This window comes from Chiloscyllium punctatum, chromosome 31 (genome assembly GCF_047496795.1).
Source record: "Chiloscyllium punctatum isolate Juve2018m chromosome 31, sChiPun1.3, whole genome shotgun sequence".
Classification (NCBI taxonomy): Eukaryota; Metazoa; Chordata; class Chondrichthyes; order Orectolobiformes; family Hemiscylliidae; genus Chiloscyllium; species Chiloscyllium punctatum.
The window spans coordinates 43,158,729-43,230,817 of NC_092769.1; the positions used below are offsets into that span (position 1 = coordinate 43,158,729).

General features: G+C 42.4%; 1 long non-coding RNA gene across 6 annotated transcripts; it reads left to right on the forward strand.

Annotated features, from left to right (window-relative positions):
* Positions 1-20,268: 20,268 nt before the first annotated feature.
* LOC140456945 (uncharacterized) lies at positions 20,269-52,664 on the forward strand. Of its 6 annotated transcripts, none has more exons than XR_011953255.1 (7): positions 20,269-20,353; positions 22,452-22,558; positions 28,904-28,992; positions 31,416-31,523; positions 31,790-31,969; positions 47,799-47,916; positions 51,893-52,664. It is a non-coding gene; the product is annotated as an uncharacterized lncRNA (long non-coding RNA). The 6 variants fall into 6 exon arrangements; XR_011953258.1 differs by lacking the exon at positions 31,790-31,969 and adding an exon at positions 34,715-34,753; XR_011953257.1 differs by lacking the exon at positions 31,790-31,969 and adding an exon at positions 37,163-37,307.
* Positions 52,665-72,089: the final 19,425 nt, after the last annotated feature.

The window sequence follows — 72,089 nt, forward strand, 5'->3', positions numbered from 1 at the left end:
CATGGATTGGGTAAACATTCAAGGTCTTTTCCCAGGGGTTGGGGAGTCCAAAACTAGAGAGCATAGATTTAAGGTTAGAGGGGACAGGTTTAAACGGCACTGAAGTGACAGCTTTTTCATGCATATGGTGATGCGTGTATGGAATGAGCTGAGAGAGAAAGTAACAGAGACTGATATTATGACAACATTTATAAGGTATCTGGATGGGAACATGAATAACATGGGTTTTGAGGTACATGGGCCAAATGCTGATAAATGGGAGGGATGTGTTAGATCTACTGGTCAGCATAAATACGTTGGACCGAAGGCTCTGTTTCCATGGTATCCATCTCTGTGACTTGAAAAGAGTGCATTTATGGAAGAGGTAGTGCTGGAGGTTTTAAAACACAGAGGAATGGAAAGCCCTAGGACCTCATTAAGTGTATCACAGGACATTGTGGGATGCTAGGGAAGAAATGGTGGAGCCCCTAGCAAAGGTATTTATACCATTGACATCTACGTGTGAGGTGCTGGAAGGCTGGAGGGTGGCATAGTGGACAGTGAAGGAGGTTTACTCAGATTACAAATGGACCTTGACAATATGGGTGAATGGGCTGAAAAACCGTAGATGGTATTCAGTCTGAATAAATGCAACGAATACATTTCGTACAACAAACAAGGGTAGAACTTATACAATTAATGTTCGGGCCTCAGTTAGTGTTTTAATGCAGAGAGACCTCGAGGTTCAGTTACATATTTCTTGAAGTTTGTATCACAGGATGGATAAGACAGTGTTGGCATGTTTGACTATTGCTCAGTCCATTGAGTGTAGGATTTGGGACAACATGTTGAGATTGTATGGACACTGGTGAGGTCTCTTCTGCAGTACTCCATCCAGTTGTGACCGCCCAGTTATAGGGAGGATATTATTAAGCTGCACGGGTTCAGACGAGATTAACCAGGATGTTGCTGGGTATGGAAGGCTTGAGATTGAAAAATGGCTGGATAGGCTGAGCACTTTTTATTAAAAAAATGAGATATATAGACCAATTTAATGGTCGGTGCCTTTTCCTCAGGGTGGGGGATTCTCAAGAGGAGAGACCACATTTTTAAAGTTAGAAGAGAGAGATTTTTAAAAAAAAAGACATGGCGGAAAATTGTTACACAGAGGGTGGTTTGAGTGTGGAATAAACTTCCTGAGGAAGGGGTGCATGTGGGTACAATTACAACGTTTAAAAGACATTTGCATGAGTATATGAACATGAATGTTTTGGAGGGATTTGGGCCAGCAACAGGCAGCTGGGATGAGTTTAGTTTGAGATTATGATGGGTATCAAGTGAAGGGTCAGTTTCCATTCTTTATGACTCTATGACAAGAATGTGGGTTAATTCTATTATTTAAGAAAGGCTGCAATAGAAAACCAGGGAACTAAAGACCAATTAGCCTAATGGTGGGTAAGTTGTAGAAGTGACTCTGCCAGACAGGAGTCACATTCATTTGGAAAAGGCAAGGATTGATTAAAGATAGTAAGCACGGCTTTGTGCATACAAAGTCAGGTCTCATTAACTTGATACTTTTGTTGAAGTGGTGACCATACATTGTCTACACTAAAGTCAGCAGGGTCTTTGACAGGATTTATCAAGATATACTGTTTCGTAAGATTAGTTGACATGGGATCAGGGGGAACTAGCCAATTGGATACAAAATTGGCTTGATAATAGGAGACAGAGGGCGGTGGGAAAGGGTTGTTGTTCAGACTGGAGTCCTGTGACCAGCGGTGTGCCAGAAGGTTCAGGGCTGGGTCCACTGATATACATCACCGACACAAACAATTTGGTTGAGAATATAGGAGTCATTGTTAGTAAGTTTGTAGATGATCAAATTAATGGTGTAGTGGGCAGTGAGTACAGTTATCGTATACAGTGAATACACTGACCAACTGGGCCAGTGGACCAGGGAATGAAAGATGGAGTTTAATTCAGGTTTTGGATTTTGTTAAGACAAACGAGGGATGAATGACACAGTTAATGGGAGAGCCCTGGCCAGTGTTGTCGAACAGTGAGAGACCAAGGGGTACAGTTACAGATGGACAGGGTGGCGAAAGTGGCATTTAGGACACTTGCCGTCATTGTCCAGCACTTTGTTAGATACGTTGGAGATATTTGTAACATTGTCCTAAATAGTTCTCTTGGGCAGAGGAGGCTACGGAGTGACTTTATAAAGTTTTACAAAACCATACAGTTCCTAAGAATGGTGAATAGCCAAGGGGAAGTGAGTCTAAAACTAGATGCTATAAACGGGAGGTGAGAGAGCAAAGATTTAAAGAGGGAGCTGAGGGGCAACATTATCCACAGAGGATGGTGCATAGACGGAATGGACTGCCAGAGGCACATGGGAGAAACAAGAATAATAACAACATGGAAAAGACATTTGGGCAGGAACATGGAGAGGTACATAGAGAGGAGAAGGTTAGAATAGAAAAGAGTCAAATGCAGGCAAGTGAGACTCGTTCGGTATCGGAAAGCTGGGCAGCATTGAGGAGTTGGACCACAGGTTCTGTTTCCGTGCTGTATGACTCTGTATCCAGTTAAAGAGGATTAGATTACCGAAATAAAGCATGTTATAGACACTGAAGCAATTTACAGCAATAGGGATGGTAATCCAGAATGCAGTACCTTTCAAATATGTGGAGGGAGTACAGGGAATGGAGGTGGTTACAGGGACAGGAACTGTTCTAGGAGTTACAAATTATTGAAGACACTGGTGCACAAGCCATGCCGTAGACACAGTGTTACAGGTACTGAGTCTTAGTGCAGTGTTGGAGGGAGAACACAGAAGAGAAAGATCCCATGCAGCATTCCAAACGTCTTGTGGGAGGCCTGCTTTAACCTATTTTGTACTGATGCTCACTAAGACAGCAGAGGCCTGGAATGATTTCTCTGAACTCCCGATGCTGTCTCACAACGTACGTTAAAGTAGATGTGGTGATTGAGCCTGGGGTGTGTCTGTACAATGCTCCCCCTCCAGCACTGCATCTGTGTCATGTCTTGTTTGCCGGTGTTTGGAGCCCACTCATTGCTCCCTGCTCTGTGCACTGTGAGTGATCTCACCTCACTGCAGGATTTATTGAAGGCTCCAGATCTCTCTTCCCTTTGTCTCTTTGGCTGACCAAACATCTTCAATGTGGTGACAGACAAGCAGTTGGGAAGTCTATTGAGCCAGGAACTTCCCGAGTACCTACAGGAGACAGGGAAATAGACAGAATGGGACATTACAGAGAATGGGACATTAGACTGATGCAGTGAGGGTTACACAAGGAGAATGGTACTGAGTCCCACAGAGATCTGGAAAATCCCAAACTCCATCCCTGCTCTGTGTTGCTGTATCTTTCTGGAGGTAGAAATCTGTTGACCCAGGATCTAGACTAACTGCAAGAGCGGGAAGCACTGACGGAGACTGCAATTATACCCACACAGTGAGGGATACCACATGGAGAGATACTGAGTGATATCACTAGAGTGCTGGAAGGTGTTGGGATCACAGAATCATGGGTTTAGCTTCATGATGCACTGGTTTCAGGGATGAGCAACCAGTGAGCAGGTGAAGTGATGCCCTAGTGGTATTATTGCTAGAGCATGTATCCCAAACCACAGCTAATGTTCAGGGGAGACAGATTTGAATCCCACCACAGAAATAGTGGAATTTCAAATGAATAATTTCAAAAATAGTAAGTAAGAATCCATAAGTAAGTATGAAACCATTGCTGATGTACAAAAAACCCAAACACTTGTTCTTTAGATAAGGACATCTGCCCATCCTCACGTGGTCGGCACGACATATCCACAGCAAAGTGTTTGCCTCTCAATTACACTTTGAAATGGCCGAGCAAGTTACTCAGCTCAAGGGCAGCTCGGGCTGGGCAAGAAAGGCTGGTTAGCCAGAGACACCCACATCCCATAACTGATTTAATAAATAGTCCATTAGGACGGTCCCACTGGAACTGTACTGGGAGCAGTATCCTGGCCAATCATGTCGGTAGGTTTATGGACAGGGCTTTAAACTGACAGAGAGGATTAAGGGACAGGGTTCAGGTGAAAGGAGCTTTCCAAATCCAAAAAGAAAAGGTGAAGCATCGGAACAGCATGGGAATGTGGCTGAAGACAAGCAGAAAGGAACAGGATGGGACAAAGTTTAACTAAAACTGTACATCAGTGAATCGGTTTGTGACAGGAAATTGTGGGAAAGAGTAAAATATGACTTTGTTTTTGCAATGGACGAATTCTCATCAATAAGGTAGATGGATTTGTGATGCAGTGATAAGAAGAGATTTAGTCACCAGGGAGACGTGGTTACAGGGCGAACAAAAGGTGAAACATAAATATTCAATGGTTCACAATCTTGTGGAAACTCAGGCAAAATCAGTAACGCTAACAATAATGGATAACAAAGGCATTACAGAGAAAGCATTTGGCCGCAGATCATGAAGTAGAGTCAGTCTGAATGTAAATTCTGGCTACTACTTGTCAAGGACTCAAGCAGCAGAACAGTTTTTAGCCACCGAACAGTATTTCATTCCTCATCACTGCATTGAACAGGAACTCAATGAAATTTTTAACTAAGGCATTGTGATAATTTTGGGAAACTTCAATTTTCGCATAACCTGGGACAGTCAGATGGACAACTGTGATATTGGAAGAGGAGTTCCAAGAATATTTTTTCAGTGTTGCTTTAAATAACTCATTGGGCAACTGGCTAGGAACGTAACTATCTCAGATTGACCGTTGTGTGATGAAACTTAGTGAATGAGTCATATCACCTTAAGAGATCCTATAGGAAATTGTGGTAAGTGCAGTTTTAAGCATTATAATGTTGTAAAGAGACTCGCAGAAAGGACAAGTTACAACTAGAAATGAAAATAGCCAATTACTTGAGTTTGAGCAGACAAGTGACCAAGGTAAACAGGCTAAACAGACTGAAACACGTGTCTGTAAATGAATAGTGGAAAATATTTGAAGGAACAGTGTAAAATACTCAACAAAAGGACATTCCATTGAAACAGACAAAACCTCAGCAAGAAATTCCCACTGGTCCCTCACTCAGGACAGAATGGATCATATTAGATTATCAGGCTGAGAAGATCACCAAATATTACTTAAAATTCTGCAGTAAGGGAGTGTTTAGGAGTACGTTTTAAAGGAATTACAAAGTGTATGCTAGCAGGAGGAGGTCAGATGGAAGGGGTACCATTGTCAGGGTTTATTGTCACAAAAGGAATAGGGAGAGATGAAGGGGATGGAGGTGGTGAGAGTGTTACAGAGAGTGGTCAGGGCCTGAACGTTGTTACAAAGTCAGTACGGATTGCTGCAGCTGGAGGGGTTTGCAGAGGTAGGGAGCGCCATGTGTATTTTTAGTTATTTATTCATGGGATGTGCGTGTCACTGCCTGGACTACATTTTTTGCCCCCACTGGTAATTACATAGAGGGTAGCTCAGAGTCAGCCATATTTCTGTGGGTCTGGAGTCACATGTAGGCCAGACCAGGTTAGAATGTCAGGTGGCCTTCCCTAAAGCAGGTAAGTGAACCAGGTGAGTTCTTCCTACTGATCAACAATGGTTTTATGGAGGCCTCACCGATGTTTTGTACAGATTCAACATGACATCCCAACTCCGACTCTCAATGCTCTAACCAATGAGGGTAACCATCCCAAACGCCTGCTTCACCAGCCTGTCTACCTGTGACACGACTTTCAAAGAACTGTGTACCTACATCCCTGGGTCTCTGATTGACCACACCACCCAGGGCCCAAGCATTAACTGTACAAGTCCCACCCTGACTTGTTTTACCAAAATGGCACACTTCACATTTATCTAATTAAACTCCATCTGCTATTCTTCAGCCCACTATCCCAGCAGTACTGTTCATCCTGTAGAATCACAGATAACCTTCTTCACTGTCCACTTTACCACCAATTTCAGTATAACTCAAAAACAAAATCTTACTTTCCAGGATACCAATATTCCCATCCAAACCATTAGTCCAAATGACAAACAACAGGGCACCCACTGCATCGCTGGTCACATGCATCCAGTCAGAAAAACAATATGTCTCTCATCACCCTCTGTCTCCTACCATCAAGCCCAGTTTTGTATCCAGTTCCCTCACTCCTCCTGAATGCCATATCCTTTTACATTGATCTGAGCTCATTACCCACTTTACCATATGGAGCAAAGAACACAGGACAGTGCAGCACCAGACCCTTCGGTCATGATGCCATGCCAATATTTTATCCAAACGTAAGATCAAACTAACCTACACACCCTTCATTTTATTATCCATGTGCCTATCCAGAAATATATTTAATGTCCCTAATGCGTCTAACTTTACTGCCACCTCTGGCAGTGCATTCCACTCGCCCACCACTCTGTATGTAACGAACCTACCTCTGAAATCTCCCCTTAAATACTCGCTAATCACCTTAAAATTACACCCCCTTGTAATAGCTATTTATGTCAGGGTAAAAAAAATGTCTCTCACTATTCACTCTTTCTGTGCCTCTCATCATCTGGTTCACTTCTGCCAAGTCATCCTCACACGTCTTCACTCCAATGAGAAAAGCCTTAGCTCCCTCAACCTTTCTTCATAAGACATGCCCTCCAGTACAGTCAGCATCCTGGTAAATCTCCTCTTTACCCTCTCTAAAGCTTCCACATCCATCCTGTAATGAAGAGACCAGAACTGAACACAATATTACCAGTGGGGTCCAGACAGGGCTCTATAGAGCTACAGCATAACCTCGCAGCTTTAAAACTCGATCCCCCAGCTAATGAAATCCAACACAATATATTCCTTCTTAACAAGCCTATCATCTTGGGTGGCAAACTTTGAGGGATCTCTGGACCTGTTACCCAAGATCCTTCTGTTCCTCCACAATGCCAAAGATCCTGCCTTTAACATTGCATTCTGTATTCAAATTCAATCTTTCAAAATGAATGACTTCACACTTTTCCAGATTGACTTCCATCTGCCACTTGTCAGCCCAGCTCTGCATCCTGTCATTGCCCCGTTGCAAACAACAACAGTCCTCCACACTATTCACCACTCCACCAACGCTTGTGTCATTGGCAAACTTACTAACTCACTCTTCCACTCACACATCCAAGTCATTCATAAACTCACAAAGAGCAGAGGTCCTCGCACCTCTCCCTGCAGAACAACACTGGTCACTGAGCTCGAGGATGAATGCTTTTCATCTGTAATCACCTGTCTTCTGGGGGCCATTAATTCCATGTCCAGAAAGAGAGGTTTCCCGGCAACCCATGTCTCTGTACTTTCTGAATTGAGCCTAAAAGGTATTTTGTCACATTCTCAAAAGTTTCAATAAGATTTATACGGCATGATCAGCCCCTTACAAAGCCATGCTGACTATCTGTAATCAAACTATGGTTTGCCAAGGAATTATAAATCCTGTCTCGGAGTCCTCTCCAATAATCTGCACACCACAGACATAAGACTGACAGGTCTGTATTTCCCAGGATTCCATTTCCTCAACAAGGGAATAAAATTTGCAACTCTCTAATCATCTGGTCCGACTCTAGTGAACAGTGAGGGTGCAAAGGTCATCGCCAAAGTGCAACAATCACTTCCCTCGCTTCGTGCAGTAACTTTGGGCACATCCAATCTGGTTCAGCGGACTTATCTATCCTTATCTTTTACAAAATTCTCAGCATATCCTCATTCTTAACATCAATCTGTTCACGTATATCAGCCTGTTTCAGGCTGTCCTCACAAATGTCCCTCTCAGCAGTGAATACTGAGGCATAGGATTCATTGAGGTCCTTCCCAACCTCCTCCGACTTCAGGCACTAGTTCCCTCCATTATCCCTGACAGGCCCTACTCTCACTCTGGCCATCCTCTTGTTCCTCACTTAAGTGGAGACTGCCTTACGGTTTTCCTTAATCCTTCCCAACAATGATTTTTCATGTCTCCTTCTAGCTGTCCTAAGTCCACTCCTAAGTTCCTTCCTGGTACTTTCGAGAATCCCTACAGTATAGAAACAGGCCATTTGGTCCAACACCTCCATATCAACCCTGCAAACAGTATCCCACCCAGACTCATTCCCCCACCCTATTACTCCCCAATTGCCCTGACTAATGCGCCACACCTACACATCCCTGAATACTATGGGTAATTTATCTTGGCTGAGTCACCTGACATGCACATCCTTGGGATGTGGGGGGAAACCGGAGCACCTGGAGGAAACCCACGCAGACACGTGAAGAATGTGCAAACTCCACACAGACAGTCGCCTGAGGCTGGAATCAAAATGGAGTCCGTGGTGCTATGAGGTAGCAGTGCTAACCACTGAGCCATCGTTCTGCTCTATGTTACCCTCGAAAAAGCTTTCTGACCCTTGCTTCCTCAACCTAAAATAAGCTTCCTTCTTCCTCTTGACAAGATGTTCGAAATCCCTTCGAACAATGTTAAATGCTTTGCTGTCCATGTGGACAATGTTCACTGGTCTGCCTTCATCGATCTCTTGTCTACCTCCTCAAAGAGTGAATCCGATTTGTGAAACACGGTTTTCCACTCACAAAGCCATGCTGACTATCTCTAATCAGCCCTTGCCTTTGTTAATATATGTGGTACCGTTTTCTCATAATCTCCTCCAACAACTTCCCTACCACTGGGCTCACTGGGCTGTAATTTCCTGGCTTTTCCCTGCAGCTCTTGAGTGATGGAACAGCATTATCCTCCCTCCAGTCTTCCGGCACCGCACTGCATCTGTTGATAATATAAATATTTCTATTAGGGGCAGTGCAATTTCTTCCCTAGATTTCCACAATATTCTAGGATGCACCTAATGAGCTACTGAGGATTGATCTAACTTTATTTGTTTTAAGATTCCAGCACTTTCTCTTCTCTGTTGAGGATTCTTTCTAAGACATCACTATTTACTTCCCCATTTTCCCTAACTTCCATGTCTTTCGCCACAGTAAATACTGACAACAATATTTTGTCTAATATCTCACCCACCTCCTCTGGTTCCACACATAGGCGAACTTATTCATATTTCAGAGGCCCTATTCTCTACCAAGTTACTCATTAGCCCTTATTGAAATTTGTGTAAAGGCTTCTGATAATTCAAAGACACCATTTCCCCTGTACCACTACACCCCTTCTATACCCATTCAATTCAGCCATTTATATTCACACAAACCAATTAAATCCAACAGGCTCAAAAACAAAGTCTTTTTTATAAAATGTGTTTCTAAGTGGCCAGTTATTTTATTTTAAAATATCCTTTCGAACAATTTTAATATGCTCCCGACTTAATGTCAGGCTAACACTATTTGGTTTCAGACTGGCAGGAGAAAGGGTTATGGGAGTTCTTGTTCATCAATCTAAAAAGGTTAGCTTCCAAGGTCAGCAGGTAATAGAGAAGTCAAATCAAATGCTGGCATTTATTACAAAGGGAATGGAGTCTAAAAATAGGCAGATCTAGCTAAAATTAGGCATGGTTCAAGTCAGACAATACCTAGAATATTATGAACAGTTTGAGTGCCCGAAGGAAAGATACTGTCGCATTGGAGGCAGGTCAGAGAAGGGTCACTCGGCTGATCCTGGGAATGGAGGGATTTTCTAGTGAGAATAGGTGAAGTAGATTGAGGTTGAACCCATTGAAGTTTAGATAATGAGAGAGAAATGGAATGAACCATCCAAGATTCTGAGGGTCTCTGATCGGGCAGATGCTGTGAAGTTAGAAAATAGAACAGTAGAGCACAGCAACAGGCCCTTCGGCCTACCATGGCTGTGCTGTGCAAGATGCTATTCTAACACATACCATCTGCCTGCACATGGTCCATATCCCGTATCCTTGTTCATGTTTCTGTCAAAATGCCACTTTGAAACTTTATTCACATTCTGTTGCTACGACATCCCTCGGTAACCTCCACTCTCTATATTAAAAAAAACTTGTCATACACATCTCGTTTAAACGTCCTCTGTACCTGGTCTCCTGTCAGCCTCTGATACTCTCGCAAAACAATCCAACTTTGTTTAATTTCCTCTTACACCTAACACACCATGAAAACCCTAACACAGGCAACGTGCTGATAAACACCTTTTGTACCCTCTCCAAAGTCTCCCCATAATTCCTATTGTGTGGAGATGAGAACAGCACACAGTACTGCAAATGTGGCCAAGCAGAAGTTTAATACAATTACAACATCAGATGCCAACCACTATACCCAACGCTGTGACCGATGAAGGCCAGTGTTCTATTTGTTTTCTTTCCTGTCTGAAACACTTCTGTTGTCATTTTCAGGGAGTTAATGTCTTGCACCAAGATCTTTCTATTTATCAACTTCCCTCAGTGTCCTTAATTTCCGCTTGAATCTGACATCACCTCACACTTGTCCAGATTAAACTCAATTTGCCATTTCTCTGCACATCTTTCCAACTGATCTGTAAAGCTCTGCAACCTTGGACATTCTTGTTCATTAACCCCATCTCCACCAATTTTCATTTCACCTCCAATAATTATCTTTGTCATTTCCCTTCGTTTCAGTTGTGTGAGAATCTGGAACCAGAGACCCTAAAATCCCATCAAGGGCTCACCTATTTAAGATGGAGATGAGGAGGAATGTCTTCACTCAGAGGGTAGTGACTCTGTGGGAATTCCTGACTGGAGGGGGCTGTCGAGGCTGGGTCATTAAGAATATTTACAGCAGAGATGGTCAGATGTTAATGAATCAGGGAAACAAGGGCTTGGGGAAAAGGCAGGAAAGTAGAGTTGAAGAGTATCAGGTCAGCCATGATCAGATTGAAAGGCAGAGCATCCTCAATGGGCCAAATGGTCTAATTTCACTCCTACTTCTCATGGTCCTAGCTCAAACTGAGCATCTACATTACAACATTGTGGGTCTCTGCTCAAAAAAAACACCTTTAGATTAGGATTTTTAGATATTTATTATTACACTGTATTTGATCTACAATAGACAATTTTGTTGATGGCTCCTTGATATGATGTTAGAGAAAACCATCTCGTAATCAATCCAGGATTCCATCCATTATAGCCCTGATATTCATTAGTTATCCAGTCGGGATGGAGACCACCGTCAGCCACAGTAACTATACTGCCCTTGCTCCAAGTATATTCAGTGTCCTGATCATAACCATCTTGACATTACCATCATTTTCTGGTGCCCATAAAATAATTCCTGCTAACGGTTGTTGCTGCTTGCTCCACCCAAACAGACTCCAACATTTGATCTTCAGATCCATATGACTGTCTCATTAATGCATTAACCTCATCCTTTCTTCACAACTTGTTGCCTTTTTGTATAGATCCCAACAACCCTTCAATATTCCCTTCCCAGCGATGGTGATTCTGCAGCTACATCTCCGGAATGACAGTTCCATCATATCTGTTCACTGTCTTTCCTTCTCCCTTATGGCGAATACAGGGAGTCATTCCTCAGTAGTGGGGGTTTGAACAGATGGATAAAGGTTACAGAGATAGGGAGGCTTACAGGGACACAAGGATGTTAGAGTTAAACAGAGTACATCTGATCAAGAATGTCAGCGGGACAAAGGTGTTTGGGGATTTGAGGAATTTACAGAGATAGAGGGAGCTGGATTTAATTCTGGAGATAGGGATTGGGATGGGTGTAGGGTGAGGCAGGCAGACTGAGAGGGACAGACAGGGGGTGTTTCCAAGAGAAGAGTCCTGAGAGAGGTATGGAAGGTTGTAGTGACGGAAGATGTTTACAGATATTCGAAGGCTTCTAGGTTCTGAAGGCTCATAGATAGGAAGGCAATGGAGAATGCCAGGTTACTGGGTTAGAGACAATGACACAGATGGGGAGGGTTGCTCAAACTGAAAGAGGTTCCTGTGGTTGGGAGGGTTGGGGGAGAACTAGGGTGAAATGTAAAGAGATTAATTTCTAAGAATTGGAGAAGAATAAGCAGATTATAGGTAGGTTTTGATACTAGATAAACTGGCATTGAAAGTGAGTCTGATCGGAATTGGAGAGTCATAAAGATTGGGGAAACTGCTAAAATTGGGAAATCACCTGGAACTTCAAGAGATTACCCAACAAGGGAAGATCAAATGGGCTCCATAGATTGGGGGTTTTGACAGGACTAGAAGAGGGAATACAAATAGAGATGGATTTAGGGGTAGCAGGTGTTTATGGAGATAGTGAGGGGTTGGAACAGTTTACATAGACATGCACGTTTTTAGGCAGTACTAAGATACACAGGCTTTAGTTAATGCAAGAATGGGAAGCTTAATGGGACTGGAAGACCGAAGAAAGTTACGGACAGTAGTGGTGGCTGCAGATATTAACAGATTACAGAGACACTTGCAGATTAGAGAGAGTGTGGGCATCAGATTCTGACAGACATTGTAGGAACTGGAGTAGCCTTGGCAAACGGGCAGTTTGCAGTTATAGAAGGTGCTGAAGGGACTGGAAGCAGGAAAAGGTGTGGGGAAGGTTGTGGAGGCAGCTTGTGGTTTGAGATACGGATGGCTACAGAGACTGCAGGGGATCATACAGAGAGAGAGTGTTCTAAGAGCAGGAGAAAGTAGCAGAAATAGAGAAAGTGCAGAGCCTGAAGAAGGTTCGGCAATCAGGAGGTTTCAAGGTGCAGGATAATGTTACAAAAACAGGGGCAATTGTAGGGATTGGAGGACCATACAAATATAGGGAGAGCTTTTGACACTGCAGGATATATTACAGACATGGGGAGAGTTTCACAACTAAAGGGAGTTAGAAACACCAGGAGGCTTTGAGGTTATTGGAGCAGCTTTGACTGCTCCAGGGAGAGATGTGGAGGCTGGAACAGGAGACAAATTTAGGGAGGGTTTTATGAATCAGGAGGACTTTTCAGAAAAACGGAGGGATATAGGGATGGGACATGGTGAGAGTCGGTGAGAATTACGGAAGCTCATGAAGGTAACGGAAATAAATAGTGTAGTCACATGGGGAGGACGTTAAAGATATAAAGATATGTAGTGACTGAAGCAGATTACATGCACAAGGAGGGGAGCAGGGACCAGCAGAGTTTACAGAGATTGAGTGCGCTTTAGAGAGGAAGAGTTTATCATCATCATTAGGATTATAGAGACAAAGTTCCATGATAGGGACGGTTGAACTGGAAGGTTTCTACAGACATGGAGGATGTTATCAGGTGGAGGGGTTCCTGAAGTCAGGGGTTCCTTGGGAGATTACACGGATAGTGAGATTCTCAGGTAGGAGCCTGACATAGTTTCAAAGACAGGGAGGTATTTAGATCTGGAAGGGATTACACAGATCGGGACAGCTCAATGGAGTGAATAATTTTTCACAGACAAGGAAGACTTGGAGGAGCTGGAGACGTTTACCCAGACAGGAAAGGATGGAGAGGTTAAAGGCAAATACATTTACATGGAGGGCAGTATTGGTAGGAGGGGCTTACAGGGATAAACAGGACTCTCGGGGTTAACCAGGATGAAGGAATTTAGTTTCTACTGGAGATGTATAGGGATTATGTTGTTAGGGATTGGAGAACCTGACAGAGATAGAGAGCATTGTGGGGACTAGAAGAGATTCCAAACAGAGGAAAGATGATCGGGAATGGAGGATATTACAGGGATCACTAATACAGCATGGGTCAAGATTGATACCTGGGACCACCTGGGTTGTCTCAGTGAGGACCATACATCAGAGGGGAAAGAAATGTCCTCACAAGATAGTGGGATTGAAGCCTCGAATATAGCTGTTCCTTGCCCAGCAGTGTCCCCACTCCCAGACCATACAGAACCTCATCACCTCAGGACATATCACACCCACAGCTTCCAACTTCATAGTCCGGGAACTCTGCACTGCCTGGTTCTACCTCCTTCCCAAGATCCACAAGCCTGACCACCCTGGCCGACTCATTGTCTCAGCATGCTCCTGCCCCACTGAACTCATCTCTACCTACCTCGACACTATCCTATCCCTCCAGTCCAGGAACTCCTCACATACGTTCGAGACACCACCCACGCCCTACACCATCTCAAAGACTTCCGTTTTCCTGGCCCCCAACGCCTTATCTTAACCATGGATATCCAATCCCTGTGCACCTCCATCCGCCATGACTTGGGCCTCCAAGCCCTCTGTTTGTTCCTCTCCAGACGTCCCCAACAGTAACCTTCAACCGATACTCTCATTCGTTTGGCTGAATTGGTCCTCATCCTTAACAATTTCTCCTTTGAATCCTCCCACTTCCTCCAGACCAAAGAGGTAGCCATGGGCACACGTATGGGTTCCAACTATGCCTGTCTCTTTGTTGGCTACGTAGAGCAGTTGATCTTCCGTAATTACACCGGCACCACTCCCCACCTCTTCCTCCGCTACATTGATGACTGCATTGGCGCCACCTTGTGCTCCCGCGAGGAGGTTGAGCAATTCATCAACTTCACCAACACATTCCACCCTGAAATTAAAGTTACCTGGACCATCTCTGACACCTCTCTCCCCTTCCTGGACCTCTCCATCTCCATTAATGACGACCGACTTGACACTGACATTTTTTACAAACCCACCGACTCCCACAGCTACCTGGATTACACCTCTTCCCACCCTACCTCTTGCAAAAATGCCATCCCGTATTCCCAATTCCTCCGCCTCCGCCGAATCTGTTCCCAGGAGGACCAGTTCCACCACAGAACACACCAGATGGCCTCCTTCTTTAGAGACCGCAATTTCCCTTCCCACGTGGTTAAAGATGCCCTCCAATGCATCGCATCCACATCCCGCACCTCTGCCCTCAGACCCCACCCCTCCAACCGTAACAAGGACAGAACGCCCCTGGTGCTCACCTTCCACCCTAACAACCTTCGCATAAACCAAATCATCCACCGACATTTCTGCCACCTCCAAACAGACCCCACTACCAGGGATATATTTCCCTCCCCACCCCTTTCCGCAAAAACCGTTCCCTCTGCAACTACCTCGTCAGGTCCACGCCCCCAATCAACCCACCCTCCAATCCTGGCACTTACCCCTGCTACCGCAGGAACTGTAAAACCTGTGCCCACACCTCCTCCCTCACCTCTATCCAAGGCCTTAAAGGAGCCTTCCACATCCATGAAAGTTTTACTTGCACATCCACTAATATCATTTATTGTATCCGTTGCTCCCGATGCGGTCTCCTCTACATTGGGGAGACTGGGCGCCTCCTAGCAGAGCAGTTTAGGGAACATCTCCAGGACACCCACACCAATCAACCAAACCGCCCCGTGGCCCAACATTTCAACTCCCCCTCCCACTCTGCTGAGGACATTGAGGTCCTGGGCCTCCTTCACCGCCGCTCCCTCACCACCAGACGCCTGGAGGAAGAACGCCTCATCTTCCGCCTTGGAACACTTCAACCCCAGGGCATCAATGTGAACTTCAACAGTTTCCTCATTTCCCCTTCCCCCACCTCACCTTAGTTCTAAACTTCTAGCTCAGTAACTGTCCCCTTGACTTGCCCGGACTTGTCCTACCTGCCTATCTTCTTTTCCACCTAACCACTCCATCCCCTCCTCCTTGACCTATCACCTTCATCTCCTCTCCCACTCACCCATTGTACTCTGTGCTACTCTCTCCCCACCCCCACCCTCCTCTAGTTTATCTCTCCACGCTTCAGGTTCACTGCCTTTATTCCCGATGAAGAGCATTTGTCCGAAATGTCGATTTCGCTGCTCGTTGGATGCTGCCTGAACTGCTGTGCTCTTCCAGCACCACTAATCTAGTATTTGGTTTTCAGCATCTGCAGTCAATGTTTTTACCTCGCAGTAATACCACTCGGCCATCAGCTCCCTCCTGTGATATTCATTATTTGTTGTTTTCAGTTCTCAAGAAATATGTTCTGCATTAATTTTGAACTCTGTAAAAGCATCCACAGTGAACACAAAAAGCCCACCTCCAGTCATGATGTTTGAGTCTGTATGACTCAGTCAGACTGGCTAATGAGGTGGAGTTACGCATTTTAATATCTGGCAGTTTCGGCTGGCGTTGGGCTGCTCTCATTCCTTCTGCGATGAAATGAAGAAATGACAGTCGATACTCCCCACTAAATCTCTAAATTCAATTGCACCGCAACCAAAGTAATTTATTTTAATTCAAAAATGTTTCAGTGAAAGACATTCCAGGAAGCTCACCACCACCTGTCTCAGTTTAATGGGAAATGGGATCAATTTTGTAGCGCCTACTGTCCCAGTGGAAAAGGCCACTGGTTTAAGCCCTTGAACAGGTTATCAGCTGATCTGAGTTTTCAATCTTATTCTTTGACAGATTGCAACATGTTTTGCACAAGGGGGCATGCAGACAGGGCAAACTTCAATTATATTCAACACAAGAAAAGGCAATTCCATTTAAATGAGGCAGATTAATTGAGATCAGGCCTCAGGTGAGGATACAAATCAGTCAAGTTTGGATTTTTCAGAGACCATCAAGATTGTCCATTCAATTACTGAAGTTTGTCTCAGTATTGCTTTCCCAATCAAACTATTTCAATGCATTATGACACCTCTGGAGGTGGGACAGTTCCAGGCCTTCTGGCTCAAAGTTGGAGACACTACCACAGAATCACAAGAGCACTGTGTTTTAGGCTGAGTGACTGGTGGGTTAATTTGCCCAATTATTTTACTAATCCGGAAGATGCTGTTACCATCCTAATGCTGGGAAATAAGCAAGGTATTAAGGGGAGCAAAGATGTTACAACAGTCTCTCTGACAAGGGACAAAATATCTTCCATCTGTTGTTTTGTTCATCCTTCGATAGTTTGAAATTTTTAAACTTTCTTGTCTACCATCATCTTTGCAGTTTTGTACATCTTTTCTTTCAATTTGATGTCACTCATAATTCCCTCAGCTATGCACCGCTGTTCATCGTGCATTTCTTTTACAAGTTAATATATATTGTTGAGAATAATAAAATAACTGAATATATTCTTCTGCTTTGACATTCTAACTAGAGTCCCATTCCAGTTTAGCGAACTACTACCTCATCCCCTTGTCACTGCCTTTAAGTTTAGATACTAGTTGAAGAGTCAAATTCCTCACCCTAAAGCTAAATTCTATCATGCTGCATTGCATCTTACCAAAAGGGTCTTTTACATTGAGCTCATTATTCAATCATATTATCAGGTCTAAAATAGCTGTTCCCTGATTGGTTCCAGAGCATCTGTTCTGTAAAATTGCACAGAGCAGTCTACCTCAAACTGCTTCAGAAGGTAGCATAAGCTGAGTGCACAATACTATTTTAACTAACAGTGAACCCTCTGAATTCCAGGATTCTGTTAGATCCCCAAAATTACTCATAGCAAGGAATCCCTACGTTGTGGAAACACGCCCTTCAGCCCAACAAATCCACACCAACCCTGCAAAGAGTATCCCAACCAAACCTATTCCTCAATGTTTACCCCTGATTAATGCGCTGAAACTGTGCATCGCTGGACACTATGGCAATTTAGCATAACCAATTCACCTAACCTGCAGTTCTTTGAATTGTGGGTTTGCAGCCCTGGTTCGCAGTTGCTTCGTGAAGTCTGAATGTTGTTGCCTCTATTAGTCCAACAGCACTGTCACTGACACAGGAGCTGTTCCCCCAGATCGGTTTGTGGCAGTCAGAGATCCTGCTACAACCTGCGCACATGCCAACCCAGTCATCTCAATCAGAAAGAATTAGTACAGCACAGATTAGAAGACAACTTGGATCACATTGTGCTTTTGAAATCGGAGGCCCCTCTTCAACCCATCACAACTGTGCTACCTTTTTAAAATAGGTATTTGGCTAGATCCCTGCTTTCACAGTAATACAAACAATTTCTTTTTGCAAGTATTCAAATTAATTTTGGAAATTAACAGCGAATCAGCTGTCACTTCCTTTGCAGCTGATCTCAGATCTTCTTTGAAACAGCAAAACCCAATGAGAACATTAAGGCATCCAATGTTTAAAAAAAATCACATGCTCAGTCACTGTAATATGATGAGTTTTGTTTTACATAATTCTTAGCAAAAGGTAATGTGAAGCAAAAAGGAGAACGCGAAGAGAAAGGTGAACCGCCCGTGGGTAACAAAGGCAGTCAAGAGCAGTACCCACAAGGAAAAGAATGACATAGCCGCGGATGACTAAAAAGGGAGAAAACTGATCATGTAATTAAATTGACAAGAAACAAAAATGAATGGCGAGAGTTGTACAGGAATATAAAAATTGAGTATCTAACGTCAGCATCGAACCCTTGGAGGTTCTGACTGTGGAATTGATCATGGGTACAGGGAAACAGCAGATAATTTAAACCTATATTTTACATTGATCTTCATGAAGGAGGATACCGTTATCATCCTAAAGGTAGCAAATAAGCAAGTTAATCATGAGTAGAAAAATGTTATAACAGTCTTTGTCACAAGGGACAAAGTATTGACCAACTAATAGGACTAATGGCAGACAGGACCTAATGGCCTGGATCAAACACTTTTAGGGCAACTGACTGCAGAGATATTCAAGGCATCAATTGGAATATTCCAGAATCAGTGGATACAGGAAAAATCCAGTGGATTGATGCACCTGTTCAAGAAGGGAAGGGAGACAGAAATCAGGAAACTATAGATTAGTTAGTTTAATGTCTGTGTTTGTAATATGGCAGAGTCGAATATTAAAGTAATAAATAGCAGGACATTTAGAAAAGCTTATCATTTAACATTGTAGACTGGGTTTTGTGAAAGAGACACTATGACAAATTTGCAACAGTTCATTTAGGAGATAACAAGCAGGGCTGATAAAGGGCAATCCAATGATGTTCTGTATTTGGGTTTTAAAAAATGCATATGATAAGGTGCTATAGAAAAGTTAATTGCATAATACAGGAGCTCACTGTGTCAGGGGTAACCTATTTGCATGGAGTGAGGATTGGTTAACCACACTGGCTGTTGCTGAGACCTCACTTGGAGTACTGTACACAATGTTAGCTCCCATATTTAATAAGGGATAAACCAGTATTGGAGACAATTCAAAAAAAATTCAGCTAGCCGCTTCAAGGATGAAAAGGTTGACCTATCAAGAATAGCTAAACAGGTTAGGTCATTATTCAATAGAATCTCGACAAACAGATTACATACAGTGTGGAAACAGGCACTTTGGCCCAACAAGTCCACACCGATCTGACGAAGCACAACCCACCCAGATCCATTCCCCAACATTCACCCCTTCACCTAACACTACAGGCAATTTAGCATTGCCAATTCACCTAACCTGCACTTTTTTTGGATTGTGGGAGGATACCGGAGCACCCGGAGGAAACCCACGCAGACAACGTGCAAACTCCACACAGAGAGTCACCTGAGGCAGGAATTAAACCCAGGTCTTTGGCACTGTGAGATATCAGTGCTAACCACTGTGCCACCCACATAATATAAGGGGTGATCTTATGGAAACAAGGTTCTGAGGAGCTTGACAGGGTAGATGTTGACTCGATCTTCTAGCACCAATGAAGTCTCAAACTAAACATTACATAAGGGAACATTCATTTTGTAAAAAATGTAAAGAATTTTTTTCTCTCAGTGAATGGCTAGAATTTTCTAGCACCAAAAATTGTGAAAGTTAAATGTGGAAGGGGAATGGATCTGGTTGGGTTCGTCATCAGAGGGTCAGCTTGGCTTGTTGGGCTGAAGGGCCTGTTTCCACACAGTAGGGAATTTATGATTCTGTCTCAAATTATTCTAAAAGAGGGCAGATAGATTTTTGAAATATTGAGCAGTTGAGGGCTATGCGGATCAAGCATAAAAGAGGTGTTGAGGTCTGGGTTGGCCCAGCCATGATCTGATAGAATGGGGGAACAAGCCGAAGGGAATGAATGCCCTACTCCGGATCCGATTCCTTGAGGCTCCATTTCATGCTTTTTTTATCTCCAAAGAAGAGTGTGATACAATGTGCTGAAGATCTCAGATGTTGTGAAAATGGTGTGTTTATGTACTGGATCATTTGGCATTGGTTCATCAATCACAGCTATACAGTCATGAGTAGGAAGGCAATTCCCTCCATGTATAAAGGAAATCTACTGCAGAGCTCACACAAAGGGATCCTTCCCCTCAGTAAACTCTCCCATCGCATTATCCAACATATCAGCGAAAGCAGGACGCACAGTGCATGCTCGAGCCAACAAAGGGACCAGGGGTGATTGATGTCAGCACCGGACCAATGAAAGGACGGTGGGCGGAACTGGAGGACCAGGGGAGGTTGGTCCTCCAACCAATCGAAGTGAACTAGGGGCAGAACTAGACTAAACCACGTGGTTACCCTCGCGCGCAGCGGAGAGTCGCTGTAATGAATTTTCCGGAAGTTATGGAGCGAAAGGATACGGTAAGGAAAGAAACAAATAAACAGAGGGAAACGGGAGAAAAACTGTATTGCTATGAGGGGAGAGGTTTTACAAGCATGTTGTGCACGTCGGAAAACACAAATTTGAACTTCCCAGTCCCGTGTTTGTAGTAAAAGGGAAATTGCCTCAGCGCGGCTGCAGGCCTGAGTGAGCACCGCCATCTTTATTCGGGGCAACGATTCACTGGACACGTGCGCAGCCGCCATCTTTGTAGGGGGCAAGGTGCAGCCAGGCGCATGTGCAGCCTTTCTCTGGTACAGAGTCATTGGGCAGGATTTACACAGAGTACATTCAAACTCAGAGTAATGAATGTTTATTTCTGGATTTGTTTCGTCATTCATTTAAAGGACTTGCTATCGTAACTGAGTTTGCAGGTCAATCAAAATTGGAGGTATTGTGCATAGGGAAGAAGGTTACCTCAGGTTACAGTGAAATATTGATCAGGATTCCTGAAGAAGGGCTCATGCCCGAAATGTCGATTATCCCGATCTTTGGATGCTACCTGACCTGCTGTGCTTTTCCAGCAATACGTTTTTCAGCCCAGGACTTATGCACTGAATGGAAAGGCCCTGGAGACGTTTGCAGAACAAAGAGACCTTGGACTGCAGGTTCACAGTACTTCCAAGTCAAGTTGCAGGTAGATAGGATGATGAAGAAGGTGTTCAGTGTATTTTCCTTTATTGGCTAGAGCATTAATTTAGATAAATGTGAGATGCTGCATTTTGGAAAAGCAAGTCAAGGCAGGACTTATACTCTAGGGGAAAGTGAAGACTGCAGATGCTGGAGATCAGAGCTCAAAAATGTGTTGCTGGAAAATCACAGCAGGTCAAGCAGCATCTAAAGATCAGGAGAATCGACATTGCGGGCATGAGCCCTTCTTCAGGATTCCTGAAGAAGGGCTCATGCCCGAAATGTCGATTATCCCGATCTTTGGATGCTACCTGACCTGCTGTGCTTTTCCAGCAATACGTTTTTCAGCCCAGGACTTATGCACTGAATGGAAAGGCCCTGGAGACGTTTGCAGAACAAAGAGACCTTGGACTGCAGGTTCACAGTACTTCCAAGTCAAGTTGCAGGTAGATAGGATGATGAAGAAGGTGTTCAGTGTATTTTCCTTTATTGGCTAGAGCATTGAATATCGGATGTGGGAGGTCATGTTGCTGTACAGGACATTCATTAGGCCACTTTTGGAATATTGTGTGCAATTCTGGCCTGCCTCCTATCAGAAGGGTGCTGTGAAACTTGAAAGGTTTCAAAAAAGACTTACAAGGATGTTGTTAGGGTTGGAGGATTTGAGCTACAGGATGAGGCATAAAAGGCTGGGGCTGTTTTCCCTGGAGTGCCATAGGCTGAGCGGTGATGTTATGGAGATTTATACAATCATGAGGAGCATGAACAGGGTAAATGAACAAGGTGTTTTCCCTGGAGTAGTGGTGTCCAAAAGTAGAGGACATTGCTTTAGGGTTAACGGGGCAAAAATTCAAAGGGGGCTAAAGAACAACTCTTTCATGCAGTGGGTGGAATGAGCTGCCAGAGGAAGTGGTGGAGGCTAGTACAATTAAAACATGTTGAAGGCATCTAAATAGACACATGATATGATTAGGAAGCATTTACAGGGATATGGGCCAAGTGCTGGCAAATGGGAATAGACTAGGTTCGGATACCGGGTTGGCAAGGATGAGTTAAACCGAAGGGTCTGTGTCGGTGCAATACGTCTCTATGACTGTGGGATCATAACAGCTTCTACAGCTATACTTCATCTCTGGGCTCCCTTATGAGCACTTTGTCAATATCTAGCTTGCTCAGTATCAAACAATGGGTGTATTTTTGGTCTGTTTCGTATTTTACGATTACTTTTACAGACATTTTTGTAAGTTAATTTTTCTCTGCCGCCCAGCCCCTGACCATGTGCTGCTTATTAATTTTCTTTCTGGAAAATCTTTGACACTCAAGAATTCTTTTTTCCAATAAGCAAGTGTATTTTCCTTCCATTTCGGACTATCAAATTCTGCACCATTTTCATTCCCTGTAATCTGTTTTGCACTCCCTGAAACATCAACTGTGTTTCTCCTTCCACAGATACCAGTGATTAATGCCAAAGTCCTGTTGCTTGTGGAGAGGGTGATGTTTGACTTTCTTGTACAGCTGCAGTTTGTGTGGTGAAGGTACTCCCACAATGTGGTTAGGTAAGAGATATTACAGAGTATTCATTACAGCAACAGTGATGATTTGAAGGTAATGTCCAAATCAAGAACAGTTTGTAGTTTTATCATCATGCTTATAATTTCACAAAAATATTATTGGGAACTTTAGACATAAGGTCAGAGACTGATGGTATTAGGTCAGGTGACCAAAAGCATTGCCAAATAAGCAGGCTTTGAGGAATGTCTTAAAGGAGGAAAGCAGACCTGTGAGGTTTTGGCTGCGAATTTCAGAAAATGATGCTTTGGCAACTGTAAAAGCAGCCACACAGGTGAAGTAATGAATTAATAGATCATTGGGAGTCTCGAACAGAATGGGTTGTCGAGGTCTTCACGGAGGTCTGATGCGGCAAGCTAGGGATGATCACAATCAGGAATTAAATCAAGGGTCAGAATTTTAAATTGAGGGATGTGGGCCGGATGCTGGCAGGTGGGACGGAATTGGGTTGGAATATCTGGTTGGCATGGACGGGTTGGATTGAAGGGTCTGATTCCATTCTGTACATCTCTGTGGCTCTATGTTGTTGATTATGAATAGGAGCCTTGTGATGGATCAACAAGTTTTGGTACGAGGGAGTACTTGGGCAGCAGAGATTTAGTTTTTCTTAAGATTACAGGGAGATTGAATGTGGGAAGCTGGCCAGGAGTGTGTTTGGATACTGACGTCTGGAGATAACACAAGGTGGATGACAGCATATGAGCTGAGACAAGGGTAGAATCAGCTAGAAATAGTGATCTTGGAGTGGGACTGGGCTGTCACCCTCACCTCACCTCTGGGATTCAGCTGGTTGTCAGGTTGTGAATCAGGCCCGTAACACAATCGGGAGCTGAGTGACCCTGGTGGAGCCTAAAATGAGTGTCACTCAGCTGGCTATTGCTGTGCAGATGCTGCTTGATACCCCTGTTGATGACATCTTCCATCACTTTACTGCTGATCGAGTGTGGACTGATAGATGGAAATTGCTTGGGTTGCATTGCCCTGTGTTTTTGTGCTGAACATCCCTGGGCAAGGTTCCACATTGTCGCTAGATGCCAGGGCTGGAGCGGTCCTTAGCTTGGTGGGTGGCAAGTTCTGGAGCTCAAACCATCAGTATTATTGCCAGAATATTGGTAGGGCCCGTAGCCTTTGCACTACTTAACCATTTCTTGATGTTATTCACACTGAATCAAACTGGCTTAAAACTCACATCTGTGATGTTGGAAATCACTGGAGAAGGCTGAGATGGATCATCCCACTTTGCACTTCTGGCTGAAGATTGCTGCAAATGCTGTCATCTTATCTGGTGCGTGGGCGTGTGAGACCCCTTCACCGGTAAGGGTGGGGATATCTGTGATGTTTCCTCCAGTGAGTTATTTAATTGTCCATCACCGTTCACAACTGGGTGTGGCAGAACTGCAGAGCTCCGATCTGATCTATTGGTTGTGGGATCGTTTAGCTCTGTTGCTTGCTGCTGATGCTGTTTGACATGAAATAGCTTCAGGAAATGGTTTAAGTAGAATCCAAAGAGATCAAACAAATATATCACAGACAAAAGATTAACTGGACCAGAGAATAGGACCCCTTAAAGATTAACGAGGCTGTCTATGGAACCACCAGGGGTGGGAAAGATATGGAAATATTTCACGTCATTTTTACTGGAGAAAGATATGGAAGCTCGAGAGTTTGGAGAAATAAACAGAGAGAACTTGAAAAGTATCCATGTTACAGTGGAGGTGTTACTGGATGTCTTGAATCGCATCAAGTTGAATAAAGCCCTGGGACCTGATCAGATGTATCCCGGAACTTTCTGGAAATCTAGGGAAGTGATTGTTGGGCCTCTCCTGAGGTATTTGTATCATTGATAGCGACAGATGAGGTGCCATTATTTTAAAAAGGTGGTAAGGAGAGGCCATGGAACAAGAAAATAGTGAGCCTGAAGTCAGTGGCAGGCAAGTTGTTGGAAAGGATTCTGAGGGACAGGATATCCATCTATTTGGAAAAGTAAGGAATAATTATTGACTGTTCTCAATGTGGCTTTGTACGTGCACAATAGTGTCTCACTAACTTGACTGAATGTTTTGAAGTGACAAAGAAAATTGATTAAACCAGGCTGTGAACGTTGTTTATATGGACATTCGACAAGATTCCACAAAGCAGACTGGTTAGCAGGGTTACATAACATGGAATGAAGGGGAACAAGCCATTTGGGTACGAAACTGGCTTGATGGTAGGAGACAGAGGGTGATGATGGAGATTTGCTTTGTGGACTGGAGGACTGTGAGCAGCAGTGTGCTACAAGGATCAATTATTGGGTCCTTATATAAATGACTTGGATGTGAATATATGAGATATGGTTAGTAGCTTTACACAAGACACCAAAATTGGAGGTGTAGTGGACAGCGAAGAAGGTTAGTTCAGAATACAACAGGATCTTGATCAGATGGGCCAGTGGAGCAAGGAATGGCAGATAGAGTTCAATTGAGATAAATGTTAGCTGTTGGATTTTGGAAAGACAAATCAGGGCAGGACTTATACACTTACTGGTAAGGTCCTGGGAAGTGTTGCTGAACAAAGAGACCTTGGAGTGCAGGTTCATAGTTCCTTGAAAGTAGAGTCACAGGTAGGTAAGGGAGTGAATGCAGCGTTTGTTATGCTCTCCGTCATGTTGTTGCTGTACAGGACATTGATTAAGGCTCTTCTGGAATTCTGTTTTCAGTTCCAATCTCCCTGTTCCAGGAATGATGTTGTGAAGCTTGAAACATTTCAGAAAATGTTTGCAAGGACTTTGCCAGAGTTGGACAGTTTGAGGGCAGTGCATGTTTGGAGTGAGCTGCCAAGGGAAGGGGTGAAGGAGAGTACAATTACAACATTTAAAATACATTGATTAAGCCACTTCTCGAATTCTGTTTTCAGTTTGATTTTCCCTGTTCTGGGAAGGATGTTGTGAAACGTGAAAAGGTTCGGACAAGATTTACAAAAACGTTGCCAGGTTTGGAGGATTTGGGCTACAGGGAGAGGCTGAATAGGTTGGGGTTAATTTCCCTGGAGAGTCCAAGACTGAGAGGTGACTTCATGGAGATTTATAAAATCACGAGGGGCATGGATAAGGTGAGCAGACGGGGTTCTTTTTCCTGAGGTTAGATGGGTCCAAAACTGGAGCACATGGTTGAGAGGGCAACAATTAAAAGGAATCTAAGGGCAACGTTTGCAAGCTGAGTGTGGTGTGTGTATGGAATGAGCTGCCAGATGAAGTAGTGGAGGCTGATAAAATCACAACATTTAAAAGGCATCCGATTGGGTACGTGAACAGGAAGGGTTTTGATGGATACAGGTCAATAGCTGGCAAATGGGACTCCAGTAGTTTAGGATTCCTAGTTGGCATGGATGAATTGGACCGAAGTTCTGTTTCTGTGCTGTATATGTCTATGACATTAATAAACTAAGATGCATTCCTCTTTTGTGGAGAGCAAGCTGAAGCACAGATAATTGTCCTTGGAGCTGAGAAGGTGAAGCAGTGATTTTGACCTGGTGCAGATTTGGTTCCAAGGTCTTGAATTTGAGGAGAGAGAGGAATTGTTAACACTGTCATAACTTTTAGTAACTACTTTCAAGTAATTGTCAAATAATACAAAGTGAAAATGTGAACATTATTGTACTCAGTAAGTTCTGAGCATCTGGAACAGTCTGAATGACACAGATTCAGCAGGTATTCTGAAAGAGACTTGGAATTTTAATTTTTAAGGAAAGATTTGGGGGGCTGTGGGCAAATAGGAGGGGATTTGGGACAGATTTGCAGCATCTCCAGAGGGAGAGAGTACAGCCCCAATGGGCTGAATAGCCCCCAGGCCCTGTGCTCTGTGGTACTGCCCCATTCACTGTGAATGATGAAGCTCATCCCAGGGCAGAGAGAGGGATTAGCCCTCCACTCTCATCACAATGGGGCCCGGCTGATTGACGGCAGCTCCAGACCAATGGGAGGAGAGTCTGTGTGGTCCTGCAGCCAATGGGAGTGAATGAGGGGTGTGGCCAGCAAGATGACACAGGTCCATGAGCTGTGCAGGTGCCGTGTCACTGGGTGGGGTTGGGAGAGACAGCAGAGACTGGGACAGAGGCTGTGGGACCTGAATTACAAACTCCCGGGAAATTAAAACCAAAAGAACTGTGGAAGATGTAAATCAGAAAAAACAACCAGGAGGTTCTGGAAAAGCTCAGCAGGTCTGGCAGTATCTGTGATGAGAAATCAGAGTTAACATTTCAGATCCGGTGTCCCTTCCTCAGAACTGATACTGAGAGAAAAAAATGTTGGTTTATATGCAGAGGGAAGGGTTTAGGGGAGGATGTAAGGATTAAAGGATAGGTGGGAATAGAGCGAGAAGAAGGGTTGGATAAAGGAGTGGATAACGATCTAGCTGGGGGAGGGCTACTAGCTGTTAGTGGAAACTGTTAGTGGCTAACCATAGGTAGTGTGTAATGACAGGCTGTGAGAACAAGTACTGGTGTGTGGGGTAGGGGGGCTAGGACATGGGGTTGCTAAACTACGGTTAGCCACTAACTGTCTCCGTCGTAAGCTGTTCTCCACAGACATCACTCCATGATTGGAGCTGCAGAGGACAGAGTTGCAGATGGGCGGCACGGTGGCACAGTGGTTAACACTGCTGCCTCACAGTGCCAGAGACCCGCGTTCTATTCCCACCTCCGGCAACTGTCTGTGTGGAGTTTGCACATTCTCCCAGTGTCTGCGTGGGTTTCCTCCGGGTGCTCCGGTTTCCTCCCACAGTCCAAAAATGTACAGGTTAGGTGAATTGGCCATGCTAAATTGCCCGTCGTGTTAGATGTAGGGGAATTGGTCTGGGTGGGTTGCTCTTTAGACGGTTTGTCTGATCTAAAAATCTCTTAAATATCCTTCCCAACCCCCTCTATACTCCTCAAAGATGTATCTTAAAGTTGTTCTCTTTAATCAACATTTCCAGCATTCGTGAAGCACTTTAGGAGATTTGTCAGTGTGAAAGGCTCCATACAATGCAGGTCGTTGTTGTTAATGTCTGACATTAGGAGAAACAGGAATGAACACTCTCTCTCTTATACCTGATAAACAGCAGCAAAAGCAGGAAGCACTGAGCATGCTCCAGCTCACAAAGGGCCTCTGGTGATTGATCTCAGTGCAGGACCAATAAAAGGATGGGGACGGGGCTGAAAGACAAGGTCGTGCCGGTTGGTCTGAGTGAATGAGGGGCGTGGCTACACTCAACCACGTGATAAGCCTCTCGATTAGTGGTGCTGGAAGAGCACAGCAGTTCAGGCAGCATCCAAGGGGCAGCATCCAAGGAGCAGCAAAATCGACGTTTCGGGCAAAAGCCCTTCATCAGGAATAAAGTGATACCACGTGATAAGCTTCACTGGCAGCACTGTGATGTTGTGATCAAGGCAATGGAAATGTGTGAAGGTGCAGGGCATGGTTAAGGAAAGACATATTGATCAGGAAGAGAAGGAAATTTTAATGGAACGGGCTGAGACGTTTTACAGAACTTAGTGCACATCGGAAAACACAAATTTGAAAATCCCAGGCCTGTGTTTGTGGCAAACGGGAAAATGCTTCAAATGGTGAAAGGTGTGAGTGATCGCCGCCATCTTTATTGGGGGCAGTGATCCACGGGACATGTGTGTGGCTGCCAACTTTGAGAGGGGCAAGCTGTAGGGGGACGCATGCACAGCCTTCCTTGGCAGGGAGTGATAGGGCAGGATTTACACAGTGTCAGAGTCAGGATGTTTTCAATGTCAAAGAGTGTGATGCTAGAAAAGCACAGCAGGTCAGGCAGCAGCTGATTGGTGGGAAGGAAGATGGAAACGTAGGACAGGTCAAAAGGGCAGTGCCGAGTTGGAAGGCTGGATCTGGGATAAGGTGGGTGGAGTGGAAATGAGGAAACTGGTGAAATCCACATTGATCCCATGTGATTGGAGGATCTGAACACAGATGATGAGGCGTTCTTCATCCAGGCATCAGATGCCTGGGATTTGGCGGTGGAGGTGGCCCAGGACCTGCATATCTTTGGTGGAGCGGGAAGGGGAGTTAAAGTCTTTGGGCACAGGCTGTTTGGCTTGTTTAGTGTTTTACTGTTACTTTCACAGACCTTTTGTAAGTTAATTTTCCTCTGCTGCCCAACCCCTGACAATGTGCTGCTCTCTCAACGGACTAAATTTTCCACAGTATCTTTGCCAGTGAATAAATCTTTTTTTCAACAAAAGAGTGCATTTTCCTTCCATTTCTGACCATCAAATTCTGCAACATTCTCACTTCCTGTAATGCATTTAGCACTCCCTGAAATATCAACTATGTGTTTCTCTCTCCACAGACACCAGTGATTAATGCCAAAGCCCCATTGCCTGTGGAGAGGGTGATGTTTGACTTCCTTGTACAGCTGCAGTTGGTGTGGTGACTTGGGTAAGAGATGTTACAGATTATTCACTCAGTGACAGTGAAGAGTTGACAATGTGTGTGCAAATCAACAACGGTTTGTGTTTTTATCATTTTTATAATTTCACAGAAATTGAGAATTTCTGACATAAGGCCACAGATGGGGATATTAGGTCAGGTGATCAAAAGTATTGCCAAATAAGCAGGTTTTCAGGAATACATTAAAGGAGGAAAGCAAGTCTGAGAGGGTCAGGGTGCGAATTCCAGACTTTGTTCCCTTGACCGTGTCGAAACAGCCAGACTGGTGAAGCAATGAGTAAATGCATCTTTGGGAGTCTGAAAGAAAATGAGTTGTCGAGGTCTCTCAGGTTGTGTGGTTCAGGGAGACAGGGATGTTCACAGCCAGGAATTACATCAAGGGAGAGAATTTTAAATTGTTGCTTGGAAGGAGCCTTTTGATGAATCAACAAGTTTTGGTGCAAGTGAGCACTCGGGCAGGAGGGTTTTCGATACTCTTGGGATTATATGTAAGTTGAATGTGGGAGGCTGGCCAGGACTGTGTTTGGATAACGTAGTCTGGAGATAACACAGGGATGGACGAGTATTTCAGTAAATGGGCTGAGACTATGGTGGAGTTGGGTGATGTCACTGATGTAGAAATAGCAGTTTTGGAGTCGGGCCCCTCCTCATCACTCCCCCTCCCCAATTCACAAATATTTTTCGTTGTTCTGTCTGTCTTTTCTGGTTATGTCCTTCTCTCCAATTCTGCTAAGAACTAATACTTGACCTCAAGGTTGTTGGAAAATCCTGCTCCATCTCCACTCTCCCTTTCCTTTCTGAATTCCTCATATGTGGTGTCCATCCAGGATCTATCTTTGTCCCCTCCTGTATCTCACCTACATACTGCCAGGAGGTGACATCGTATCGGTTTCCCATGTACACTGACGATGCCCAGCTCTCTCTCCCTATCATCCCTCTCCATTGCTCCACTGTTACTCATTCATCAAACTGCTTACCAAACAATTGGCTGCAATTTCCTCCAATGAAACACTGCAATGGTTAAACCCATTGCCTTCAGTTGCTATTACAAATTACTTTCCCTTACTGCTCAGCCCCTCCCTCTTACTGGGAAATGCCTGAGGCAGAACTTAACAATATTGCTCTCATGTTCTGACCCCAAGGTAACCTTCTGATCAGACATCTACACAATTGCAAACACCTGGAATTCCGATCTCTAAAATGTTGCTTTTCTCCACCTCACCCCAGCTCCATTGCTACTGAAACCCCTTACCCATGTCTGTGTTGCATTAAAGTTGACAAATCTAAAACAGAACCCTTGATTCTGCAACTGACCCAGAATCTGGTTCTAGGTTCCCTCATGATGGGACACATCCTCTCAGTATTTACCCTGACATACCCCTTAATAAGCCTATGTTTCAATAAGATCGCCTCTCATTCTCCCCCAAATCCAATGAGTCCAGTCCCAACTTCTTCAGCCTTTTCTTAAAAGATAGTCCCTGCAAACCAGGGATCATCCCAGTAAATCTTCTCTGAATGCTTCCGATGAAGTGATGTATTTCCTTAAATAAAGGGACCAAAATTTCTCTCATTACTCCATATGTGGTCTCACTCGCATATATAAAGTGGCTCTCAGGTATATACTCCAAACTCTTATACTGCAAATCCCCTGAAATCAGGAATAATATTCCATTCCCCTTCCTGATGACCTGTTGTAACTGTGTGCTAGCTTTCTGTGTTTCCTGCACAGTTACCCCCTGGTCCCTTTTGTGTTGCAGCTTTCTACAGTTTCCACCATTTAAATAGTCCTCTGTTCTTTTATTACCTCCTCCAAAATGAACAACTTCACATTATCCCAAGTTATGCTCCATTTACCAACTTGTCCACTTCTCCGAATCCATCTCTGTAAACTGTTTATAATCCTTTTGGAATTTTACTGTTCTACATTTTCTAGGAGACTCCCCCCTCATTCTTCTAAACCTTTCCAGGGAGCACCGGCCAGTGGGAAGCATGCTGAGTTGCTGTCTTTTCAGAGAGACTCTTTGGAATGACTGGGAGGATCTTGCTGCCCTTTGGTCAGAATGGAGACAACTTGCCCATCGAGCTGCATGAGCCTTTCACACCCCCCCCCACCCCATGTCTTATTGATGAGGCACAGCGGCAGAACGGAAGGAAAGAAAAGGAAGGAAATCCTGCTCTCCAAATCTCACTGACTCTTGGAACATTCTGTCCCATGTGTCAAAGATCTGCCCTGTTCAGTCACATGAAGTCCCAAGTTGGAAAATCATAGAAACCCACATAGATTTCCCCCTGAACTGACTACTGACCTCCACAAGGGGTAATATGTACAGTCATCCTGGACCAGGAGGAGGGGATGGTGTGAGTTTCTAACCTGAACTGACAGTGACAGATTTTATAAATTTGTATTACAGGATACTACAGGTGGATATTCAGATGGCAATCTCAGTAACTGTAATGCCAAACTCTGATTGAATTACTCCATTCATCAGGACCTCAGGACCTGGATATTTGCACTGTGTGTGAGTATTTTGTTCCAGCTCAATTCCATTTTCTGCATAAAAATTCTCCTTTGAATCAAACCGTCCCTCAATAGATCTCCCCAAAATCTTCAATATGTGTCCAGTAATCCTTTTATGATGAGTTGATGAGTGCAAGGTTTAACATCCTGTTGTATATGTTTTGTAAGCACTTGTCTCTCAGCTCCCCTCAATTTCCTTTGCTACAATGAGAACACCTCAGTTTCCCCAAACCCCTGATTCCCCAGTGTCTGTTTGCTCTCTATAAGGTACACATCAGGATCGTGTTGGAACATTCTCCACTTGCCTTCATCAGTGCAGCCCTCAACAGTATTAAAGAAAGCGAACATCCTCCAGGACAAAGCACTGTGCCTGAGTGGTGTCCCATCCACCACCTTCAGCATTCCCTCTCTCCACCTCCGATGCACAGTGGCATCACTGTGTAAAAGGTAAAGTCAGCATTGTCCTACCAGACCATAGGGCTGCTCTCTCATTAGGGAGAGATGTCTGGTGGTGGTTTAACCTGAAGGTTACCACAGCCCAGGCAAGGGGAGAGGTTGAGAACAAGAGTCCATCTATTGTAGATGGCTATTCTTGATATGTATTAACAACACCCATGTCCCTGCAACTAAAATCCCCCATTCCTTGAACCATCCTGGTAACTCTCCTGTGCCCCCTCTCAGGGACCCTGCCATCCTTCCCAATGTGTGGGCAAACTCTGGTTTGCACAGACCCAGCTGCTCTGTGTTCCTGTGGGTGATGTCATCATCGAGCAACACTTGCACTAAACCTCACTGTCTGTGAGGGTGGGAGACACAAATCCCGAAATCATTTGAGATGTATTTAGTGTGCACTTGCTATGCCATGATAGATGACACTTTTCCACATGTACTGGAAAATAGAGGAGGATAATAGTATGGTGGTAGTTTTCAGTCGTAGTTTTCTTTCTCTCAGATTCGATGGACCACCAGAGCGTTTTTCTGTTCTGTAGACCGCTGAGATGTTTATTATAGGAATATGACAGGCTCCATTGGACATCAGGTCAGAAACGGTGATACTAGAATAGATGACACATGATTGGTCGATTTTCTTGGGAGGAAAGTGAGATGCAGAGATTTAAGAGGAAATTCAGAAGCTCAGCGCAGGAATTGTAAAGGGCAATCATCAAGTGAGAAATAAACATTGGGCATCCTGAAAGCTGGAAATAAAGAAAGGCACATATAGCAGAGCTTTGAGAGACTGGAGGGGATTAGACATGGGGAGGATAATGAAGCTGGAGGAGATGCAAGTTGGAAAGGATTGTGAGGATGGAGGATGTTACAGAGATAGAGATATTTGTGATAGAGGTTTTTGAATTTTGAGGCTGGAGTGGAATTATAGAGATGAGGAATATTTGTAAGGCTGGATGAGATGGCACTGATAGGGAGAGTTCCAAACATAGAGGAATTTACAGAGGTAATGAGTCATAAAGTTACACAGCATCGACACAGAACATGTGGTCCAACCAGTCCGTGTCGACCATAAATTCGAACTGAACTAATCGCACCTGCCTCCACTTGGTCCAAGTCCATCCTAGCATTCCCTATTGATATACGGGTCCAAATGTTGTTTTCCTATTAGAATCCCATTCCCCTACCCTTTTGCTCTACATTTACCCCGACTAATTCACTCAACCCAATCATTCCTGAACACTATGGGCAATTGAGCACGGTCAGGTCACCTACCCTGTACATCTGTGGATTGTGGGAGGATATGGGAGTTCGTGGAGGAGCCCACGCTGTCATGGGGAAGAATATGCAAACTCCACATGGACAGTCACCCAATACAGGAATTGAGCCTGTGTCCCTGGTGTTGAGAGGTCGCAGTGCTAACCGTTGAGCCACTGTGCCACCCTGAAATTGTAATTGCATTCACATCTACCACGTCCTCTGCAAGTTTATTCCACATGTGAACCACTCTTGTGCAAAAACAAAAAATAACATCGGAACTTCTTTTTAAAGCCTTACTTTTTAATTTGAGAAAAGGATGTCCCCAATCTTGAATCGCACCCCCTCCTGAAAAGGGCACCTGCTGTTCACATTACCAAAACTCTTCAGGATTTTATAAACCTCTAATAAGTTCACCCCTCACCCTCCTGTGCTCCAGTGAAAAAGGACCCAACCTATCCAGACTCTGCTTATAATTCAATCCCTCCGTTCCCATCAACATCCTGGTAAATCTCTTCTGAACCTGCTCCGATTTAATAATATCCTTCCGATAACAGCACAAGCAGAACTGGGCACAGTATTCCAGAAGAGGCCTCCCCAACATCCTGTACAACCTCAACATAATGTCCCAACGCCTATATTCAAAGATCTGAGCAATGAAGGCAAATGTGCTAAACCCCTTCTGAACCACCCTGTCTGCATGTGACACATAGTTCAAAGATCTGAACCCCTCGGTCTCTTTGTTCCATATCACTATCCGAGGCCCAACTTTTAATCAGTCTAAGTCCAGCCTTCGTTTGTTTTACCAAGATGTAATATTTTGCATTTACTCCAATCCAAAAATCACAAACATCCTTCAAGTATAGAGGCAAGAGGAGTATACTTAAGAGTAAAATCAGTAAGGCAAAAAGGGGACAGGAGACCGCTTTGGCGAATAGGGAAAGGGTTTTTACAAATACATTAAGAGCAAATGGGTCATTAGAGAGAGAATAGGCCACCTCAAAGATCAGCAAGGCAGCCTATGTGTGAAGATGCAGGAGATGGGGTTGTTGGGGGGGATACTAAACGAGTGGCATCAGTTTTTACTGTGGAGAAGGACAGATTTGTGGGGGTTGTCAAGATTAGAGATCGTGAGGGTGGGTGATGAGATGGGAGGCAATTGGAGGATGTTACAGAGATGCTTGTGATACCAGAGATAGTGATGGTTCTGAGGCGAGAGAGGATTTCTAGAGATAAGGAAGAGTTTAGTCTGGATGAGGTGACAGTGATCTGGGGAGTTGTGAGCATGGAGGAATTCAGAGATAGCGAGAGCTTGAGTCCTAAAATGATACAGAACAGAGACAGACCCTGTGGTTAAACCAGTCCGTGTTGACCATAATTCCCAACTAATCTAATCGCACCTGCCTCCGCTTGGTCCACATTCATCCAAATATTTCCTATTTATGGACTTGTCTAAATGTCTTTTAAACATTGTAATTGTATTCACAGCTGCTTCTTTTTCTGGGAGTTCACTTCACACATGTAAAGGTAAAAATAAATCCCCAATTTATTTTTTAAACCTTTCTCCTCTATTTTCAAATTGTATGCACCCAGGTCTTGAATCCCCCCCTCCCCCTTATCTACACGCTTCATGGTTTTATAATCCTTTAAGGTCATCCCTCAACCTCCTACGCTGTAGTGAAAAAGCATCCCAGCCTATCCAGCTTCTCCTTGTGACACAATCCCTCCATTCATGGCAACATCCCGGTTAGTCTCTTCCGAATCCGCTCCAATTTAATAATATCCTTCCTATCACAGCACAACCAGAACTGGACACAGTATTCCAGAAGAGGCCTCCCCAGCATCCTGTACAGCCTCAACCTAAATTCCCAACTCTGGTACTCAGAGGTCTGAGCAATGAAGATAAGTGTGCTAACCACCTTCTTAATCACCCTGTCTACATGTGACACAGACTAAGAAGACCTGTACCTCTCAGTCTCTTTGTTCCATATCACTACTCAAAGCCTTACTTTTAATTAGTGTAAGTCCTGCCCTCATTTGTTTTATCAAGATGCAATATTTTGCATCAGTATTTACTGTGGAGAAGGACACGGGAGATGTAGAATGTGGGGAAATAAATGGTGACATCTTGAAAAATGTCCATACTACAGAGTACGGGATGTCTGGAAACGCATAAAGGTGGATCAATCCCCAGGCTTTGATCAGTTGTACCCTAAAATTCTGTGGGAAGCGAGGGAAGTGATTTCTGGGCCTCTTGCTGAGATTTTTGTATTATTGATAGTCACAGCTGAGGTGCCAGAAGACTGCGGGTTGGTTAATACGGCGCTACTATTTAACGAAGGCAGTTTGGACAAGCCCAGGAACTACAGATGCTGTGCTAGACTAGGTGTTGGAGGGAGCCCTGAGCGACAGGATTTGCGTGTATTTGGAAAAGCACAGACTGATTAGGGATAGTCAGCATAACTTTCTGCATGGGAAATCATGTGTCACATACTCGATCTGGTTTTTAAGAAGTAACAAAGAGGATTGATGAGAGAAGAGTAGTAGATGCGATCTATATGGACTTCAGTAAGGTGTTCGACAAGGTTCCCCATGGGAGACTGGTTATCAAGGTTAGATCTCACGGAAGTAGCCATTTGGATATAGAACTGGCTCAAAGGCAGAAGACAGAGGGTGGTGGTGATGGATGATTATTTTTCAGACTGGAGGCCTGTGACTAGTGGAGTGCCACAAGGATCGTGCTGGGTCCACTACTTCTCATCATTTATATAAATGAATTAGATGTGAACACGGGAGGTATAGATAGTAAGTTTGTAGATGGCACCAAACTTGGAGGTGTAGAGGACAGTGAAGAAGGTTACCTCAGATTTCAATGGGATTTTGATCAAATAGGCAAATGGGCTGAGGAGTGGCAGATGGAGTTCAATTCAGATAAGTGCGAGGTGCTGCATTTTGGAAAAGCAAAGCTTAGCAGGACTGATACACATTATGGTCAGGTCCTGGGGAGTGTTGCTGAACAAAGAGACCTTGCTGTGCAGGTTCATAGCTCCTTGAAAGTAGAGGTGCAGGTAGATAGGATAGTGAAGGTGTTTGGTATGATTTCGTTGATTAGTCAGAGTATTGAGTAAGAGAGTTGGGAGGTCATGTTGCGGCTGTTCAGGACATTGGTTTGGCCACTCTTGCAATATTGTGCGCAATTCTGTTCTCCACCTATCACAAAGATGTTGTGTAACTTGAAAGGTTCACAAAAGATTTATAAGGATGTTGCTAGGGTTGGAGAATTTGAGATATAGGGATAGGCTGTACAGGCTGGGGCTGTTTTCCCTGGAGCGTCAGAGGCTGAGGAGTGATCTCAGAGGTTTATAAAATCATGAGCATGGATCAGATAGATAGACAAGGGATTTTCACTGGAGTGGGGGAGTCTAGAACTGGAGGGTATAGATTTAGCGTGAGGGAAAAGATATAAAAGGGACCTAAGGGGCAACTTTTTCATGCGACGGTGTTGTGTTTATGGAATGAGCTGCCAGAGGGAGTTGTGAAGGCTGGTACAATTGCAACATTTATTCGGCATCTGGATGAGTATATGAATAGGAAGGGTTTCGAGGGATATTGACCAAGTGCTGGCAAATGGGACGAGATTAGGTTCGGAAAACTGGTCGGTATGGACGAGTTTGACTGAAGGGTCTGTTTCCATGCTGTATGTCTGTGACTCACAGCCGGGGATCAGCTCAGTGGGTTTCAGTCTCTTCAAAGGTAAATCTTACTCTGTTTTACTTTTTCAAATCTGCAACATTCAGAAGGGTGAGTGTTTACTAGTTTAAGTGCCTCTGTTATGATCTTTTGGTTGAATGTTTTAAATGTAAAATACAGGTACTAATGTATTTGAGAGTAGTCTTTTGTAAAGCTGTAAGACTCTGCCTTTTTCTGGGTCTACAGATTAAGGTGCAGAGATGGCCATTCGTACAGTGATGTGCACTTCCTGGAGGAGAGTAGGGGGAGTTTGAATGATCCTGAGGATAGCCTACAGGAAGTGATGCAAATCCTCTTGGATCACATGGATCAGATGGAGCGGTGCTTAATGGTAATGAAGAATTTACAAAAGTCAGGATGTGTGATAGGTGGCAGTTTCAGGCCGAAAAACTGCCGATACAGTCAGGTAGATGGGTTACCTCTCGGAAAGGTAGGAGAGGGAGGTAGGTAGAGAAGGAGTCTCCTGTGGCTATCCCCATCTGAAACAAGTATACTATTATGGATAATGTAGGTGGTCATAGACTCTCAGGGGAATTTTGCACTGACAGCCAAGTTACTGCTACTGAGACTGGCTCGACTATAATGAGAGGTATATCAGATTCCAAACGCTCAAGGATGATAAGGGACTCTGTAGTTGGGCACAGACTGCCCTTTCTGTAGCTGACAGACATCAGAATGGGGTGGTACCTCCCTGGTGCCAGGATCAAGGATGTTTCGGACAGGTAGCAGAATATTCTCAAAGGGAAGAATGACCAGTGAGAGGTCATTGTACATTGGTACCAATGACATAGGAAGGGGAAGAGATGAAGTCCTGATGAGAGAATATAGCAAATTAGCCTGGAATATAAAAAAGTAGGTCCTCGACCATAATATCTGCATTACTTCTGGTGCTACATGCTAGTGAGAGTAGGAATAGCAGGATGGAGGAGATGAATGATTGGCTAAGGAGCTGGTGTAGGGCAGAAGGATTCACATCTTTTGATCATTGTAATCTCCTCTTGAGTAGAGTTGACCTGCATAAGAAGGATGGATTGTACCTGAATTGGAAAGTGTCTAATATCCAGGCAGGGAGATTTGCTAGTGTTACTCAGGTGGCATTAATCCAGTGAGGGTAAACCCAAAGAGATAGTGAGAAAAGAGGTAAGTCTGAGGCTGGTACAGTTCAGAAGTCAGACAGTCAAGACAGGCAAGGGCAAGGCACAGAACCAGGTGGAACTGACAAGTTACACTGCATTTACTTCAATGCAAGAGGCCTGACACGGAAGGCAGATGGGCTCAGGGTATGGTTTTGAACGTGGCACTGGGATATCATGGGTATTACAGAAACGTTGCTCAGAGATGGGTAGGACTGGCAGCGTAATGTTCCAGGGTATCGATGCAAGAGGAAGGATAGGAAGGGGGACATGAGAGGAGGCGGAGTGGCCTTTTTGTTTAGAGGTAGCATTACAGTTGTGCTGAGGGAGGATATTCCTGGGAGTACGTCCAGTGAAGTTATTTTGGTGGAACTGGGAAATAAGAAAGGGATCATCACCTTGTTGTTACTATCTGCGTGGGTTTCGTCTATTTGCTCTGGTTTCCTCCCATTATCTAAAGATATGCAGGTTGTGTGGATATTCCAGGCTGAATTGCCCATATTGTTCAGGGATGTGCACGCTAGGTGGATTAGCCATGGGGAATGCAGTGGTAAGGTAGGAGTCTCTGAGGGTCCGTGTGGTTGTGATGAGCTGAATGGCCTACTTCCACGCTGTCAGGGTTCTTTGATAATTCTACTAGTTTTAAAATAGTTACAGAAAATAATAGACCAGATCTAAATGGTGTTCTAAATTGGACAAAGGCGAATTTTGACAGTACAAGGTATTCCTTTGCTATTCCCAGGCTGGAAAGTGGGAACATAAGAACATAAGAAAGAGGAGCAGGAGTAGGCTACATGGCCCCTCAAGCCTGCTCTTCCATTTAATAAGATCAGGGCTGATCTTTTCATGGCCTCTGCTCCACTTTCCTGTTCTCTCACCATAACCCTTAATTCCTTTCCTGTTCACAAATCTACCTTTTGACCTAACGATAGTCAAGTCGATAACCTAAACTGCTGCACTCAGCAGCAAATTCCACAGATTCACAGATTTAGCTGAAGAAGTCCATCCTGAACTCAGTCCTAAATCTGATACCCCCTTATTTTGATGCTCTGCTCCCTAGTTTAAGCGACCCCTAGCGGAAATCACCTCCCTGCTTCTATCTTATCTACTCCGTTCATAATTTTATTTTTTTTCCCATCCAACCTCCCATATTTCGAAATTCCAATGAGCATACTACCAGTTTACTCAATCTCTCTGCATCCGCCAACCCTCTGAAATCCTGACTGAAACTAGTGACCCTCCTCTACACTCCCTCCTGTGTCAGTACATCTTTGCGAATGTAAGGGGACCAAACCTGTACACAGTACTCCAGGTGTAGCCTCCCCAGCACCCTGTACAGCTGCAGCATAACCATCCCTCTAGCAATGAAGGACAATATTCCCTTCACTGTCTTAATTACCTGCTGTACCTGAAAACCAACTTGCTGTGATTCGTGCATAAGGACACCCAGCTCCCTCTGCACAGCAGCATGCTGCAAGTTTTCACCATTTCATCATCAGTTTGCTGTTAGTCTGACCAAAATGGATGACTTCACGTTTCCCAATCTTGTCCTTCATCTGCCAGATCCTTACCCACTCACATAGCCTATCTGTATCCCTGTGCAGACTTACAGTGGCCTCGGCACACATTGCTCTACCACTCATCTTAGTGAAGTCTACCTTTCATGAATCGATGCTGTGTCTGCTCAATGAGATAATTTCTATCCACATAGCTCACTATTTCTTCCTTAAGAGATCGGGCATTTTCCCCACCAAAGAAGTTATGCTAACAGGTCCATTTTAAAATATTCGCATCACATTTGTAGCTTGCCAATCTGTCAGAGCTGTCCCAGAGTCCAGCAAATTTTAGTGAATTATCACGAGTGCATTTGCTATTTACCCACTGCCATCTGTTAACGTCCCCTGGGATGCACTCCATCACGGCCAGGAGACCCATCTACCTTTCGGCTGTTATCTTTCCCAACACCACCTCTTTACTGAGAATGATTGCTTCTTTGTCCTCATCTGCCATTGCGTCCATAGGCCTGCAACAACGAGAGTACACAGACAGTATGTTCCTGTTAAGGCCTTAATAGGTAGTGTAGGGAATGCTGCCTGTCGAGAGAAATTGAGAGTCTCGTCAAGAAAATGAAGGAGCGATACGGCAGGTGCAGACAGCTGGGTTTGTGTAAATTCCTGGAGGAGTATAGGGGCAGTCGGAGTCTCCTCGAGGGAAACCAAGAGAGCAAAAACGGGACATGAGAGAGCTTTGGGAAATAGGTTCCCAGAGAATCCAGAGATTCCAGAAATACACTAAGGATAAACGAGTAAGCAGGCAGAGAATAGGGACCCTCAAAGATCAAGAAAAAGGTCCTATTTGTCCGAGATAAGTATATACCTGTCAGGCAGGGCGGAAGCTGTAGAGTGCAGGAGCTGTGGTTTACAAAGGAAATGGAATCTCTCTTCAAAAGGAAGAAGGCGGCTTATGTTAGGATGAGATGTGAAGCGTCTGTTAGGGCGCTTGAGGGTTACAAAATAGCCAGCAAAGTCCTAAAGAAAGAGCTCAGAAGTGCCAGGAGGACACATGAGAAATTGTTGGCGGATAGAAACAGGGTAAACCCTAAGGCTTTCTATAGGTATTTAAAGAATGACGAATAAGATTAGGGCCAATCAAGGATAGTAGTGGGGAGTTGTGTGTAGAGTCAGAGGAGATAGGGGAAGCACTAAATGAATATTTTTCAACAGTATTCCCTTTAGAAAATGACAATGTTGTTGAGATTACTGAGGTACAGGCTACTAGACTAGGTGGGATTAAGGCTCATGAGGAAGAGGTATTAGAAATCTTGCAGAGTGTGAAAATAGATAAAACCCATTTGGCCCAGTGAACTTATCCAAGGATCCTCTGGGAAGCCAAGGTAGAGATTGCCGAGCCTTGGCATTGATCTTTAAATCATCATTGTCTACAGGAATAGTGCCAGAAGACTGGAGGATAGCACATGTGGTTCCCCTGTTCAAGAAGGGGAGTAGAGACAACCCTGGTAATTATAGACTAGTGAGCCTTACATCAGTTGTTGGTAAAGTGTTGGAAAAGGTTATAAGAGATATGATCCAGAAAAGAATAATTTGATTAGGGATAGTCAGCACGGTTTTGTGAAGGGTAGGTCGTGCCTCACAAACCTTATTGAGTTCTTTGAGAAGGTGACCAAACAGATAGGTGAGAGTAAACCGGTTGATGTGGTGTATATGGATTTCAGCAACGCGTTCGATAAGGTTCCCCACAGTAGACTATTGTACAAAATGCGGAAGGATGGGATTGTGGGAGATAAAGCAGTTTGGATCAGTAATTGGCTCGCTGAAAGCAGACAGTGGTGATTGATGGGAAACGTTCATCCTGGAGTCCAGTTGCCAGTAGTGTACCGCAAGGGTCGGCGTTGGCTCCACTGTTGTTCGTCATTTTCATAAACTACCTGGATGAGGGCGTAGAAGGATGGATTAGTAAATTTGCAGACAACACGAAGGTTGGTGGAGTTGTGGATAGTGACGAAGGATGTTGTACGTTACAGAGAGACTTAGATAAGCTGCAGAACTGGGCTGAGAGGTGGCAAATGGAGTTTAATGCGGACAAGTGTGAGGTGATTCACTTTGGTCAGAGTAACTGGAATGCAAAGTACTGGGCTAATGGTATGATTCTTGGTAGTGTAGATGAGCAGAGAGATCTCAGTGTCCAGGTACACATTTCCTTGAAAGTTGCCACCAGGTTGACGGGGTTGTTTAGAAGGCATACAGGGTTTTAGCTTTTATTAACAGGGGGATCGAAATCCGGAACCATGATGTTATGCTACAGCTGTACAAAACTCTAGTGAGGCTGCACTTAGAGTATTGTGTACAGTTCTGTTCCCCACATTATAAGGAGGATGTGGAAGCTTTGAAAGGGTGCAGAGGAGATTTACTAGGATGTTGCCTGGTATGGTGGGAAGGTCTTACAAGGAAAGGCTGAGGGACTTGAGGCTGTTTTCGTTAGAGAAGAAGGTTGATACGTTACTTAATAGAGACATACAAGATAATCAGATGGTTAGATAGGGTGGACAGGGAGAGCCTTTTTCCAAGAATGGTGACGGCGAGCACGAGGAGATATAGCTTTAAATTGAGGGGTGATAGATATAGGACAGATGTCAGAGGTAATTTCTTTACTCAGAGAGTAGTCCGTGTATGGAATGCTTTGCCTGCAACGGTAGTAGATTCACCAACTTTAAGTACATTTAAGTCGTTATTGGACAAGCAAATGGACGTACATGGAATAGTGTTGGTTAAATGGGCTTCAGATTGGTATGACAGGTCGGCGCGACATTGAGGGCCGAAGAGCCTGTACTGTGTTTTAATGTTCTATGTTCTATGAGCAATATGCTGTAAGGATCGTTTCTGGGTCCACTGCTTTTCTTCATTTATGTAAATGTTTTCTATGTGAATATAGGAGGCATGGTCAGTGACTTTACATAGATACCAAAATTGGAGGTGCAGTGGACAGGGAAGAAGGTTACCTCAGATTACAATGGGACTTCAAACAAATGGGCTAAGGAGTGGCAGATGGAGTTTAATTCAGAAAAATGTGAGGTGCTCCATTTTGGAAAATCAAATCAGGGCAGGACTAATACACTTAATGGAAAGGTCCTGAGGAGCGTTGCTGAACAAAGATCTTGGAGTGCAGGTTCATAGTTCCTGAAAGTGGAGTCATAGATAGGCAGGGTAGTGAAGAAGGCGTTTAGTATCCTTGCCTTTACTGGTTAGTGGATTGAGTACACGAGTTGTGACGGCATTTTGTGGCTGTTCAGCACATTGATTCAGCCACTTCTGAAATTTTGCTTTCAGTCCTGGTTTCCCCGCTATCGGAATGATATTGTGAAACTTGAGAGGGTTCAGAAAAGATGTGCAAAGATGTTACTAGGGTTGAGGGTTTCAGCTATATAGGGATGGGCTGAATAGGCTGGGGCTGTTTGCCCTGGAGCATCGGATGCTGACAGATGACCTCAGTGGTTGATACAATTGTGAGGGACATGGATAGGGTGATCAACCAGGATCTTATTCACAGGTTAGGTGTGTCCAAATCTATGGGGCACAGGCTTAAGGAGTGAGGAAAACAATTTATAAGGGATCTGAGGGGCATTGTTTTCAAGCTGAACGTGCTATGTGTATGGAATGAGCTGCCAGAGAAAGTGTGGTGGCTGGAACAATTGCAACATTTAAAAGGCAACATTTAAAAGATTGGGTAAGTGATTAGGAAAGGTTTAGAAGGTTATGGGCCAAGTGTTGTCAAATGGGACGAGATTAATTTAGAATATCTGATCGGCATGGACAAGTTGGACCAAACGGTTGGTTTCTGTGCTGTACATCTCGATAACACTGAAACATTAAAATAAGATACGTTTCTCTATGTGGAGAGTTAGCAGAAGGTCGGATAATTCTCCTTGGAACTCAGAAAGTTAAGCAGTGATTTCAACTAGGAGCAGATTTCTTACAGGCAAATGGGAGGTGAGTTGGGACAGACTGGCACCATCTCCAGAGAGAGAGAGTACAGCCCCAATGGGCTGAATAGCCCCCAGTCCCTCTACTCTGTGATACTGCCCCCTTTCACTGAATGTTGAAGCTCATGCCAGTGCAGAGCCATAGAGATATACAGCATGAAAACAGCCCTTTTGGTCAAACTAGTCCATGCTGACCAGATATCCGAACTTAATCTCGTCCCATTTGCCAACACTTGGCACACATCCCACTACACCCTTCCAATACATACACCCATCCAGATGCCAAATGGTCTAGTTTTACCAACTTCCACCACTTCCCCTGACAGAAGATTCCATACACACACCACCTGCTGTGAAAAAAGTTGACCCTCTGATCCCTTTTATATATTTCCCCTCGCACATTGAACCTATGCCCGCTAGTTCTGGACACCCCCACCCCAGGGCAAGGACCTTGTCTATTTATCCTATCCATGCCCCTCATGATTTGATAAACCTCTATAAGGTCACCCTTCAGCCTCCAATACTCCTGGGAGGAGCGCACAACTCGTGTCACAATGGGGCCGGTGAGATTGATGGCAGCTTCAGACCAATAGGAGAGTTGATGTGATCCTCCAGACAATGGGAGTGAATGAGGGGTGGGTCCAGTGGGCCAACATGTGACCATAAACTGTGCAGGTGCACTGTCACTATGGTGCGGGTGTACTCCGTGAGTGTGAAGGGAATGAGAGAGACAGCAGAGATTGGGAGAGAAATTGAGTTTGTATGGACTGGGAATGTTGATAAACACACGGTTTTAGGTGGCTAGACCTGAATTAGAAATTCCTGGTAAATTAGAACCAAAAGAGCTGCGGATGCTGTAAATCTCACAATAACCAAAAGGTACTGGAAAAGCTCAGCAGGTCTGGCAGCATCTGAGAAGAGAAATCAGAATTAACATTTTGGATTCGCTGAGCCTTCCTCAGAGCCGATGTGACTGAAAAGAAATGTCGCTTTTTATGCAGAAGGTAGGGGTTAAGGAGTACATGATAGGTGGGGATAGAGTCCAAAGAAAGAGATGGGAGCAGTTGGACAACGGAGTGGATAACGAACTGGCTGGGGGAGGGTAAATAGCTGTTTATGAGGACTGTTAGTGGCGAACCATAGGTAGTGTGTAATGGCATGCTCTATGATAACAAGGACTGGTGTGTGGGTTAAGAGGCTAGGGCGCTAGGACATTGGAGAGTTCAGGGCCTAAAATTATTGAATTTGATAGAGGTGTTCAGGATGTCCAAGTAGAAAATGAGGTGTTGTTCTTCCAGCTTGTGTTAAAGTGTGGCGCTGGAAAAGCACAGCAGGTCAGGTAGCTGACCTTCAGCACTTGATCACCCTGAAGCTCTACTTTCCAGGGACTGTACACTTGTTCTGAGCCCTTCAGAGGGATTGAAGGGGATAGGGAGAGAACAGGAACAGGGTTGTGTTGTAATCTACAAAATAACGGTCACCCTCCCCCTCTCGGTGTCTCCCCTCTGTCTCCCATCCCCCATCATGCCTCCTCCCCACCGCAGGGAAAAGACCTTGTGTATTTTCCCTATCCATGCCCCTACTGATTTGATAAACCTCTATAAGGTCACCCATCAGCATCTGACGCTCCAGGGAAAACAGTGTATTCATCCGCTCCCTTTGGTTCAAATCCTCCAACCCTAGCAACATGCTTGTAATACTTTGCTGACCCCTTTCAAGTTTCACAATATTGTTTTGATAGGAAAGAGATCAGAATTGCATGCAATATTCCAAGCATGACCTAACCAAGGCCCTGTACAGCCGCAATATGACTTCCCACCTCCTATACTCAGTGCTCTGACCAATAAAGGAAAATATACTAAACACCTTCTTAACTATCCTATCTACCTGTGATTCTGCATTTCAAGGAGCTATGAACCTGTACTCCAAAGTCTCTTTCTCAGCAGCAATCCCGAGGACCTTATCATTAAGTGTATTCACCCTGCTAATATTTGCTTTTCCAAAATGCAGCACCTCACATTTATCTAAATTAAACTCCATCTGCCAGTCCTTAGCACATTCAACCATCTGATCAAGATCCCATTATAATCTGAGGTAATCCTGTTCACTGTCCACTACACCTCCAATTTTGGGGTCATCTTACGAACATTACTTCCTATATTCACATCCAAATCATTTATATAAATTATGAACATTTCAGGATCCAGCACCGATACATTGTGACATCCCACTGGTCACAGGTCTCCAATCTGAAAAGCAACCTTCCACCACCACCCTCTGTCTTCTCCCTTTGAACAAGTTTTGTATCCAAATGGCTAGTTGTCTCTGTATTCCATGAGATCTAACCTTGCTAACCAGTCTCCCATGGGGAACCTTGTTGAATGCCTTACTGAAGTCCATGTAGATTATTTCTACCGCTTTGCCGTCATCAATCCTCTTTGTTGTTACTTCAAAAAAATTGAATCAAGTTCATGAGACGTGATTTCTCACACACAAAGCCGTTATTAATATCCCGGACTTAACTCTGTACATTGGGGTCTGCGTCACCCAGTTATGGGTGTTAATATTCTGGATAAATTTCACATACACCAGCTTTGTGTTGGTGACTGTGTACTGAGTCTTGTTAATAACACCAACACAGATGAGTTCCTTTTGAAAGGCAGTCCCTATATCCCTAACCCCCTTCCAGTTGCTCTGTCTCCTCCATTCCCACCGTAGACAGTAAGTGGGAGGAGCTCATGGAGTTTCCATGTGAGTGAGATTGAGAAAATCTTCCCTTCTTTCCACTAGCCCACCAAGAAATGGCGGTAGTGTCCTTACCTCTGGACCAAGAGAATCGGGTTCAGAGTTTGGTAACAGCGGCTTTGAAGAGGCTGATTGGAAATCATGCCCAAGCCACCAGGCCATACTGTCTCCCAGCTGTCCCTGCCTGAGTCTCCAAACAGAACCATCCTGTCGTTTCTCTCCTGTCAGACTCTCCCATTGCTCAGTTTGTCCAGTATTCCCTCCTGCTGCTGCACTGCTCCTGTCCCTCACTGACCTGTCCATCCCCAAGTGTCCTCCACATTCATTCGTTGTTTACAATCCCATTGTTCCAGTCCTCCAGCCCCGCTCCGACCACTCTATTGGGCACAGCTGCTGTCAATCACCCAGGCACCTGTGTGATCTGGAGCATGCTCTGTAGGAGGGGAGACCTGTGCACGGGCGCAGTGCTGGCCAATTGTTGGCGTATGTGCAGTATGGGTCAGTGCCAGCGAGGGAGGCTTTGGATGTGTGGGATTAATCTGTCATTGGCTGCTCCCTCCCTTCCTCCCTCTGAGAACAGGACCCAGGGGACTGGTCCCTGCCCTGGTATCGTGACAAGTGGTCGGCGTATCGGTGGGGGGAGCATTTTGCAGAAAGTTATCAGAACTCAGGTGAAGATTCAGGAATGTTATGGAAAGGAACAAATGTAGGCCTGCAATTAAAGTTCTAATTTGGTTCATTTTAGTTCAACCAGATGTGATTTGTCCAGTGTGTGCAGGATGGTTCTTATCAAATGGTTGGTGTGGAGGAAATAAATAAGAGGTTCCAGATTGGAAAAAAAAAATCAATGTTGGTCTGACTAGGAAACCTTGGGAGGTGGGGGGAGGATTCACCAACACCCAGGAGACTCCGAGTCAGATTCATTGATTTGATTAGATTAGACTTCCTGCAGTGTGGAAACATGCCCTTCGGCCCAGCCAGTCCACACCGACCCTCGGAAGTGTAGCCCACCCAGACCCATTTCCCTCTGACTAATGCACATAACACTATGGGCAATTTAGCCTAGCCGATTCACCTGACCAATGCATCTTTGGATTGTGGGAGAAAACCGGCGCACCCGGAGAAAACCCACGCAGACACGGAGAGAACATGCAAATTCCACACGGACGCTGTGAGGCAGCAGTGCCATCGTGCCACACCTTTGTTTTGGTCCTTAGTCTGCAGGCAGGAGCTAAGAAGCTGAATTCAACGAGAGGAGAGAGCATTAGAACTGGGTGTGGAGGAAAGGGGTGAGGAGATTGGTTTGGATTTCAGTTCACAGAAGGGAGAAATTGTGAGACTGAGAATTAAAGCTTTGGGGGAACAAAGAAACTACAATTTAATACTATAATTGTCTTATGAATTTCCATCCTGTGTTAATGGTGGTGACTTGTTTTCTCTGTTGTAGGGTACTGAAAGGGCAGATTTGTGAATGAGAAATTCAGATTGAACTTCATGTTCAGTTTTGACAGTTACTTAATCCGTGCCGATCTGAATATCATTGGCCTTTTCATGTGGAAAGAAAGGTGTGTATTCTGTCCGTGGGCGAATATTTCAAGTGTCAATGTGACTGGAAAAATTACTGAGACACAGCCAAGTCCATGTCAGCGTGGTGAATGTGGAGAGATCTTTCATTTGTTTTTAAAAGTCTGAAAATACATGTCACATTTCCCAGGAATAATGAAGTTACAGATTTGTTTTGTATGAGGACAAGTTTTTAATTAACCATGCAACCAGAAAGACAGAAGGATACCTGCACCATGGAAAATACAATGAAAACGGGATTGTTGTAATGGGGTTAATTTTCGATCATGGCTTGTAATCCGTTGGCGATGTCACGTCTGTTCCAGCGCCGTGGGGAGACACTGGAAATGTGATGAATGCAGTGAAGATTTCGGTTATTCAACTGGATAAGGTGCAGAAGAAATGGGCTCAGGGGTCTGAGTTAGAGGGAGAGGTTGGACAAGCGAGGATTCTTTTTTGTTTAGAGCAGAGGAAACAGAGGGGAGATCTATTTCTGGCAGTGTATAATATTGTGACAGGCTTGGGTAAGGTGAATGCACTCAGTCTTTTTCCCAGGAAATCAAGGAGTAGAGGGCATCAGTTTAAGGTGAGAGGAGAAATTATGAAAGGGAACCTGAGGGGCAACTGTTTTACATAGAAGGTGGTATGTATATGGACTGAGCTGCCAGTGGAAGTGGTTGAGGTGGGTACATTAACAACATGTAAAAGACATTTGGACAAATACATGGATAGCAAAGGGTCAGATGCAGATGGGCCAAGTGCAGGGAAATGGGTTCGCGTGGATGGACATATTGGCCGGCATGGGCCAGATTGGGCCAAAGGGCCTGACTCTGCAGTAGGACTCTGACTCCAAATATATTTTCTATTTCTCCCGCCACCTCTGGTAGTACCCTGGGATGTATTCCATCCTGGCAAAGAGACATGTCTACCTTTAGCTCCATTAGCTTGCCCAGCTCTAACACTTTCGTGATAATGGTTGTTCCTTGGTCTTCACCTTCCTCAGTCTCCTTATCAATTACTGGCATGTTCTTCGTATCCTCCACTGTGAAGACTGACTGCTGTGTACTCATATTCCTGAACCCTGCTGGATAGGAATAACTGAGCACAGAACTCTGAGAGGTCTTCTTTGAGTCTTTATTGATGAGACATGGCAGTTACCTGGATAGTGTACATGCAGAACACCTCCAGGCAGCATCAGGTAACTCCCCGCCTGTCCGATGTGCCGCTCCCATTCTTATACCTTTGTGGTTTGTGTTTTGAATGGACGCTGTCTCTCAATATTATCTCCATGGCAATGGCAGTTAAAAAAGTCGAGTTCAGCTCAGCACTTTGTGGTTAAACCACATACCCCTCCCTCACGGCCCTGTGGCTCAGTCAGGTATCTGACAGGCACTTCAGTTTCCGTGGGGCTGTCTATCAGGATTCTGATGTGGAAGAACTGGTGTTGGAGTGGGGTGGGCAAAGTTAAAAGCCACACATCACCAAGTTATAGTCCAACAGGTTTATTTGGAAGTACAAGCTTTTGGAGTGTGCTGAGATTTTGCACTTGATCAGGATTATCTCTATGGTAACAGTTAAGTGCTTCAACAATTACAGAGGCCATATGTTCCCCAAATAATAGGTTCCCCTCTAGCAGTGTAAACTGCTATTCCAGCCCTGGGGATAGCTACTCATCACTTTTCTCCCCCAATCCCATCCAGCTTTCTGTTGATCTTTAAAGTTTTTCTAATCTCCTAGTTTCTTCTTGGTCTTTGCCAATTTGAATGCTTTCTATTTCAGTTTGATAGACTCCCTTATTTCCTTATCCACCCACGGCAGATTATTCCATTTCCTACAGTCCTCCCTTTTCACTGATATATAATTTTGCTGAGCAGTTTGAAAGATTATTTGATATTCCTCCACTGTCTGTCAACTGTCCCACCCTAAAGTCTTTGCTTCCAGTCTACATTAGCCAACTCCTGCCTCATCCTATTGTAGTCTCCTTTGTTTAAACACAGGATCTTGGGATTGGATTTAATCTTCCCGCTTTCCAACTGTATTCTAAATTCAACCAGATTTATCACAAGTCTTTTATCAGATTACGAGGTGAGGCCATGTTACCTGGATGTTTTGGTTTTCATTGTCAGAGACCTTGGCTTTGTAATAAAGTACAGGATAGATGTTCAAAACAGAGTATTCTGGACGGTGTGAATGTACTGAACAGTCTAAAACCATAAATCACTGTCTCCCCTCAGTTTACATGATCTGGAGATGCCGGTGTTGGACTGGGGTGTACAAAGTTAAAAATCTCACAACACCAGGTTATAGTCCCTCAGGTTTAATTGGAAGCACACTGGATTTCGGAGCGTTGCTCCTTCTTCATGATCCAATTAAATAAGTTGGACTATAACCGGTCTAACTCACCTCAGTTTAAAATTGAAAAATCATTTTCTCCCACATGCTTCCTTACTTTCGAAGTTTGAAACGCTAATCCACCTGACTATCCTGCTTTTTCCAAAAATCTCCTTTGGTGAAGGTGGTGAGTTTTGGATTCAGTTTTTCCGTTATTACCGCAAGAAGATAAGCACTGGGCACAGGAGAGGCAATGCAGCTCCACCATTTAATACCATGCTGATTGAGCTCACCTCGGTCTCAGCTGGATTTTCCTGCCTGCTCTCTCTTACCCTTCAATTCATTGCAAATTCAACATCTGTATTTCTTCAGTAAATTTGCTCATTGTCCTAGCATCTACCGCATTTTGAATAGGGAATTCCACAGATACACAGCACATTGAGATAGGTACATTCTTCTATATGAGAATGGAATAGGAGCCCTACCGTGCAGAAATAGGGTAATCGTCCATGGAGTCCACACCAACCCTATCATGAGCATCCCATTCACACTCACCCATTCCCTGTATTTCCCATGGTTAATGGCTTAACCTGCACAGGTATGGGCACTGGGAATTTCGCATAGCCAATCCACTTTACCTGCACATCTTTGGACTGTGGGATGAAACTCGAGCACCCAGAGGAAACCCGCAGTGACGCAGGGAGCACGTGTAAACTCCACACAGTTGCCTAAGGCTGTAACCAAATCCAGGTCTCTGACGCTGTGAGTCAGCAATGCTAACCATTGAGTCACCTCTGCTTAAAATCTCCTGCTCCTATTATTCTCGCCACACCCCAGTTGGCTGAATCTATATTCCTTACATCAGAAAATCAGGTTGTGGAAGCAGATGTTTCAATAAAACCCAGTGACAATCCAAATGTTATGTGTGTCTGAATGGGGATCAGATACACAACACCCTCCAGTCTACACTTTTCGTTGACTTTCCAGAGACAGGGCTCCAATGGCGTCATGGGGACTACAACTCCCACAATCCCTGAGGCAGGGACCACACGTGTGTGGGGAAACACGGCACTGTACATGTACAAAATGTGTGCGGGTTTTGGAGCATGTGCTTTGGGTAAATATGCTTTGCGGAAAGTTTTTCACTCTGTGATTGGCTGGAGGAGGAACGTATTTATTCATAGTATTGATCTGTTGGGGGAGGGGGTCAAAGTATCACTACATCCATGTAGGACCACTCTCCATCCCCAATTCATTGTAATGGTCGGAATCAACTAATGGGGAACGAAGAAGGATCTGATCCATTCTCCCAGATTGAAGGTTCCTCTTCTGTCCAGGATCTGCCACCTCCCTTTCTTTCCTTTTGTTTCATTCTGCTGTTACATTATTCACTTGCAGCAACTGAAGGGAAAGGAAGTGAACTCAGAAAGGGTGCAGAGTCTAACCAGGGACGGGAAGTGGTGGCATGGATCTGTTTATCAGTAACACCATGGGAATGGGGAGGGTGTACATTAGGGGGTAGCAGAGTCAGAATGGTGGGAGAGAGTAAGTGGGCTGGAGGGTTACAGCTTTGAGGGAAGAAAGGGAAAAAGAGTAAGTAGAATTGTCTGCTCTGAATTTCTAACATGTACATATTCCTTTATACAGGGTGCTAGATGGTGAAGATTTGCAGACTGAAATCTCAAAGTCATGTGCAGATCATGATTAAGTTAACCAGCATTTGAAGAAGCAAAGACAGAGAATCACTCAGCCAAAATCCTGCAACACTCTCATCGCAGCATTTTCGATCTCTCTGCACCAAATGGACTGTGAATTGTACAAGACAGCAGCTCCCTACCATCTTCTCAAGGGTAACTAGAGATGGGGAATAAATGCTGGCTGAGACCGTGATGCCCATATCCTGGAAATGGTTTCTATCTCTAGTTGCTGAACCCCAGTTGATGTTCCTGCAGGATGATGAGGGACGCTGAGTGCATCCTCCAGGAGGTAGCACCATCACATTACCCCTGCCTACACCCACACAGTAACACAGCAACATCACTGGAACAAAAGGCAGTGAAGCCAAAGGAGGACTTATATATAGTTCTTCAAGGTAAAGTCATGAAAAGGGATTGGAACACAGCAGGAGACTGAGCTGGATGGTCAGCTGTTTCCCATTGAATGGTGGAGCAGGATTGAAAGGCTGAATGGTCTCCTCCTGCTGCTATCCCCCAGGTCTGTATATAGTTATGGAGCCTGGGCAGGAAGGAGTTCGCAGGGATTCTCCAGGAGATTGCACTTCCACAACAGTTTTCAGTGAGGGATGGTTTGATGGATTTTATTTAACATTTATCTTTAACAAAAGGTTTGTAAATTTTGGTTTTAAAATGTTGTAAAAGTTATTTTGCACAGCAAATAAAATTAAAGAAAATAACGTAAACTGTCTGAATATAACAGTTTTAAAACTTTCAACCCTTGTAAAACAAAATCCTGTCTATTCCTGGACACAATCACTTTCCAGCTACTCAAACTCCAGGGAAATATTCCCTCCCTATCTGAACCTTTGGTTTGATTTAACTGCTTTTCAGTTCTCGTTCTGTTAGCTGTGAAGCATTCTTTTTCCCCATTTCTCCGACCCAGAAATGTGAGCACAGCAATCTACCCACCATCAAAATCATCAGTACGCCATTTTGCTTTTGGTTAACATATAATCACCAGCAGTGCAAATGTGAGGACTGCAGATGCTGGAAACAAGAGCCTAGATTAGAGGGATGCTGGAAAAGGCCTTTTGCTGAAATGTTGATTTTCCGGCTCCTCAGATCCTGCCTGACCTGCTGTGCTTTTCCAACACCACTCTAATCTAGACATATAATCACCAGCAGTCAACCATTTGTGTAACCAATTGAATATTTCCAAACAAAGCCCATTTCGGGCCAAGCAAACCATTACAAGTGTCAGAATGAGAAGGGACTAAATCAAAGTAGAGTTGTGGGGAGGGGGCAGTGATGGAGATAAAGCACTATATCCCCTGCGGTGCCCACTTCTATCTAAAGGCATCGAGAGCATTGATGCACACCACATGCTCCTTTTCCAAGGACACCCTTCTGTGTAGCATTTATCCTCAATCATAGAATAGAATCCCTACAGTGTGGGAGGAGAGCATTGGCCCATCAAACCCCACCGACCATCCGAAGAACATCACGCCCAGAGCACTCCATCACTGTAACACTGCATTTCCCATGGCTGATCCACCTAGTCTGTACAATTCTGGATCCTGTGGACAATTTAGCACGACTGATCCACCTAACCTGCACATCTTTGGACTGTGGGAGGAAACCAGAACACCTGGAGGGGACCCACACTATCATGGAGAGAATGTGGGAACTCCACACAGGCCGTTGGACAAGGCTGGACTCCAACTTTGTACCTGATGCTGTGAAGCAGCTGTGCTACAATCACAATTTAAATCAAAACAGATGATCCCTGCTCATTGTCACATTGCTGTTTGTGGGGACTTACTGCCCAGAGAGACATCCTGAGGTTCAGAAAGTGGCAATGTAAGTTCAGTCACCTCCAGCCCAGTTAATGTGGTTAACAACAACATCAATACTCCAACAGTGTCATCATGTACAAGGTCCACTCCTGACTCTGATGGACAGTAACATCAGAATCAGAGTCCTGCAGTCCACATGGAGCAGGGGGATGACCACTTCCCTGTGAGCACTCACTGGGCTCTCAATCGTGTTGAAGACGCAGCAATTCTCTTCTCACACAGAGGGGTGAACAGCTCCTACCCAGTGTGAACACGCTGGAGTCTCAGGGGGTGGGATGAATAACTGAATCCCTTCTCTTCACTGAGCATCTGAATGAGATCTGCCTCAGTAGATTGTGAGGTCGAGTAAATCCCTTCTCATACGTGGGGCAGGTGAAATGCCTCTCTGCAGTGTGACTGTGTCGGTGAGTGTCCCACTGTTCGGGTGAAGTGAATTCCTTATTCTGATTGAGCCCGTCCTCCTATTTCTCTCAATTATCATTGACAATCTCACACCAGAACTTGTTCCAGAGAGTGTTCCAGAACAGGCAGAATGGTCAGCTGCGGCTGGTCACCTGACTTGTCACTGGTCCTGAAAGGTTCACTCTCCACAAATGCTGCCAGATCTGCTGAATTTTTCCAGCAATTTCTTTTATTTTTTTCAGTTTTTCCCAGCATGTGCAGATGTTTAGTTTTCCAATTCTCATCTTGTCTGTTGCAGAGGAGTTTATTGATGAAATTAGAGGGTTTTGAAAATTGTACGTTATGTCACACATCAGCTATGATCATCATGAATGGCAGAGCAAAGTCGAGGGGCTGAATGGCCTCCTCCTGTTCCAACGAAAGTTTTCCATTGTCAGCTTGTGGTAACATTTCCCGTCACTGCTCAATTCACCTCCATATCGAACACATTGTTACTGACTGAACAAACCTCCTGTGTTTGAAATAAACTTACTAATGTTCAGTGGCTCCCTCTCCTGCCACCCGGGTTTAACTCTCATCATGGAATACTGTCGTGTATTACTGCAGGAATGCCCACAAAGACTAATCCTGGAGTCTGTATCCCCTAGGATCCACAATCACCTTTTATTGACTTCTTCCTATTTCATTCTGGCTATTGAACTCTTGGTTTCAATCCAATCTCCTGTCATGCTCTTCAACATGTCCACATGGGTGGACTAGAGGTAGCTGGGATTTAATGAAGGGAAGTGGGGATTAGGTGGAAGCATGAGGAGCGGTGACAGCAAAGACAGTTCTCATTGTAACGGCAGAGTTTCTCCATGACCCAGTGAGTGGTGAGGCAGCTGAGTTTGTGGGCGGAGACAGTTTCAATCAGGGATTTGGTAAGACACTCAGACATTGACCTGTCCAACTGATTGTTAACTCAGACAGATAGAAAGAAAGATGCACATTTAGATATCACCTTTGATGATCTGGGGCAATGAAACATGCTTCCAACCCAAAGATTTCAACCTCAAAACTCTGAAAACACAGACACAATGCTTTCTGTTTGTACCAGGCTGTCTCTGAGGCTCCTCTTTTCTTGTGAAAAGCGTTTCGACCTGTTCAGCCTTTCCTGGTGATTATAATCGCTATGTTCCTGTGAGATTTGTGACTGAACCTTTATTTTCCTCTTCCTTGTGAGTGATGAAAGTAGCAGAAACAGTTCCTGACCTGTGAGGGGTTTTGATTGGAGTATTTATATTTACAAATCCATTCCCACCCTCACATACAGTGTGAAATTGATGTAAAACTGAAGGAAATGAGTGAGTGAGCACCCACAGAATCATAAAGGAATCATATGTATCTGAGTTGAATGAACAACAATCAAAACTAGTTAGAATCACAGAATCCCGTGGGTGCAGAAAGAGTTTATTCTGCCCATCGAGTCTGCAATGACCTGCTCACCCACCCTACCCGCATAACCCCACATTAACCATGGCTAGCCCAACCCACCTAAATTGCACACTGCGACCATGTTAGCATGGCCAATCCAGTGACGTTACACATCTGTGGGAAGGTCACAAATTACATACAAATGCTGAGAATTGTGGAAGATGGCTCACAAATACTAGACTCTGACACAAATGCTCTGCTTTTCAAAATAAAATCTGGGGGACACTGCAACCGGAAAAAGTTCTGATTTTCTTAGGAGGAAGAGAATTCAAAACTCACACCACTGACCCAGGGGGCGCAGTGAAAGTTACAGAGGTCTCGGAACCATCCAAATGTAAGAGGTTGTGAGCAAGGTGGGGGTGAGACAAGGACACAAAGACAGTCTGTCACACGGGGGAAGGCAGGAGAGGTTCAACAGCAGAAATGGTCGTCCCTCAAGGCCATGGAGAATGGAGTTAGAGCTGGGAAAGAAACAAGGAAATAAGGTGTGCAGCTGCCAAAGGAATATGTTAAAAAACAGATTATAAAAGCATAGAGGGCAGAGTTCAGTCTGAAATCTTTGCTCTCAATGATGAGTAAAAAAGCTGTAACGCCTGGGGAGTTGTATTTCAGCCAACACTTACCCAGGATTGGCCAAGTGTGCTGTCATTTTCTGATAATTTTTTTTCTGGCATTTGTAGTTCAAGTCTGATGACGCTAGTAACTTTTCAATTTGGACTGGAGTTTAAATTTCTGGAGAAATGTCAAATAAATCACATTGATCACATTCTGCACATCTTAGTCCATTACCCTGCATGTTCCAGTATTTCAGTGACATCCATGTCCTGCCGGTGGGACAGGACATACAGGGATGGTGACAATGGTGTCTAGGACATTGTAAGCTATGATTCTGTGCGTATGACTGTGTCGGCTTGTTGCTTGACTTGTCTGCGTTCCAGCTCACCCAAGAAGATGTTGGCAGGGTGAGACAGTACAGTTGGAGATCCTCTGCTCGCCAATTCCTTTCCTTTTTGTTTTTTTAGAATTTCATTCTCTCTCACTCTCCCCTTTGCAGACTCTGACAATCATGACAATTTTTTTTTAAAAAAACATGTCTCTATTAGAAAACCAATCGAGGAAAATATATTATTCTTGCATCAACTGCATTTTTAAACAAAATCCATTGTGTTCAATAAACACTGTCTCATTTTTTCCTTCAATTCTATCAAGTGAGCTATTATATTTTGTCCCTCAGTTTACCGATCTTAATAAATATCCAATCAATTTCAGAGCAACATGCTGACAAAGTATTGAAACAATTTATCTGTTTAGGTTTTAGCATTAGTTATAACGTCATTACAATTACAACAATTGCAGAATAATTGGTCTGGGTAACAAGTATACTGAGGTTTACAATTTAATTTATTGATTGTTTGAAAATTGGTACAATATATCCTTTTTTCAGGATTCTAACAGTAATTGTTAAGGCATTTGTACGACAATAATTATAGTATGCTTTAGTTTAGTTTTGCTAACAACTACAGTGATGTTTATATTTGAATTTAATCCAATCTTCCATAGTACCTATATAGTAATATAAAACTCCATTTTATTTCCAATCAACACACCTACAAAAGAATCCATTATTTCTGATGCAATGCGCACTGTTCAAAATATGACTTTTGCTCATTTGAATGATCTGTGTAATCCCAGCCTTATAAATTTAGAAAATCCTATTTACTTTTCCCTGCAACAATTCCTGTTCATTTTTTGCAGATAGCACAGTCAAATAGCAAGATGAAATTTATCATTATTCTTAAGTATGCCAGTAGAATTTTGAAAATCTCTATGTTGCTAATATATAATAATTGTTCATTTCAATCCATAGAATATAGAACAGTACAGCACAGCCCTTTGGCCACGATGTAGTTCAGACCTTTTATCATACTCTAAGATCAAACTAACCAACATGCCCTTCATTTACTATCATCCATGTGCCTATCCAAGAGTCGCTTAGATGTCCCTGATGAATCTGAACGTACTACCACCACTGGCAGTGCATTCCACACACTCACCACTATCTATAAAGAAACTATCTCTGACATCTCCCCACAACTTCCCCCATTCATCTTAAAATTATGCCACTTTGTGGGGAAACGTCTTTCATTATCCACTCTATCTATGCCTCTCATCATCTTACACAAAGCTATCAAGTAAACTATCATCCTCTTTCATTGCAATGACCAAAGCCCCAGCTCTGTCAATCTTTATTCATGAGACATGCCTTCCAGTCCAGGCAACATCTTGATAAATATCATCTGCACCTTCTCTAAAGCTTCCGCATCCTATGTCTTATGAGGTGATCAGAACAGAACACAATATTCCAAGTGTAGTCTCATCAGGGATCCACGGAGCTGCAGCATAACCTCGTGGCTATTAAACTCAATCTCACCACTAATGAAAGCCAACACCCTATGCACCGTCATAATAACCCTATCACCTTGGATGTCAGCTATGAGGGATGTATGGACGTGCACCCCACGATCCCTCTGTTCCTCCACATTGTCAAAAATCCTGCAAATAATCTGAAAATTTGCATTCAAATTTGAAATTCGAAAATGAATAACTTCACATTTTCCCAGGTTGAACTCCATCTGCCACTTCACAGCCCAGTTCTGCATAGTCAATGTCCTCCAGCAACGTACAAAAGCCTTCCACACTATCCACAACTCCACCAACCCTCGTGTCATTGGCAAACTTCCGAACACACCCTTCCACTTCCTCATCCAAGTCATTTGTAAAAATCACGAAGAGCAGAGATCCCAGAACTAATTCCTTCAGAACACCATTGGTCACCGTGCTCCAAGCTGAAAACTATCTATGCAATCTCACCCTGTCTTCTATGGGTCAGCCAATTTATTATCTAACCAGGCAGGTTTCCCTATATCCCATGCCTCATTACTTTCTAAATGAGCCTACCATGGGGTACCTTATCAAACACCTTGCTAAAATCCTTATACACCACACCCACTACTCTGTCCTCACCAATGTGTTTGCCACAACATCAAATAATTCAATGAGCCTTGTGAGGCATAACCTGCCACTCACAAAGCCATGCTGACTATCTCTAATCAATCTAAGCTTTTCCAAAGAATCATAATCCTGTCTCTCTGAATTCTCTCCATATATTTGCCCACAACTGATGTAAGACTGACTCATCAATCATTCCCAGGATTATCTCAATTTCCTTTCTTGAATAAGGGAATAACGTTTCCCACCCTCCAATCATCTGTTATGACTCCAGTGGACAGTGAGGATGCAAAGATCATTGCCAAAACACAGCAATCACTTGCCTCCCTTCTCATAACAAACTATGGCCCAGGGGACGTATCTATCCCCATTATGTTTAAATGTTTTCAGCACATTCTCTGTCTTTACATCAACCTGTTCGACCATATCAGCCTGTTTCATGTTGTCCTCACAAGGAAAAAGGTCCCACTCACTCGTGAATACAGAAGCAAAGTACTCATTAAAGACCTCCCCAACCTGCTCAGACTCCTGGCACAAGTTTGCTTCACTATGATGCGTATAAATGTGGAATTATGTCTCAGCACTGAATTACTGTAAAGATATTGCAGTGTACAATCACTCGACTACTTTGAATATTGAACGGTATTTTAACTGAGAAAACACAGTTGAATTCATTTGATTATATTTCACTTCATGCTAACATTTATTGCATTTAGGACAACAATAAGAGTTTCCTTTTTACATATATGAAACTTACTTAAATTAATCACACGTTTATGTGAAGAAAATAGAAATAACATCTCCTTGTTCCTTCCTTTATCAATGACTGTTCATTTTGAAATTGTGGAAGTTGTACATTGTTGAAAGGAAGGGAACTTGTCGTCAGCTGAATATTCACATTGAATGACTGATGTATATTTAAAATTAAAGTACAATGATCATGCAGTTTTGTCAATTTGTCTTTCAAAGAATTGCCATGAGATTCCTCTTTATTTAAGACTATCATTCATTTATTCTATTGTTATTGTAAAATATTGTTTAATTTCCAGTCCATTACACACAGAAACCAACGAATTAATTCCCAATCGAATTACTACAATAAACAGCTGATTAGTTTTCATTTGTGTAACCACATTAAACATAATGTTGCAGTTCTGACCGTCCTGAGTGGGAACATTATGAAAGGAGCCTGTGGAGCTGTGGCAGTGTCTCTATTACTAGACCCGAGGGAAGGTTTCAAATCACACCTTCAACACAAATATATCAAGAGCTATCTGAATGGAGATTAGAGAGTACCTAAGCACAGACTGAACTGCTTTTCAATCCAACATCAGATCTGCTTTTATCTATTATATCAATCATCACAAAATCTGATACTTATTTGTGTCAGGTTACCAAGAAATATGTGTTGGAAAATTCGTTTTAGCCACTTTGCTTTTACAAAAGACTTACATCTGTCCCTGTTTTCTCTAACTGAAATAAATCTGAAGAGGATTTTCACTTTTACGAAAAAAGGGGAGGTGTTTCCCATATAAATTAATGCTTCTTCGATTTACCCCTTTTCAGTTTATGTAAGGTTTCATAATAACGCTCGACTTTCGGATAGTGGGGATACCTGTATCTAATTCTGTTGCTTATAAGTTCCTGGAGAGTATTTGAAAATGCTGCAGAATTAAAGATTACGATGTCTAAGTAATGAGATTGATCTTTTTTTGTTGCAAAGGGGCAAGTCCAAACAATTGAAACACTTTAAACATTATTCTCTTGTGCTATAAATTTGAAATAAAGTTGATATCTTCTTCAGTAAACTAACGAATGCTACCACCTATTACTTGTCAGTCAGCTGATTATCTACTTTGTAACTAAATGTTGTGATTCATCTAAATATTACTCTGTCCTTTGATCAAAGTGAATTTGTAACTGTTGTTCAGTTTATGAATTGTCAGAAACTTGTTTTTATTTTCCCATTCACCTGTTCATTTTGACCGTAAGATTGAAATGCTTTGAAAATATTGGAGTTTGTTCATTTAAAAATAAGGTTTGCACATCTCTCACATATCTCACTTCTTTTATTATGATTCAAGAATGTTTTCTGGTGGAATTCTAGTAAAGACCAAACATTTGTTGGCTTCAAATAAGGTCTTTAACATCCAGTTATCCATCTGTTGTTAATGTTTCAGCTGTTACATTGACATTGATTAGGTACTCATTCAGAGAGATCAACTGACAATTATAAACTACTTGCAGGATTATTGAATTGAGAAAAAGATACAGACGTGGAAACATTTTTTAGAAGGAATTGCTTTTTCATTCAAATATGTAGGCTGTTCAAGCATTCTTTCACGCCTTCCATTGGTTTTGTTGTCGAGAATGTAAATTTATAATTCATGTGAATTTTAATGTGTTCTGTATTTTAAAATTTGTATCAGATTTAAGAAGAAAAAGAGGTGCAATTAACATGAAAACTTCAGTGAATAGAAAGCACAGTAAATTAAATTGACAGAGGTAACTTTTAGTATTGTCTCTGAATATTCAGTCAAATATTTCTAATGGCACGAGCATTGTGCCGGTAAAGCACAGCAGGTCAGGCAGCATTCAAGGAGAAGCAGAATCGACGTTTTGGGCATAAGTCCTTCATCAGGAATCTTTTCGATACTCCTGCTCTTTGAATGTGCCTGCACTTTTCCAACACCACAGCTTTCCTCACTTTCTCCAAATATGCTTAATGAACATGAACTGAAAATGTTAGCATCAGCAGTTGAACAAGACCAAATAAATGCAAATTTTTTTACAATATTTATCGTGAAAACTTGTTTGAGAACATGCAACAAATCAGGTCGAACAACATCTCTTGCCGTTAGAACCCTTGGCCATTCATAATAAAGAATAACCATGCTTTGAACAACCAGTATGGTGTATAACGACTGAACTGAAATACCAGAGGACAACTATTACATTTATTGAAGGGAATGATAACCAGATCCTTACTGTGATAGTGGGGATTGATCTCAGTAACAATAAAATTTTACTGTGATTATTCCACTGAACAGTAATTAGATGGTCGTGAAGATCTTTGTGTGGCTTTATGTGCAGTGTTTTGTTTGAACATTGATTTCAGTAACATTGAGATATTTTACAAGATTGACAAGTGACAGTTAAAGATAAGTTTTAAATGCAACATTTCAAAAAATTGTCAGTTTTGTTTAGCAAAACACAATTCTAATTATATGGAATCCCTACTGTGTGGAAACAGGCCATTTGGCCCAACAAGTCTACACTGACGTTCCAAAGAATAATCCACTCAGCACCATTCTGCTCTCAGATTACTGGACATTTACCCCTGACTAATGTACCTAACCTACACATCCCTGAACAGAACGTGCAGCTTAGCATGGCCAATGTACCTAACCTGCATATCTTTGGATTGTGGGAGAAAACCAGAACATGCAAACTCCACGCAAACATGTGGCCGAGGATGGAATCAAACCCAAGTGCATAACACTGTAAGACAGGCGTACTAACCACTGATCCTCTGTTCTCAATGCCCAACCCCATGCAAGAAGTGAGTTAAGTGAGAGACGTGCAAAGTCAAATTTCAAATGAACACTCTCTGATGTTGCCAAAGCATATCAATCTTGCATTCAATATGAATAGGTGAATGGAAAACAAAAAATAAAAACCCCTGACAAAGCATTAATGTACAATAATGAGAAAATTAATGTGATCAACGGGCACAACAATATTTACGTGAATTGCATTGTTTAATTAAAAATTTGGGAATTAGCTAACTTAGAATAATGGAAATTGACATTTGCTTATTTCACTGATGAAGAAATTTACTTGCTTTTCATCTTTGTAACACTGCACAATAGAAATTGATGTGCCTGAAATGTTTGAATTAGCTTTTTCCAATTAAAAAAATCAATAAAATTAGATTGACTTCTTCAGCTTTAAGACTGCAACAATATCAAATACTTTCCAGGAATTTAGAACCAGCAGAATTAATTAATTTGGTTGCTTGGGAACTCGAAGAGAATAAACAGCAGATTCTGTGAATTAGTCATTCAATGTTATTATTCAGCTGAAGGCAATATCCATTCTTTGCAAAAATGCTCAACTTCGAAAAATGCAAAATGCATTGTCATTGCGAATGAAACAAAATAGAAATGTTAATTCTTTTTCATTTGACTTAACAAAACGCAGGAATTTTACATGATATTGTTTCATGAAAAATACTTAAATCTTATTATGGTTAGAAATATAGTAAATGTTCGCATCAAAGTGAAATATATTTAAATGAATTCAGCTATGTTTCCGCAGGTAAAATAAGAATTAATATTAACAATGATTGAGAGATTGCACCTTACAATAGTTATTCATGTAAAGAACCATAATTCCACATTCATAGCATGTACTGGATTGAATAATTTTTAGGTTTGAGCAACAACTGAATTATAAAATTCGACAAATGAATTTAGAAACAATGAGAAATCTCGTTTTGCTATGTGACTGAGGAATATGTGCAAACAAACCGGAATTATTGCAATGAAAAGTAATTGCAGGTTTGTGAATTTAAAGTCTGTGGTTACGGAGATCATTCAAATAAGCAAACATTAGGCATTCACAATTAATGTTGGATGAGAAGTCATTGGATCCATTGTGGGAAACTTGACCTGAAAATAAAGTTTCATATTGCAGTGTTGGTACTTAGAAACAATTGGTCAAATTAAAATGTGAATCTCACTTTACTTGTTCAAAAGATTTTCTCAAACAATTGTGCAATTATTATTATGACAATGACTTGATAATGTTGTTATATGAGCAATTAAAATGATTCATTATATCAAAAACACTTTGCTGTTATGTTGATAGGATATTTATTAAAATTGGTAAATTGTGGAATTAAATATAGTAACTAGCTTTATGAATTGAAGAAAAAATGAGCCATTCAGTGATTATGGAAACTTTTTTTCTTTCATTGCTAAAAAATGAAGGTAACACAAGAAATATGAATTTCTATCAAATGGTTTCATCATACAGACATATTATTTTAATTTAGATGATTAATGTTATGATCAGAGTTCAGACATTTGTGTTAGAATTTGGAAGCAAGTTAATAGATAATGAAAGTGAGCATGAAAGTGAACAAATGATGCAGTCAATGACATTTGGTACATAAAGGAATTATCATAATTGTTCATTATTGTACAGTGATGAATAGTGTTGGTATAGAAAAGACAAAAAGAATCGACATGTTCAAAACAGTTATTTTCTTACAATTAAATGAAACCAATAATCATTTTGCAGAGCGCGTGATTTGGAAAAAAAAACTGTTATTTAATGTGTTATATAAACTGAAAACTACTTCCGTTTTGCAAAAATGAAGACTTTCCCAAATTCAAATTTAGGATTGCTGAATTATGCAACAACAATGGTTGTAATTTGAAATATCTCTTGCAAACAAATTTAAAATAAGTAAACTTAAAGATTTTTAGAATGACAAACGTTTGTTGTTTGCATGATTGTATTACAGTCAATATCCGTAATAAAGTAGAAGCATTGTTTTAAGCAACATAAATCATCTTTAACTACTGAACTGAAATAGAAGATATCAATTGCACTTGTTGCATGGAATAGTAAACAAATGTTTACTGTTGTCATTGGTTTCAGGAGCAATAAGGTACTTACTCAGGTTATTCTACTGAAAAATAATCAGATGGCGATGGAAGTCTTTGTGTTGCTTTGTGTGTATTGTATAGTGTTAACATTGGGTTCGATAAAATTGAGGTATTTGTATGAATTAAGAACAAAGTGATAATTGGGTGCAAATGATCTGATTTAAAATCAGACAGTTTTTGATTTTTTCGAGGATTGCTGAGTGAAACGTTCTTAAACCATCATGCAATCAACGGGATAAGTGAGAGATATGCAAATTGAACTTTCAAATGAACAAACCCTGATATTTTCTCACCATTTCAATATCACATTCAATGTAAATAGATGACTGGAAAACTAAAATTAAATCTCACACAATTCATAAACTGACCAATAATTATTAATTGATAAATAATAGCAAGTGACATTTGTTTACTTTACTGATATGTAAATGATCTTTTCTCATATTTATAGCACTGGAACATAAAATTCTGTGTTGTTTTAACTAAGATCTACAGAACAAGAGAAAATTAATGACTATCGTGACTTTGTATATTTCAGCTTTATGACCACAACATTCTCAAATATTTTCTGAGGCATATTGATTGAGTGGAATTAGATACATTTTGCTATGAGTGACCAGAAGAAAGTATATAGCAGATACTGTGATTATTGGAATGCACGATGATACCTCCAAATAATCTACTGATATTGTGATTGTATATACAGTAAGTGTCAGCATCGAAATAAATTATAATCAAATCATTTAAAAAATGTTTGCAAGTTTAAAATAAATACAATTTTCACAATGATTGAGAGATTGTACTTTGTAATGACCTTGCAGTATTTATTGTACTGAAGCATAATTCCACATTTGTAGCCCTTACTGGATTGCACAATTATTAGATATAAGATATATTAGCAACAAACGGATTTTAAAAATCATATTCATGAATTTGAGAATAATGAGATATCCCATCTTGATATTAGACTGAGTAATATGTAGAAATGAAGAGTAATATTGCAGGGAAAAGCAATTGGAGCTCTCTGAATTTCAAAAGCTGAGATAATTGTTATATTTCACCTGAGCAAAAATCAGACATTTACAAAGAATTTTGCAAGGGATATTATTGGTCGTTTGGTATGTGTATGGGCCTGAACATATTGGTATTAATAAAAAATAATGAATGAAATTTTTTAAAAAACTGCATTTTTACAAAGTCTATGTTAAATTTCTGTGCAATTATTGTAATTGATAAATTGATTTTAGAATCCTGACAGATAAATTGACTTAATATTTTGAAAACACTTTGATTTGATGTTGATTGGATATTCATTAAGATTAAGAAACTGAAAATTAAAGCATAACACTTAGCTGTATGATGTAAAAAAATCATTCAACAACAATTGAAAAAAAAAATGATTTTATTTAAAAATGAAGGCAATGCAAGATTTATATGCTTCCAATGGTTTTCTTGAAGAGTCATGCCAATTTTGTTGATGTAATTTTTACCACAATAAATGCTTCGATATTTATTTCAGAATTAGGAGGAAAAGAATTAGGCCATAAAAGTGACTATTATTGTGAACAAAATATAGAGTCACTGACATTTGATACAGAAAGGAATTCTCATAATTTTGTGATTATTGTTCACTGACACCTAATATGGGAGGAAAAGGAAAATTGTCAACAATTGTCCAAGCAATTTTTTCTTATAATGAAAATAAAAATCATTTTGGAGGGCACATTGTTTGAAAAAAGGAAACAGTCATTTCATATGACATTTGAGCTGAAGACTCGTTCCCGTTTCCCCCATTGTAGTCTTTACAATAATTTAAAACTTAGTGTTGGTTGAACAAAAGAACAAATGGATATAATCAAAACATTTTCTTGTACACCAAACAAAGTAAATGTAAAGCAATTTTATCATGAAAATTAAATCACTCTGAATGTAATCATTTCACACACAATAAAAGTTTGTATTGAATTGAAATGTCATCATAGTGTAGAAGTGCTTTCCCTGACAGAGAATGAGGACTCAGGAGGCAGGCTGAGCTCAGGCATGTGGAAGATGTTTACTCATGCAGCAACTAGTTAATGAAGGGATCATCCCCCGAGGCCAATCTCGGAAGGGAGATCCATAACACACTGTAACATGCACAGTAAAAAAGCAGCATTTTTATGCACTTTCTGCATCACAAAGGCCACATGCAATGTGGTTACAGCCCTTCTCTCCTCATCCAGCCACCCAATTGAAATACATAATCGCAGATGGGCATTCTAATGGACATCCCCAGACTCCTATTGGGATCTTTCCATGCATCTTATTAACTTAGATTCCAAAGTTATTCCTGAACTCCCTCGCGCCTCTCAGGATACCTTATCAGTTGGGACATTTTGAATTCTGCTATTCATCATATTTTATTTTATGAAAGCCAATTACTCCTCATATTGTTCACTGTCTTAATTATATATGTACAAACAAATAGAAAAGACAGTTAATTTTAGCTTACTTGCCATAAGATTAGTAATATGACTTATGTTATAAAGTTCGTTATATTGTGCAAAATTATACAGCTACTCTTTCTGTCAGGACTTTATAATTAATGGGCAGTCAACATCATACCGTGAAGTTAATTCCTAAAACTAGCTAACTTCAAATCTCAGTCTAAATGCTTTTCTATAATGTTTTTAGTAGGCATTGGTTACATGTATCAAACTTATGTTGCAAATTTCCCCTATTATACTCAAGAATCTGTAATTAGAACCTTTGTTTAATATTCTGAGTAACTGTAAAATAATAACTATATCTGACAAATGAACTCTTCTGTTGTCATGATAGCTGCTTAGTGAGGTAACTGGGCTGCACCCTGCAGCTGCTGTGTATTCATTTCCTGCGACAATAATCCTTTCATTTATGAAGATCAGGATTGGTCATTTGTCTGCATGTCGGCATGCTCTTATTAAGAAATGTCTGGAATGCTGTAGTCCTGGCGTTGGAGTAGGTCAATTGGTAGTGTGCTTTCTTTTAATTTAAGGCTGGAACAGAATGTTCGTCTAGTTTATCATCCCCTGACACCTTGTATTTTAGTTCTAAGGTAGGCTGCCTGTTTTTGATTGTCAGGCATTTTGTATGAGCCAATATGGAGCATTCTATTCCAGGTTGGGGCAAGCCATGCCCAGGACAGCAAATTAACTAAGATTCAAGTATTGAAATAAAAATCACCATTCGCTATCATTGGTTTCTGTACAATGCAATACGTTTACGTTACTGAGCCTTAATTTCTCACTTAAAGCTGGATATACTGGAATTGATCAATTCTTAAATATTAGATATAAGCAACAATTAATCTTAGAAACATTTCATAGCAAACTTAAAAATGATTAGAAATCTCATATAGCTGCCCGTCATGTGTAAAAATGAACAGCATTTGTTGGAGTGTAAAATAATCAGACGTCTCTTAATATGTAAGGACGAATATTAATCCAATAATTTCTGTGAACATTCAAATGAGAAGGGACCAGATATTATCTTTGAGTGTTGGATAGGGAATCATTAATTAGGTTGTGTTTGTGTTATCCTGGAATAAGGGAACTACTATCCTTTTTTTTAATATTGACACTAAGAAATACTGGAATAAATTAAAATGTGAATTTGACGATGTTTGTTACAAAACCTAAACTGAATTGCTGTGTGATTTTTGGAATGACAATGAATTGATAGTTAATTTTAGAACTTTGGCAAAGTAAATGATTCAATATTGCTAAATGGATTTGCTTTGATGTTGACTAGATATTTCTTAATCTGTCAGCTGAGACTGCAAATTCTGGCATGATGATATGGAAAGACATTAGACATTCAGTGGATGTTGATCAGAAATGGTTTGTCATTCAAAATTCTCAGATCTTCAAGATTTCTATACTTGGTTTCTCTACTTTTCTTCTGGAGAACTATAATATATAACAAGAACAAATTCTGCATTGTATTTAATTCATGCAATTTTTCATATCATCAATATTTAGACATTTGAGTCAGAATTATAAAGAAAATAAGTCAATAAGGAAGGTTTATTTTTACAGAAACATACAGTCAACAGCATTTATCAACGTATTTGTTTCAATAGTGTCTCTGAATAAACAGATAAATACGTTTAATGGGAATCTGTTGACAATGAATGAGCCACAATTACATTGTTATCATAAGTTTTGGATTGGAAATCTATCAGAAAAAAAATCCTATATTCAGGACTAGCTTCATCTCGATAAATGTTACTCGTAGTATCCTCAGTCAGAAGAAATAAGGTGTCATCATGGGTCTGGAAAAGATCTAGTGTTTAAATTATAATAAGGTTTCTCTTACATATCTTTGGATCTGGTGAGACTGTGATGTTTGCTGTGATAATTAAACCTGAGAACAATTAGACAGGTACAAAGTGTTTTTCACCGAACAGTAATTAGGTGGTCTTGAAGACCATTAGGAGTACTTTGACTTCAATAATGTTGAGCTGATTTCCATGATCAGGGAAATGTTTCACAACATTTTACCAAAATTCTGGATTCTAAGCATTCAATGGGTTTCGTACAAAACACCCTTCACTTGTCATAATTTTCAAGCGAGGTGTATAACGCTCAGACATTGGATGCAAGTCAAGGTGCCAGGAAGTCTGCTTCAAACTCTCCAAAGCACAACTCTCGGGCTGGTTGTGATTGGATCTCTCGAACCTTTGTGACCTCTTTGACTGGGCTTTCCACAGTTTTCTAGACCTGATTATTTTGTCTAATGTTTGATTTAGTTTGGCCTTTTTAGCTCCGATTTCTCCAGCTGTAGGAATATTTAGAATGTTCAATTATGGGCGATAGGTCACTTGACCTTAGTGGACAGGTAAAATATGGTTCACTTATTGTTTTAATAACGAATTGAGAATGAATCTTTTCATTTTAACAAATAAAAGTTTCAATTTTTTCGGTGGTTTGCAATGACATTGATTAGATACTCATTAAGAGAGATCAATTGACAATTATAAGCTATTTGCAGGATTAATGAATTGAAAAAGGATACAGACATCCAAAGATTTTTTTGAAAGGCATTGCTTTTTCATTCAAATATCTCGGATGTTCAAGAGGTCAATATAGCTGTTTATTGGTTCTCTTGCCCAGATAATAATTTATAATTCATATCGCTTTTATTCTGCCTGGAATTTTGAGATTTGTCTCAAAGTTAAGAAGAAAACGAGGAGCATTTAATATGAGAACTTGAGTGAATAGAAAGCACAGTAAAGTTAAATTACAGAGTGTGAGAAACACAGCTCACTCACTTCAATAATTTCAGTCCAAGACCAGATCTGAAGCAATCAGTATGTTTATTGGACGCTTGCAAGCGTGGTGCCTGGAATAAGGCACACAGTGTTTAGCAAATACATATCTTGTATAGGATTCACTACTCCAAATCGGGTGCCCATTACTATTGTTTCTCGCTTGCCTTATCCGGCCTTGTGCATAACAATGTACAAGTTTTATTTCGCCATTTCACCGGATCCTGCTGCGGCCCACTGTTAGGTATATCCTCCATCACCTCTATCTAAATCCATCGCTTGTGACATTTCCTCCCTTTTCCCAACCATATTGATCCTTATGACCATTTAATTGGGGTTTGCTTTTGTGTTTTTGCAAAAGTGGGCAACAGATGCTTATAACTACTGCTTGTACAAGCATATTTGGCTTAACCTACATCCCACCAGCACCTTATCTCGTTGTCTGTAATATCTACCATTGTTTGCAGGCACGTTTCATTCTTGTATGCACATTTTAGCTAATACTAAAACAATTATATATTTCCTCCACATAATTTTCATTCTTGTTGATTCAGCTCTTGGTTGAAACAATTATACACTGGTGTGAGTGCATTTACCTTGCATAAATAATTATGATTGCAGAAGTAACACTGCTTTACCTAGATCCTACAATTTCCCCCTTTTTCTTTAATTACCATTTGTTATCTTCTGCACTTTTCTTTTAAGCATTGCCCCCAAAATTCACAAGCATCATTCCGGAGATTTCATCCATCTTGGTCTCACTCATCCCTCATTATTTAATCGACAAAGTTCCTCTGCCTGATTGCATTTTCGGGGCATTTGTTTTATTAAAGCTGTCTCAATCAGTCTTTGGGTGAGTCCTCGTATACAGGGCATGATACAACAGCCAATGGCTACCAATACCCCGACTATTGCTATCAGGGAAGTAAGGACGGAAACCACCACCCCCTTCCATTTTCCAAACCATGATTCAATCCATCCCGTGAGAGATGTGTCTACTCCTGAACTCTCAGCCAGTTACTCTGCTAAGGCAGTCAATCCCCTTAATGCCCGAGTAATTTAACCAGCAGGTGTAGTGTTATTAGGAATAAAGTTGCAACAGCTTCCTCATGACATCACACACACACAGACTTTTTCTGCTAAAATCATACCAAGGGCCATTCTGTTTTCCCATGCCATCCTACTTGTCACATCAAGCTGTTCTGATATTCCTTCAACTGCATCACTTGTATAATTGTACAGCTCCATCAGCATCTTCTCTAATGGCTAACCCTAGTAAATAGCGTCATTATCAATTCATAGAATCATGGAATACGACAGTGCAGAAAGAGCATTTCAGTCAATCGAGCCAGTGTCGACTCTCTGAAGAGCATCTCACCCAGATCCAGCTCCCCTCCCTATTTCCTGATATTTCACCTGAAGAAGGGGAATCCCTCCCCCTTATGATTTCAAATAAACCTGTTGGAGTATAACCTGACGTCCTGTGACTTCTGACCTTATCCCCACCTTCCCCGTGGCTAATTCACCTAACTTACTTAATTCAGTCCTGGACACGAGAGGTCAATTTAACTTTGCCAATCAACCTAACCGTCACACTGAATAGCAGTGCGAATTACTGAGACAATGTTCCATCATACTGAGCAAATGCTGTATCATTTTTAATGGCTTTATACCCTGGTTACAGCCTCATCAAAACAAATGAACCCAAATTCAATGTATTGAAACGCTAATCTGTCCTTTACAATTTCATTCGTGCTGCGGGAAATGTTTCTGCACTCATATTTGAATGCGTTTATGTTGTTTCTTCCTCGGCTTCCTGCTTCTAGTAAACACTTCAATCCGGAACAAGTCTGTCAAACGTTCTTCATTCCAACGCAGTCACAAGGTGAAGTTTGCAGAAGTCACGTGTTTGGCTGTTCACTGACACTCTGCCTCCCTGAGAGTTGCAGCCCTTTCCCACACTAATTCAGGCAGCACTGTCCTTCCTGTAACATGCCCCATCGAGAATGGAACGACAAGTATCAGTACCCGCACTTGGGAATGGAGCGACAGTTTTAAAACGTTTACACTGTCCCCAGCAGAAAATTGAGCCCTGTGACAGGCGGGGCAGCTAACCATTATACTACTGAGGACAAGAGTGTCAAAGGAGGCCCTTCAAATGTGGCCACACTTGTCAAAAACAACTGCCTAATTAACTGAATCCCATTTCACAATGCTTACCCCACTGCCTTAAATGTCTTGGCTTCAAAAGTTCATATCTGAATATTTATTCAGGTTATAAGGGTTTCTGCCGCTCTGAAATATGCAGACAGTGTATTCCAAATTCCAACCACCCACTGGCTGATAAAGCTTTTCCGCACATCTTCTCAAAGCTTTCTGTCTTTCTCCTTAAGTCTCTGGCCCCTGCTAATCGATCCCTCCATCAATGGGAAACTCGTTCAGTCAACCCTGTCCATACCC